General features: G+C 42.7%; 1 protein-coding gene and 1 long non-coding RNA gene across 3 annotated transcripts; one reads left to right on the top strand and one right to left on the bottom strand.

The window, feature by feature from the left end:
• The first annotated feature begins 17,903 nt into the window (after window positions 1-17,903).
• WNT5A (Wnt family member 5A) lies at window positions 17,904-35,683 on the top strand. Of its 2 annotated transcripts, none has more exons than XM_047777121.1 (5): window positions 17,904-18,853; window positions 24,865-24,998; window positions 26,188-26,438; window positions 31,134-31,426; window positions 35,036-35,683. In XM_047777121.1, exons 1-5 carry the CDS (start codon window positions 18,848-18,850, stop codon window positions 35,492-35,494), a joined length of 1,143 nt encoding a protein of 380 aa, XP_047633077.1. In that variant the 5' UTR covers window positions 17,904-18,847; the 3' UTR covers window positions 35,495-35,683. The 2 variants fall into 2 exon arrangements, with proteins under 2 accessions (XP_047633077.1, XP_047633087.1); XM_047777131.1 differs by lacking the exon at window positions 17,904-18,853 and adding an exon at window positions 24,377-24,455 and having other exon boundaries at window positions 35,036-35,618.
• LOC125125724 (uncharacterized) lies at window positions 27,246-31,006 on the bottom strand. The gene is made up of 3 exons (XR_007134466.1): window positions 29,334-31,006; window positions 28,917-29,015; window positions 27,246-28,586 (listed from the first exon to the last, which is right to left on the bottom strand). It is a non-coding gene; the product is annotated as an uncharacterized LOC125125724 (long non-coding RNA).
• Window positions 35,684-72,089: the final 36,406 nt, after the last annotated feature.

The raw sequence follows: 72,089 nt of genomic DNA, 5'->3' as shown, positions 1-72,089 counted from the left end.
TCCTTTGTCTGTTCCAGGAGCTCATCCAGAAACTACATTACATTTAGTAGCTGTGTCCCTTTAGTCTCCACTCTGCTGTGAGTTTCTCGCACTTTCCTTGGTTTTGTGATTTTAACAGTTTTGAGGAGTACGGGTTAGATATATTGTAGGCTTCCCCTCTATTAGAAAGCATCTGGTCTCTTTCTCATGATTTGACCAGGGGTATGAGTTATGGGCCGAGAATCACAGAGATCAAATGCCATTTTCATCATTTCATATCAAGGGTACATACTATCAACGTGGATTTGGGCTCTTGATCTTGACCTTGATCAGTAACCTAACTGAGCTACTGTTTGTCAGGTTGTTCCACTGTAGTTACTCCCTCTTCCTACTTTGTGATAGATTTTCCAAGTGTAGAGTTAAATGATCAGATCTGTGTCTCAGAACATTCTGCTGGAAATTAGAGGATGAACTGGATAGAGAAGGAGAAAATTTTCAAAATCTTCTAAACCAAAATTGTCTAAGTCAACAGTCTTGACTTGATCCATTGTTTAGATCGTTTTCCTCCTGCTTGAAAATATCATTACCACCTCTAGCCTTACCTTTCTCTGTTGGATTGCTTCAGTATCTATGGTAAAAAAAATTGTCAATGTGAATGGAATAGACCTTTTCCCAGGTGCAGGGCAAAGCCAGCATTTCCATGGGTTAAAAACAGCTATTGTCTGTGCTAATGTGGTGACTTCGCTTAGAGAGGAATCAGGAGAGAAACTTTGCATAAATTCAAGACAAAACTACCATATGTGTATAATGGCACCTCACTGGATAAGGACATTACAGCCGTTTGAATTTGAGAGGAGAAATATGACTATTTGCATAAGTATAACTGTTAGAATTTTTTCTTTTGCAAATATTCCCCACCCCCACTAAAGAAGAAGGAAAAAAAACACAAGACAACTTAAGCAAAAATAAATATATACATACAAATACACATATATACCTTCATGCAGTGAGCAGTTTAGAGGTAGTGGGTTTCAGGGGTGCTTGACCCAGGGGTTCAAGTGACTTCTCACCCTTGCTTTCTTGGTTTTGCTTCCTTCACGGTAATCCATTCTTTTTTTTTTTAATATTTTTTTATTTTTACTTTTATTTTTTATACATTTTCCCACTGTACAGCAAGGGGATCAAGTTATCCTTACATGTATACATTACAATTACATTTGGTAATCCATTCTTGAGCATTCTCAAGGTGTCAGGTGAGACCCTAAAACCTACATCCCTCTCTCTAAGGGAAAAGTCTTGTGCTCCTCCCTGCTAGGGATGGAGTCCACCTCAATCTTGTGGATCAAGAAAGGGAAAAGGGTAGACTCTCAAATAAGAAAGGAAAATGGATGCTGAGGAGGCAGACATCAAAGGCACACAGCAGGATGTCATACTCACAGCAATACATCATTAGAGACTGGTTTATTTTTCCTTTGTATAAAGACTTGACCCAGAAAGGAGGAACAGGATGTGTGTTCAGGTGGAGACAGCATTGTATTGGCAATCAAGACATCCCAGCTAAAATCTCAATTTCATAACTATTTTGCCCCACTTCTCTATGGTAGCATGCGATTGTATAACTGCATGCACCCTCTGTTTCTTTTTTTAATATATAATGATTTTTTTCTATTATAGTTGGTTTACAGTGCTCTGTCAATTTTCTACTGTACAGCAAAGTGACCCAGTAACACACATATATATACATTATGTATATATATACACCACACACACACACACACATTCTTTTTCTCACATTATTCTCCATCATGTCCATCACAAGTGACTAGATATAGTTCCCACTGCTATACAGCAGGGTCTCTAAATCTAACTAATGGGCATAATATGTCCCTTAACTGCCTGACATGGGATATGAGAAGATAGAATGAAACAATAAATGAGAAAAAGTTTAGAAAAATATTTTAATAACAGAACTCTCTCTATAACTCTAACAAAGTCCTACAGTGACTAGTTTCAGTTTTTAGAAGCTGTTTTTGGAGAAGGAAATCTTCTTCCTTAGTGGGTCGGATATAACGTTGTCAGGTGAATATATCAAGCAATGGAGTTTAGGATGAAAGCATTGGGAGGGAATTATTGCTACTTCCCACAGCACGGATGACTCACACATAGTAACGGGAAAGCCGATGAACACGAGAGAACACACTGTGTGATTCCGTTTACATGAAGCTCCTGAAGAGACATGGGCTTAGAATCCAGGATAATGTCTAACCTTCAGAGGGTCTGTAACTGGTCAGGGCTGGGATGTTGGTAATATTCCGATTCTTAACCTGGAAGTTAGCTACATGGTTGTGTTCAATTTATGAAAATTCGTCATGTGTCATATGATTTGTGTATTTCCCGTCTGTATTATATCTCACTGAAAGTATTTATCCTAAAAAAGTTTAATGTCATTTAGCCCGAATCCAGTTTGGAGACTGGAAAACTAGGGTCTGTGGAATGAATTTAGGCTTTGGATAGTTCTTATCTGGCCAACTATATCTTAGGGATTTTTCCCAGGGCAGTAGTGGCAGGCTTGGAGTCTGGGAGCTTGGGGAAGTGTTAAATATATTTGCCATTTCTCCACTGTCCTCATTTCTCTCTAAAAAGCTACATCTGGCCAACTTTACTCCAAGTGTTACCTGCCTATCCCCCAAACATATTTGAGTATACAGGCTCTGAAAAGTTAAAATTCTGACTCCATCACTTAGCCTCTCTGTGTCTGTCTTTTAATCCTAAAAGTATAATAAATTTCCAGAGGGTTTTTTTGTTTTTTTTTGTTTTGTTTTTTTTTAACAAGTATCAAATGTGCACTTAATACAATGGTAGCCATGCAAAGTTTCTGAATAAATGGAAACAATAACTGTTATTTGTCATAATATTATCATAAATAATAGAAATGTTTATTAAAATAAAACTGATAGCCACTTGCGGACCCCTAGCCATTATCTCACAAGAATTGCTGCTGAGCTGGTCCTTGTTCAGATCCCATTTGCCATGTCAATGTTTTCCTCAACCACGATTAATAACCAGTTACCAGATCTGGATATTGGGGGCTATAAATTTCCCTGGTTACTGCTGCCAATGGCAGGGAAGGAAAGACTTGTGTAATTACCACTTGTATTTCCACAAAACACATTAACTCAAGTCAAAACCAAGGGTTTTAGACAATAAAACACCAGGGTTTTAAAATGCCGGAACGAGCTGCCCAACTTGTCTGATAAGAAATGTGTCCCTGGTTAGAAATCAGAAAAAGGACTGATGCCAGTGTGGCAAAACACCCCTGGAAGCCTTTGCATTGGCAAGACCATTTCCTCTTTCCCTCCCCAAAGCTGCACACTTCTGGAAGAAGAATTAAGGCTTTAGAATTAGCCATGGTTTTGCTTGGAATCGGTACCTTTGTCTGGCCACAATCCATGGCCTTGGTTTTCAATGTTTCTTTGGTAATAGAGTCACCTTCCTTAGTTTAGCCTGGTTGTTTAGAAGTGAGGTCAGGCTGTTCAACATCCTTCACACAAGGTAGCTTAATGGGTTCCATGGAAATATCCCCAGCCAAGCAACATACTAGGATTTTGAGAAACATTAAGAGACAGTAACTCCAACTGGAAATGTTCAAACTCTAGTTGAAGATTCCTTGGTTTCTGAGCAACATGTTTTCAGTTTATGAGGAAGGAGGTTAAAATTGGTTCCAGGGAAAGAATGCCTTGCCTTTGGTTTCCCCTAAAGTGTTTAATTTTTTTTTTTTTAAGAAAGAATACAATGGGTAAGCTTTAGAAACTTTGTTTCCCCCCAACAGTGTCCGTGCATTAGCAAGCTAGCATTCCTACAGTAGGTTTACGACAAAGTTGTGTTTCTGAAAGGAGCTGTCCATATCAGCACAGCACCAAGGTAGGTGGGAAAAGGTTGAGCAATGATAGGGGACAGAATTGGAACTTCTTAGGATGACCAGTCCCAAATCTCCTGGGCTTTCAAAAATTATAAAGTCATGGGAGAAGAATGTCTCTAAGAGTCTTATTTGCCTGTCCAAAGAAACTAAAATCTAACAAATCCCAAAGTGAGCACAGCGAATTGTTAAAGAACAAGCTCAGAGCATGACATGTGGCCATTTCTAAAAGTGTAGATGCCCTTTACCAAGTTAATGAAATGGCCCTATTTTCCTCCTAACAACAATGGTTTCTTTGATACATCATGTTGCCCCGAACCAGTTGAAATTGATAACAGAATAGTTGATTTAAAATTACCTAACACTCAAGTAGGCAGAAAGAAATAAAATTTTTTTCCAGGTATTTGGATGGGCAGGACCTTTGCAAGACTGGACAAAAGTGATCATCAGCACTTTCTCCAGGAGACCAATTTTTCTGGGCATGTGTCCTGTTTGTAAGAGTGTGGATTCCTCTTGCTCACCTGGGACCCTTCTGTTTTCGTAACCTCTAACAGTATCATCTACTATCAAAAGCATCAGGCTAAAAAGAGGAAAGCCATGATAAGGACAAATTGGATTCCAGATTTTTCACAACTCAGAGAGTTCATGCTCATCTTTTCTCAGTCTCAACATAAGAGTAAACTGCAAGATGTTCCCTAAACCTCTCTATGTGCTCTAGCTTATCTCTGAAGAAAAGAACACACAGCAGGACTGCTTTGTAGAACAATTCTCCCTTTATCCTCCAAAAATGGCAATTGTAGGTATGATTAAAGGTAACAGAGCTAGGTAAAATGGATACTGCATTTAGAGCAAGCTGTATTTTCCTTCAGCCAATATTTTGGAAAAAAAAAAAATCTAATGTCAGTTTGGCCATTGGTGTTAATCCATACAAATTCAGGCCAATGCAGCTGCAGAAATCTCCTTTAAAAGCCAGTCATTTTGTGCTGAGGGCATTGAACTGGGTATTAGCACGTGGTGGTAACTAGCCAATCAGCTTGTGCATTTGATTGGCATTTCAGAAGATAATTGTTTCATTTCCCGGTCTGTCTCTAGCTCACCATTTGACCTTGGGGTAATTGCTTAATCTCTCTTGGCTTCAGGTTTTCTATCTTGAAAGTGAGAAGAATAATAACATCCAACTACCTATCTCATCTGGGTATTGGATGGATTAATGGGGTCATGTTTATAAAGTCCTGGAAAATTCTCAAGAGGGAAAGTTCTACCATTTTTCCAATTCTGCCTGGTAATATTTTAGAGCCATAGATGGAAAGGGCTTCATTGAAAGGGGTTGTTATTATAGACAAATATTCTTTGCTTCGTGGTAACTAAAGAACGGACAACTTTTGAAAGCAGAACTTTTCATTATTATGAAATCTCTGATTCTCTTTCATTGGTGCAACAATCTGAAAATCCTGTGGTTAAACCAAGCTTTCTCCTCCAGCAACTGGTCTGTGGAGCTCTGAGGAAAGCACCGTGATTTCATGGCCACAAGGAATTACCCAGAATATTTCTGCTTCAGTACTACACAGATTGGTTTTGGGGGTCGAACAGATGAGTTGAGTCCTATGTCTGACACTTCCTGGCTGGGTGACACTAAGCACATCTCAACCTCCCTGTTCTTCGAGGCTCTTGGGAGCACAACATTTACGTAAAATGCTTAGCACAATGTCCAGCACATGGTAAGCTTCTAGGAACTACTACCTATGTTACTAGTATGCATGACAGTAACTTCATGTATTCTCCAATGCCCTGAAGAATTATAATGAGTGCTAGTCCTTAATTAAACAAAACAAACACTCAGAGCCTGTGCTTTACCAGAACCTGGCTTGTCATGGCTGTCCATTAATAGTATCCTCAGGTTGTGAGTGAATATTTTAGATTTAGAAAGATGGCAGATTTAAAGGAAACAACTTTGTGTTGGGGATTTATGCAAATTCCTAAACAATGTGAATATATTTTCTCATTTAATAGCCAAAACAATCCCATGAGGTAGGTACTGTTAGTAAACCCCTTTGGCAGAGGGAGAGAAACCAAGGTTTATTAGTCTAAATTATCCATCCATACAGTTATTACATACAGAAGTCTTATTTCAATCCTTATTCTGACTCCAGGGTTCTGTTCTAACCCACTGCTATTCAATGGAAAGTAATGCAAGTCATATATATAATACTACATTTTCCAGCAGCTATATTTTTTAAAATTAAAAAGTGGGATAAATTAATTTCAATAACATGTTTTCTATAATCCAGTATATCCCAAATATTATTTCAACATAGTCAATATAGGAATTCTTGAGATATTTTATACTCTATTTTCTTTTTTCATACTGAGGCTTGAAATTCAGTTCATATTTTGCACTGATAGCCCATCTTCATTGGACCAGCCACATTTCAGGCACTCAGCAGCCACATGTAGTTCATGACTGTTGTACTGGGCAATGTAGTCTGAGTCTTTGAAGATTCTGTCATCCAGGTTTACCAGACTATATTGAGGAAGAAATGAATAGATTTTCCATTTTTAACAAAGGTAACAAAAAGAGGTGGTTTAGAAGTGTAGCAAGAGTTTAGCGTATAATTCTAACATTCTTAGTTTGCCAAACAATTTATTCTTAAAGAATAGCTCCTTCCTGGAACATCCTGCTAGCTGAGATTTTACTTTGTCATATACTGTATATATATATGTGTGTGTGTGTGTGTATACACACACACACACACATATATAAAACATGTATACAAGTTGGTATGAATTAAAAAACCATTAAATGACTGAATGAATGGATGGTTGGTTGAATATAATGACAATATTCACTATTATGGAAAAGGAAAACCTCTTTGGCAGGGAAGATGTATAAGCATCATAAAGGCAAGAACCTTATCTAATTTTTGCTCATCTCTGTAGCCCTGCATGTAGGAAAGTTCCAGGCATACAGCAGGCTTATAAGAAGTATTTTTGTGTGTGTGTGGAGCAATTCAAAGAAGCCACAAAACAAAACAGAAATTAGTTATTTCAAATTGTAGTCCTAATGGGCATAGGAGATCGTTGCTTCTTTTTCCTTCCCTGAGTATTTGGATTTTAAGGACTCAAATTATGAATTTAATTTGGTTAAACCCATTTCTGTTTCCAAATGAAATAGCATCAGAGAGACCACAGAAATCGAGTATATTTAATTTTATTTATTTTTTGGGGGGAGGGTCTTTTGTCCTTTTTTATGTCCGCACCGGCGGCATATGGAGGTTCCCAGGCTAGGGATCTAATTGGAGCTGTAGCCGCTGGCCTATGCCACAGCCACAGCTATACCAGGTCCAAGCTGCGCCTATGACCTACACCACAGCTCATGGCAACACTGCATCCTTAACCAACTGAGCAAGGCCAGGGATCGAACCCGCAACCTCATGGTTCCTTGTTGGATTTGCTTCCTCTGCACTACCACAGGAACTCCAAGAGTCTATTTTATTTTATTTTATTTTTAATTTTTTTTTTTTGGTCTTTTTGCCATTACTTGGGCCGCTCCCTCGGCATATGGAGGTTCCCAGGCTAGGGGTCTAATCGGAGCTGTAGCTGCCAGCCTACGCCAGAGCCGCAGCAACGCAGGATCCGAGCCGTGTCTGTGACCTATACCACAGCTCACGGCAACGCCGGATCGTTAACCCACTGAGCAAGGGCAGGGATCGAACCTGCAACCTCATGGTTCCTAGTCAGATTCGTTAACCACTGCGCCACGACGGGAACTCCAAGTCTATTTTAAAAAACGGTTGCTGACTTCCACACTGCTAGTTCCAAATATGGCAGAGGCAAATGTCCCAAAGATGCAGGCATGGGTCATAGGCTGCACCATCCATCACTTGGCCTCGGAGTGTTTCGTTGCTAAGAGAAACCCTTCACACACTCTTTTTCTGGCCTGGACCTCATTGGTTACCCTCAGAATGCTCCCAAGGTCCTCTCCTGACTCACATGTGCATTCTCCTCCCACTCCACACCATTGGTACTTCAGTGCTCATCCCCCATGGTTTCTTCCTGACCTGGCCAGATATTCTCTCTCAAAATAACCTGAGGATGGTCTCAAATCAAGACTCCTTTAGTTTCTAGAGGGTTGGTCCAACCCTAGCAGGGAACAAGAATATGCCATTTAACCCTAAACCTCACTTTGCCTTTTTAACTTAAATATTAATTTCCCTAAAACGGTTGTATGGTCAGACTCTGAATTGCAAGTGCTAAAACTGAACTCATACTGAGAATGATGAGGAGGTTAAGACGGGCCTCAGCCGTGACTGGATACAAAGGCTTCAACAAGTGTAGAAGGCCATTGTCTCATTTTTGTTCTCCATTTCTGGGCTCTTCCTACATCTTCTTTTTTTTTTTTTTTTTTTTTGGCAATGATTTTTATTTTTTTCCATTACAGCTGGTTTACAGTGTCCTGTCAATTTTCTAATGTACAGAAAGGTCGACCCAGTTACACATACATGTATACATTCTTTTTTCTCACATTATCATGCTCCATCGTAAGTGACTACTTCTACATCGCCTTCATTTTCAACACTGCTTATGTCATGGGTGCTTCCCAACCCCTTACCCAGAAGTCACATTTATAGCCAATCAGGGTTCTTGATCTGCAGGACTCATGTTTAAACCCTGGCTGTGCCCTGGGGCAAGTTGCTTCACTGCTCCAAGCTTAACTTCCCCTTTTGTAACATCAGGATAATAACAGCCTTTAGGTCAGGCTAGATATTATGTGTGTAAAATGCTTAGCACAGGTTAGAGTGTTTTAAGACAAAAGTGGGGGAAATGACTTTTTCTCTGGGGTAGTTAGTCAGGATTGCAGAAAAGAAACTGTTTACCTGTTCTCCCAACCTCAAACCAGTCTCATCCAACAGAGGCCAGTGTATCTGCCTTATGAGTGTCCTGTTAGAGCATAGCTGGGAGGCCTGGCAGGGACATGGCTGTAGAGGGTGTGTCTTCTGAGGCTGACCCATTGGGCCAGAGCAAACTCCTCTCTCTTGCTGGACCCCACTGGGACTTGAGGTGGGGGGCAGCCAGTACAAGGGGGGATCCCCAGGGTTGAACTTGGTTCTTAAGAGGCCACAGGCCAATACCCTCACCCAATCAGCTATCAAATCCAGGATATGTTTGCAAATACATCTGGGGGCTTCCTCTCACCTGTACATTTGAGATTTTATTTTAAAGTCTGTTCAGGTATAGTACATAGTACAAGTGCTCAGTAATTACCTGTTGACTAAAATGAACAAACTAACATGATAACATGATCTGGCATAAAAAAATATTAATGTGATAAATGAATGAATAAATAGGTGCATCGTAATGCTTGTTGAATAGCTGATGATCCACAGTAGATGAGCCATAAGTACTGGTTGAAAGAGCAAAGAATGAATGAATGGTCTATCAGTCAAGCCTATGGCTCTTACTTTCCATGTGTGTTAAGCTGATCTTTATTTTCTGTAGCTGTAATTCAGTCCCAACAAATTGACTCTGTAAATTAGTAACTTGTTTTTATTTTCTGTTGTTGAACTTTAAATGATGCCATCATATAGATTGAATTCTGTTTTCAAATAGAAAGAGATATTTTCAAATATTCTTGAATTGAGCATGAGGAGCGAGGGAGGCATGGGCTTAGGTACCCGCTAATCTCTGTTATGACATGTCCGCATGACTGAGAGGATCATGCTCCTGGGTTAAGAAAAGGAGGGTTGTCCACGAATGACACGTGAGTGGAGACATCGTGTTCCTGTATATACTCGGTAGATATATGTATGGGCTGGAATAGGTAAGTTTAATCCTTTGCCATTATTCATTTCACTTGCCTGAATTCTGTGGTATTTCCAAGGAGTGACTGCTTTTCTTCTGGGTTAAGTAGAAATCTTTGCTTAAGTCAAAACCACTTACTTTAAATACATTCAGAGACATCAGGACCTTTTGCCCTGGGAGTGTTTCTCATGTTTTTCAAAGTCAATGAATTGTCACTTGACCTTAATGGACACTTATAGATCACTGAAATAAGGATTAAAGTAAGTGGAGAAAAGAAGCTTTTTATCCAAAATTCACTGATTTATTGAGACAGGTTTGGGAAGTCATAACAGTGTCACTTTATCGAGCATTGATGGTTATGGTGGCAAAGTATTACAAAATTAAAAAGGACTTGGGCTATTTAGAATTATTTGTGGTCCCTTTTAAGGAAGTGGAGAATATTTGACTCTAACAAAAAATCTTGTTAGAGTCAACTCTGGTTAAAATTTGGTCAGATAAGTGAGACCATTCTTGAAAAGTTTAAAAGAATACCTCAACTTCCTAGATATTTTGTGCAGAGGTCAGAATCGGGAAGACCAAATAACTGACTAAGTGGTGAAATTCTGTCCTTTTCTTTTAGATACATTGCTATAACGTATCTCACTTGCTTAAAATTCTTCTCCATCATTGGTTTGAAGCTCAAAATTAAGTGTCACTAGCGGAAATTAACAAGAAGAGCTGTTTATATTCTTCTTCTTCTTCTTCTTCTTCTTTTTTTTTTTTTTTTCTTTTCTGGCTGCCCCAAGGCATATGGAGTTCCTGGATCCTTTAACCAACTGTGCTAGGCTGGGGATCGAACCTGTGTCCTGGTGCTGCAGACACTCTGCTGTCCTGTTATGCTGCAGCAGGAACACCATAGTCTTAATAGTCTTGAGAAGCCAGTAGGCACTTTTCTTCTTCAGGCAAAGCCCATTTCAAAACTCATCTAAGTGTGTCCTCCAGGTAGGCTTTTCTAAGTGGTCATGAAAGGAAGATTATTTGTTGCTTCTTATCTGGAAAGGATAGATTTGATCTCTATCAGAATCTGGTTAGAACCCAATCTGTGCATTATCCAGCCACCTTCCAATGAGATTGTATTTTTCTACCAACCAGTTTCACCACATATATACATTCAAAAATTTTGGAAAATATTACACTTTTCTAGATTTTCCTTCCAGAGAAAGGAATTGAGCTAGCTGGAGCGTTTGAAAACCTGCTTTTACATACCCAGGAGTCTGGCTGGGTAATGGGTTGCTTAGGAACAAACATAATTATTGAGAGTAGCCACATCAGGTTTCCAAACCCTCATACACAGATGAAGCATGTGGTATTGAACTTTGTGAATAATAAAGACAAAATTAAAATTCCAGCATTTTCTCCTCTCTTTCAGAAGAGAAAATCACCTTCTGGGCTAGTAAAGGGAATTGAGTTCCCCTGCAAATAGTTTATCTATGTTCTCCTAAATCCAGTATCTAGAGGCCCAGTGGCCACATATAGGACATGGAATGGGCAACAAGACTGACCATGCCAGCTGCCTTTTAAAAGAAAAGTTAAGGGAAAAAAAAAAAAAACAAAAAACAATCTTTCTGAAGAACCAACATGTCAAAAGGGGGAGTAATGGAATACTGTCTTTCTTCAGAGAAAAACTATTTCTCTTATCAGACTCTTTTACTTAAGGTAAGCCTTATGTGGGAGAGGCTGGGGGAAAAGTGGTGGTACATTTGGGGAACCAGGGAGACATTAAAAAGTAGTTTTGCCTTTATTTATAGGTAGATAAGGCATAGTGATTAAGTTCCTGATATTTAGAGTCAGATTACCACAGTTCAAACTCTTGCTTAGTAGTTCTGTGGCTATGGGCATGACCATTCATTCATTGATTCTGAGCACGCTCTCTGGCCTGCTCACTGGAGGTTACAGCTCTCAATAGGACAGAAGAGATTCCTGCCCTCCTGGAACTTACATTCTAGTGAGGGGAAACAGAAAATAAAGAAATATGCATGCCAGAGTTCCTGTCGTGGATCAGTGGTTAGTGAATCCGACTAAAAACCATGGGGTTGCAGGTTCGATCCTTGACCTTGCGCAGTGGATTAAGGATCCAGTGTCACCATGAACTGTGGTGTAGGTCACAGACGTGGCTCGGATCTCGAGTTGCTGTGGCTCTGGCATAGGCTGGCGGCTACAGCTCCCATTGGACCCCTAACCGGAGAATCTCCATATGCCATGGGTGTAGCCCTAGAAAAAGACAAAAAAAAAAAAAGAAATATGCATGCCAATGAAATAAGATCATTTTAGTCCAGGATGGAAGAGAAAAGCCATAGGAAGAAAAATTGGCAGGGGAGGCAAGGGCTTCCTTAGGCTAGTATGTACACCGAAGAGGTGACCTGAATTCATTGAGGGTGCCCAGGTCAGAGGAACCACTTTCCAGGCAGAGGGAACATCAGGCACAAAGGATGCATCGTGATGAGCCTGGCAGGCAGGCAGGCTTGTTTAGGCTCTATCTAGTAAACTGCGGAGTCAGTGCAGGACTAAGCAGGGACATGCTATGCTGTGATATAAACTGCATTGGGGGCAAGGGGGTTAGCAAGCTCACCTGTCCTCATCCTTTGCTTCAGGGATAACACAGAAGGAGCACCAGACCCCAAGGCCTTTTCAGAAAGCAGGGAATTCAAATGACACTGTCCAGACAAGGTCAGAATTCAAGGTGGGTTGCTGAGGGGAGCTGCTGGGGTTCCCGGTGGTGCTGGTGGAATGGGGCAGGGAAGTCACAGCTACATAGCAAGCCAGTGAATGACATAAGGACACATCTTTGACAGATCCATGGAGCTGAACTGGACTTGAACCAGGCTTTCCTGGTGTGGCTTATTCTGGTGGTTTTCATGTTTGGGGCTTGGTGGAGTGAATCAGAAGCTTTCAGGAAAGACTCTTTCCACTAAGGTAAGCCTTGTGTTGGAGAGGCCAAAGGGAAAAGTGCGGGCACATTTGGATAAACAGGGAGATACTTTAAAAAAACAAACAAACAGTTTTCTCTTTATTTATAGGCAAAGTATGGTCTGCCTCTGTTATTTAGAGTCAGATTACCAGGGTTCAAACTCTGGGATCTGAACACTAAGACGACTTGGGTTTATAGAAATTGTGACCTCTTTGAACCTTTCCTTTTCTCCATATCATACAGATAATAATAGGATCTACCCCCATGAAGTAGTAAGGGTAAAACAAAGCAGTGAATATAAAGAGTTCGGACAGGGGCTGGCATCTGGCACATCTTAGTGAGCTCAATAAATGTTACCAGCAATTACTACTATTATTCATTACTCATTATTATCTCAGCACTTATCAGCCTCATCCTTATTGAAATCTACCATACAGACCTGGCAGATCATCGTATAACTGCCTCCCGTATTTCTCTCTGCTTCTGAGACCTGCCCTCCTCAGGCAACTCATTTGTCTCAGGATTTTACCCAGAGACCCAGGGACAGATATTCCTAGAGCTGAAATCATCACAGCAGTCTTCTCCACAGGCTGAAGTTGGACTGAGGCCTTTTGTACATTAAATTAATCAATTGATAATTTATACAATTATCTCAATTGTTAGAACATCCCTAACGTGTTCCATTTTACAGGCGAGGAAAAAGTGGCTCAGAAGGGAAAGTGACTGCTGTAAGGTCACTGGATCAGCAAAATCAGAGCTCAGATTTAGACTCAGGTCTGTTTGACCATGATGTCCCTTAAAACTCAAAAAACCCCACAAAGCATCCATTCACCCCCTCCTCAAACCACCCCACAACATACACACACAAAAAAGCACCATTGACTATAAAAATAAAGAGGGCTAAGTTAGGAGAGCACTGTGATTAGGCCCAGTGCAAGGAGAGCCTGAGGTTTTCTCAAAGAGGCTCCTTGAGTCTGCCCAGTGTCCAAAAGTGTCCTCTAACCTCAAAGGAGTCTCTGTCCCCCCACCCCCACCCCCGCCCCAGGCTGGTGGCCAGTGGCAACACAATGTGATGGTATTACTTTGACTGTGGCCATGTGGTGGGGAGGAAGCCCTGACCCCCTTCCGGCCTCTTTGTCCTGTTTAGTGCTCCATCTGTGGGCCCCTTGCTGGCAGCCCGGCTGGTCTTGACTCTGAGGTGGAGGAGTAAACATCTTGGGAATCTTTATTAGTTTATTTCAGAAGATGGAGCCTGTTTGTCCCTGGGGCCTGTCCCTCTTTTATGGCCTCCAGCCCTTCTTGACAAATTCTAGGGACTGGAGAGAAAACCGCTTTCTACGGCGGATCATTAAAACACCACCATAAACCCAGGGCCATAAAATATTATTTGCTGGGCATAAAAGGGGGGTAGATTTTCCCAGAATGACAACCCAGGCCCTGCTCTCTCCCACTGGGAAAGGCGGCACAGGGATGCGATCATTCATAAATTCCTTATCTTGCACTCTGTTTTGTGAAATAACCCTGTTGGGAGAGCAGCCAAAAATATTGATTTATTTGTTCCACAGACTCAAAAGCATTTTTAATGAGTGGAGCATGGTGATGCCTTGCCAGTGTGTCTGCAGATGTCTCAATCTGTGTGCACACACCCAAATGCACGCACGGTTTGCAAGGAGAAACCATGGGGTTCTTGTTTGGAGGTCTGTCCAACAAGACACTTCAAAGATGATGGTAAAGAGGCATCAGTTTCCTTCCTTCCAACTGTCTGCTTATCTTCCAGCCAAATTAACCAACACCCATGTTGGGACTGGCTCTTACAAACCAAACCCGGCTTTCTAGAGCAGAACGTAATTGGAGGTTCACAGTCGATTTCCAGTTGGTTCCCCTTGACATCTGCCTCTGGAAATAATCCCTTCATCCATTCATGCATTCATTTGGTCATTCAACAAATACTATTGAGCACTTACTAAGTGCCAGACACTGTTCTGAGCACTGGAGTTACAACCATGAAAAACACTGTCGAAGAGCTTACTGAATGATAATGGGTGTTATCTTAGCACTCCCATTATTAATATCATCCAATAAAATTTGCAATCCTTTATCTGAACCCCTTGGGGGCAGATAGATTTGTTGGAAATTTTAGAATTTTTTTTGAAGGATAAAATGGGGCATATGATTAATGAATTTGCAAACAGCCCCAGTGATTTCTCAGGAAGTACCTAGTAACCCAACACTATTCATATTTCTTCTGTGAAAAGTATGAACATTCGCTCCAACTGGGATAAATTGACAGTGAATGATCTTGTCATAGGAGGTCCAGTTTTGCAACCAGAGGAACTTAGTTTTTGTTTTCAGAGCTGCTTTCTGTAGAGGAACAAGTATTGAGTGCTCAGTGCTTACCTGACCCCCTGCTAAGTTCTCTATGAACATGACTTCTTTCTCACTGCACCCATGATTTTCCTTTTTTTTTTTTTCTTTTTTTGGCCACACCACAATATGTGGAAGTTCCCAGGCCAGGGATCAAACCCCTGCAACCCAACTCCACCACCGTTGTGCCCCTGACTACACCTCCTCACCCCCCAAAGTGATAGTGCCAAATCCTTAACCCACTGCACCACAAGAGAACTCCCACCCCTGATTTTCAAGGTCATCTATTTCACATTCACTGCTCTCCTACCAGGTAGGTCATCATATTTCTGTTTTTCCTTGTTGTTTGGTGAGGTTATTATAGTTCTTTGGTTTTTGTTTGTTTCTATTGTAACAAAATCAATATTTTTGTTATTGTTGTTGTATGTGTGTGTTTAAGAGGATTCTGAGAGGCTAAATGACTTGTCTAAGGTTTCACAGCTAGAAAGTGGAAGATTTGGGTTTGGAACTCCAGACTTCAGAGTTCACACTCAACCATAATCTAGCACCACTTTCCATTAGAGGAAAGACAGCAAAGCAGGAAATAAAACTTTGGGGTTAGATCTATACACACAGACAATTGGAGAGAAGCAGGCAATTATCCAGATAATTCAAAATACAGGAATTAAAAAAAAAAAAGATTTTTGGTTGAGCAGGACTGAATGTACAGGTGAAACAAATTCTCAAGTTTATGGCCTTTCAAAGGAATAGGATCATATAAGCATCTGCCTCAGGGGACTCAGTCTCCCCCTCTCCCACCCACCCTTCACCATCCTTTGGGAACTCTATTCTGAACCAGCTTACTTGCTCCCACTTCTCAGTGCCTCTGCGCCTGAATGGATCCCTGGAACCCCAGCCATGGGGCATTGCTGGGGTGCCCTCCCAAGACGAGGGTGTCCTCCCCATGGTGGGGCGCAGGGGAGAATCCAGGCTTCGGGTTCAGGGCAGAACAGAGTGGAAGAGAGGGATCCTGCCTGCTGCCCAGGGCCCTTAGGCTGAGACTCCGTTTTGTTTAGACCCTCCCTTCCAGGGGCAGATCTAAGGCTAGATTAGAAACTGGAAAACATCCACCAAGTGGTCAAGGCCTTGAGAGAGTGAGGGGAAAGGGGATTCACGTGAATGTTAACGGGAAATGTCTTCCCAAAATCTATAGTAACTTTGGGTTTTCTGGTGAAGAAAAGTAAGCCAGAGGGAAGAAGAGCTTCTCTTGCAGTTCCTGGAAAGCCCACAGTGCCATTGTAATGCACCCAGCAAAGGAGGCCAGCGCTGCCAAGGAGCGGTACAGACAGCCAAGACAAGAAAGGGCCAGGAAGAGACTTGGGAAGGGTGGAACAGCGTTGCTGGTGTCTGGTCCTGGGCTCTCTAGCATCGTGGGCCAAACATGGAATTGGGGGATGGAAGGAACGAAACAGAACAGCCACGAACCCAAGTACCTAGGCTACAGATTTTGTGCCCTAAGGTCAAGTGCATGCCAGATGTATAGCAATTTCCGCTGTACATCCTGTGCGTGCGTGCGTGCGTGCGTGTGTGTGTGTGTGTGTGTGTGTGTGTGTCTTCCACCTCGGGTGGGGGATGGAGAGTTGAGAACTAGAATTGTGATCCAGTGTGAGCCACTCTTAGCGGGTGGCATTCGGGATGTGGGAGACATATATCCAGCAACGCTGCCCAACAAGGGTTCCAAAACCACAGGTGTCTGGAAGTGCCTGGAAATTGCATTGCCTGGCAGGACCCGTTTTTGCCAAATTTCGCAGGCTTCTCACCTGAGGGGACCAGCCAAGATCCAACCAACAAGACCACGGGTAGCATCTGGATACGTTGAGTCGCAGCCAGATGCTCAACTGAGCACCCCTGTACCTAAATCTTGGGGCAGGATGTGTGCGCCTACCTATTCTCCAGCCCCTCGGCTAAGGGACCCTCCCTCAGGGGTAAGAGTCGGAAGGTGGTCCTCCTACAGGTTCTTTGGCCTGGCAGCAGACCACAAGCAGCCCCAGTGCGGCGGCTTGGGACAGGGGAGCCGAGGGGGTCCAAGCTGAAGTTGGGGTTCAGGCTTCATCGGGTAGGGGGCTTTAGAAGGAGAGCAGAGTGCGGGAGGCGATCAGGCAGGGGCTGCAAAATGGACCTCTCTCTCTCTTTCAGCAGACGCCCGGGGGGATGGGGAGCCGAGAGATGGGGTCTCCAACTCGGAAGGTATCCCGCCCCCTCTGCACCCCAGCTCGTGGTACGGCTTTAAAATCCTGCGGAGTTTGTCATAGGTCGGCCTCACCACGCATGCGCATAGGCAAAGTTGAGGGTTTTTTTTTTCCCTCCCCTCCACCCCCATACCCGTGCTCTTTCCAGGCCCCTTTGGTTCTGCAACTTAAAAAAGTGTTTTTTTGGCTTTTTTCCCCCTCTCTGAGAACACCAGGGGAAAGAGGAGTCCTGAAAGAGGGAGGGAAAGAGGGAGGCAGTTGGCCAGGAGGGCCGGGGGGTGGGTGGGGGGGACGAGGTCCCTGCGGTCGGTCAGTCTGTCTGCGGGGCGCAGGAACGCGTGGAAGGCTGCTGCAAGCTCCGAGGCGCCGCCTCCGCCGCCCAGAGTCCGGTTCCCTGCGGCCGCCGCCGAGCGAGCTCCTCCTGCCGCCGCTGCTGCCGTGCCCCGACCGCCCGTCGCCCGCCTGCTTGCTCTCCCGCCCCTCCGGCCTCGGCGCCAAAGGAGGAGGTGGGCAACCGCGCCGGCCATGGACCGCCGGAGCTGAACTGCAGCCGCGGAGCCCTTCGCTCCTCCCCAGCCCCACGGCCGCGGTGCCCTCGCGCCTCTTCGCCCTTCGCCCAGGAAAGGCGGGGAAAAGAGGGGGATTAACCAGGAGAGCGAAGGAGGTGGGGAGGGGGGAGCCAGTGCCTCCCCTGGGGCAGTCGCCCATCGTCCCCGAACCCACCGGAGGCAGAACGTTCGGGGACGGCTTTTACTCAGTTTGCTTCCCCTTTTCTGCCAGACCCTAAAATGAAAGGACAAAAGTTGGCGCTGACTCTTGCAGCTCGGATGGCGACTTGTGCGTTTTCAGCGGCATCTCCCAGGGAAAAAAACATGCGCGCCTGATTGTTCTGTGGCCCCCAAGCTGCAGTGGGTGTGTGTGTTTGGGTGTGTGTCTGTGTGTGTACACAGACGTCCACACACTCACGGCCAAAGGATCAGCGCCTGGAAGCAGACGTATCGGCCACAGATTTGGAGAGGAGGAGCTGGAGATCAGGAGGCGTGAGCCGCCAGGAGTCTGCAGGATTCGTGGTGTGAATGGACTGGGGGCACCTGGGCGCACGGATCTCCTCCTCCGCCCCCCGCCCGGGGCCAGAGTTGAGTTGTGGGGCATTTTTTTCACCCTCTTGTGAAGAATTTTTTTTTTTATTATTTGTTGTAAAGTCTTTTGCACAATCACGCCCACATTTGGGGTTGGAAAGCCCTAATTACCGCCGTCGCTGATGGACGTTGGAGAGGGAGCGCCTCGCCGCGGAACAGTCGCCTGCGCGCCCTCGCCGGACCCGCGGCTCCCTTGCTGCGCGCCGGCTCGAGTCTGCTCCTGCTGCCGGCAGGCGGGCTTCGGCGCCCCCTCGGTTCCCGGGCGCATCCCAGCGCTGCTTCGGCTCGGGCACCCCGACTCGGGCGCCAGTGACCGCTTAGACGCCGATTCCCTGAGCCTAACCGACGCGCCTTGGAGGAGCCCGCAGCTCTGCGCCAGATCTTCCCCCCGGGCTTAACCCGGCCGCTCCGCTCGGATTCCTCAGCTGCCCTCGCTTTGGTGGAGACTTCCTCCCCGCGCCCCCTCCCCCTCGCCATGAAGGTAGGTGTTCCGTGCGCCGCCGACGCTCGCCACTTTTTTTCTTTACTTTTTTTCTTTTGGAAGTTAACTGAATCTCCCCCACCTCCTTCCTATCCCTCCCCCTATTTCTCCTACTGCCCGAAGAGGCTAGAACTCCCGCGTAGCTGGCAGGGACCCCTATCTCTTTGCCTCCCAACCCCCGCGCTTTAGCTCTGTCTTCCGGGAGACCGCTTCTTGTCCCACCAGACGTTCTACAAACTTTTTAGACTTAGGAGAAAAAGTGGGGAAGAGCCAGGGCAGAAAACCGAGAGAGGTTTACGGACGACTTTCCTTTTGCCCTGAGAAACATGAGCGTAATTTACTATGTATATTTCAGTAACAGGATAATGATTCAATTTAATAAATATTTACCGAGCGCCCACTGCGCGGGCACCGAGAGGGTATGTGGCCGGGACTCAGAAGAAGGGAACTCCTTGGTTGAGAGACCGTGAAGCTGGACTAGGGGCCGACTATACCAGAACAGCACACCCCCGCCCCTCCCGCCCCCGCCCTCTGCAGCTGGAGGCCAGGTTGTAGGCTCTTCAAGGCGGGGGAACCCTCGCGCTGCTGGCCCTGCGCCTTTAAGAGTGCCTGGCCGGGGGCCAGCGCGCACCCCGGCTCGGGGAGCCGGGTCGCGTTATTAGCATTATTAGCCTCCGCTGGGTGAGCTCCGCACTTTGCAGCGGTGAAGGGGGCAGGGAGCATTGGCAGTAGTGGCTTTAATCCTCTCCCCTGGGAGAGCGCGCCCTGGTCTCTGAGCGAAATCTGCCTTGTCCTTTAGAAACATTTGGGCCTCCGCATTGGGAGAGCGGGAGGGGAGCAGTTTGTGAACTCTTGTTTGTTTTAATTGTCAGTTGTATGTTAAAGCCGAGTCACACACTCCAAGGGTCACCGAAAGTTCACTTTTACGAAAAGTTAACAATTTCTTCCTGCAATATAACTTGCTGTTTTCCAAACTTTTCCTCTCCGTCTTCCAAGCTTCTATCCTTATTTTCATTTTTTTTTCTTGATCCGTTCCCTTTTCAGTATTCTAGAAAATAAGCTTGGAATTGGAATTAAGATTTTTCCTAAGGAAAATAGATTCCCCCTTTCTCCCTCCAAAAAAAAAAAAAAAAAGTTTTTAAATCCCAAACTTGGAGACCCCGCGGCCTTGTTTTACTTTCCAATCGCAGTCTGGCATCGGGGCCCCTTCTCTCTTGTCTTTCTTTTTAAAAGGACAGCTGACTGCACTGTTTGAAAGTCACTTGGAGCCAGCGGTAGCATCGCACCTCCTCAGCCCCTGCCCTCCCGCCAACGGGCTGCTCCAGCCAGATGCGGAGATTTTGTTTCTAGACCTCTTCTGCCAGGAGAGTTCCGAGGGGCCAATGCTGAGAGCGTGTAAACGCAGGGAGGCAGTGGAAATTGTGTGTGGAACTGTGCCCTTCGTTTCGGGAGGCGGATGGGAGTAAAGGGTCAGTTCTAGGATCTTGGATATACTAGCCCTAGCCAGGCACTGCGCGGTAAAGGAAGACCCTCCTCTGGAGGCCCAGCCGGAGTGTCCCTTAGCTTTTTCTCTGCCCTCAACCGAGCGCCCCGGTGCACAAGGGGTTAGCACTGTGCGCGCAGAGCTCTGCGCGTCCCTTAGCCTTTTCTTCTTCGCTGTGCGGTACCGGCTGCCCCCTGTTGGCTGCCTTGAGGTAGGACGTCTCGGAGTTTGTTCCGTGCAGGAGCCCTGCGGCTCGCCTCTTCCTCCCATCTCTGGCTCTGCACATCCCTTCAGATCACCAGGTCCCACTAACCCTGGAGGGCCCCTCGGAGGCCTCCAGAGGAGAAGCTGAATTACGCAGCCAGTGCAATATGGAAGGGGCCAAGGGTCCGACCCAGCAAATGGGGCTCCGGTGGGTGAAGGAAGGGTTGGTACTCCTTCTCCATGCAGTAGGAACAGGATAGTCGCCCTAGAAGGCCTCAGGTCTGACCTTGGCGCTCCCATCTGGTCTCTCTGTGGTGGAGGACAAGTGGTGCTTTCCTCTTTTGGCCTCAGTTTTTTCCTTGAAAAGTGGAGTTGAAACTGCCTATGAAGAGAGGGGGTTGAACTGTTCTTTAATTTTCTTTATCTTTCATTTAATATGTAGCTGTTTTTTTCTGGACAGAGTTGAAAACCTGTGCCTAGAGAGAACTAGACATCTTGTGTTGGAAGGTGGGGTGGTATTTCTGTGTGTGTGTGTGTGTGTGTGTGTGTGTGAGAGAGAGAGAGAGAGAGAGAGAGAGAGCGAGCGAGCGAGCAAGAGAGAGGTCTTGCAGTCTGGAGAGCCTTGGAGAGCCTTGCCGAGGTAGAAGAGGTGAAGCAAGGAATAGGACTAGACGTGGCCACCATTCTTCCTTTGCAGATGCCCTGTTACTGGTTGTGCTCTTAGTTTTGAATGGAAGCAGTCTGAAGTTGTACACCTTCCTTGAACTGATTTGGGTTCAGGGAACTCCCTTCTCTCACTTTCTCTCTTCCCACCGCCCCACCTCCTTCCAGCACTCAGCCAGCGGACACATCCTGCAGCTCGGGGCTAGCGCTGCTCCTTTGCACCCAAGCTAGAGGCTGGGAGAGCTCTGGCTCCTTGTCTGCTCCCCCAAAGTGGACTTCCTTTCAGCCTGGGCCAGCTCATTTGTCATCATTCCCTCCTGCTTCTCTGCACGTTCCTCGGGGCAGGACGCCCCAACTTTGTGGCTGCAACTGAATTTTTCTCCGGCAATTTTCTCCATTTTTTTCCTTGCTTTAGGGAGAGATCGCAGTGGGGAAAACAAAATTTATTTCCTACTAAGAGCTGGGATTCTTGGAGTTTTCTTTACTTTTCGCCACCCCTAGCCCAGGTCAATCTGATTTTTTCCTCCTAGTTTCTCCCTCATCATTTCTGCTCCCAGAAACTGGAGGTAGGGGGTGGGGGTGGGGCTGGGCGTGGAAGTGTGAAAGTGGAAGGGGATGCCCAGAGCCAGCCTGCCTCGGGTCGAGGATCTTCACCTTGCCCGGGGAGAACTCTTTAGGGACCTCAGCCTCTGAGTTGGGTGCCCCGGTGTGTGCGTGCTAGCCTTCCGAATCGTTCTGTGGCCCGGAACGTCCTCTAAACTAGCCGCTAGACCCTCATCACTCCCGGTCCACAGGCCAATTGATAAAGAAGGGTTACGAACGCTTTTAATCCAGTGTGAAAGCTGTGGAGGAGAGAAAGAATAAACAGCCTATACACTGGTCTGTTTGGGGATGGAAGCAAGGGTATGAGACCACTTTACCCTCACCTCCCTCTTCCCCTACGCTTGAACCTCTCAAACACCCGAAACCCCTCTCCCCGTCGCACACTAGCAAAGGATTCCAAGGATCCTTACAAAGTTGGCTTCCTGGGGCCCTGAAAGTGTTCAAAAACTTGTAGCCCGTTCTTTGGCAAACTCAGCTTTTGCCCAGAACTTTTGTTTTACCCTCGGTGTGATAGTCTCCGGAGAAGACTCCGTTCGTGTTCTTAGGATCAGTTCTCTCGGTAAACAGGCAGGGATGTTTACACTACAGAGTAGATGTATTTATTAGTGAGTCTGCTGTGGGTTCTTTCAGTCTTTCAAAGTTGTGGGGCCTTTTCTAGGTTGCGAGGGGATTGGAGCGGGAAGAGGGCCAAGGTGTTTCCGGGCAAGCGCGCCGGGTTAAGTGGAGACCGACTCGTGGGGCTCTCCTGCTGGATCCCCATTGGGACACCACTGGCCCAGAGCTGTGAGACCCAAGTCTCAGAAACCCAATGGCCCGCTCCCATTTGGCCCCAGCTTTGTAAACAAGTGGACTCTCTCCGAGGTCGTGGGGCCGAGAGTGGGTTCGGTTTGTGTGGCTTCGCCTCTAACAAAGAGATCCGCAGTAATCCACCGAATCTGTTATCAATTTCTCTGCTGCCTGCGCCCCGCCCCGCGCGCCCAGCAGGTCGGGAAGCTTGGAAAATGCGCGCTACAGGCAGCGGTTTTTGCCGCTGCCTCGGAAACACGTCGGAGTGTGTGTGTCTGTGCATGAGCGAGTGTGTGGATGTGCATGAGTGTGTGTGCGCAAGGCCTGGGCCACCGAATGGGAGAGTAGACTTTGCAGCTTGGGCCGCACTCTAAGGCGGCCCCCGCAGCCCACCCCCTCCCCTGGAGGAAACTTGACACTTAGGGCGGGGGTGGGGAGGAAGACCGAGCTACTCTCTCCTAGGCTGGGGAAACCCCAGGTTTCTATTCTCCCAGATGCGCCCCCAGCTTTGCGGCGTTTGGGGGACGAGTGGGCCACGGGCGCAGAGCTCTGGGTAGCGGGCACTGGGGACCACATAGGCATTTCCTCTTGAGAAGCCCCGAGGAGTCCGGAACAAGAGGGCGCTGGCATGGAAAAGCCGCTGCGCGCTCCTGAGCCCCATCGCGTTTCCACGGCTGCCTAGGTCCCTTCAGTCTTTTTCCGGTGCAGGTTCCAGGCCAGGCCCCTTCCACGCCTGGAGGAGGCTCACCTTTCCTTTCCCGAGGAAGGGGCTCCCTCGGAGGCTGAGGGAGGCGCAGCGCGGCTTACTCTTATCAGAGATGTAAAAGGGGATTTTGGAAACCCTCCCACCCGCACTGGCCACCACCTCCCTCCGCCCCGCCGCCTACAGGTGGAGAAGTCACCGGTGGGGAGGACGGCAGCGGAAGCTTCCAAGGCCGGCCCCTGCCCCGAAATTCTTCAGGACTAGGACCTTCACCGCCTGAGCCCTCTGCGCCCTGGAATCCAGGGGCGCGGGAGCCGGCGCTTCTCTGGCTCCTCCGGGGGCTCACTTGCACCGGCTCTGGCCTGGTCCTGCACCCTCACCATTCGGGATTGACCCAACCGAGTCTGATTGGGGTGGAGGGTTGGGTATCAGTGTTCCAAAACCAGGCTCATGGTGCCACGATGGCGAAGTGGTCGACAACTCCAGACCAGGACCAAAGGAAACTGGAGTCCCCCTTGGCTTCCTTTCCCCTCTCTCCGTGGCAGCCACCGGGAGTGGGGACCACCGGAGGAGGTGGTAGGGGGAGCGAGAAAATCAGAATTTGGGGGAGGCTTGGGGGAACAGGAAAGAGATCCCCTCTCTCAGGACAGAGGGACCCAGACCCTCTTCCTTCCTCTGGAATACATCCCTTCTTTGGGGTACACTGAGTCCGAGGAGGAGGCCGGCCGAAGGCAGGGGAGAGGGCACTGTTTTCTGGCTTCCTTGGTTGGGAGAGCAGCTTGCTCTCCCCTCTTCTCCGCTGTGCCCCCCCCGCCCCAAATCCAATCTGGCTGCTGAGCGTTCTAAGGAAACCCAGGCTGCCCTTCCCCCTCTGGAAGTGGCTCTCCCCAAAGCGGGCCGTAAACTGATTACGAAACAGACGATGTTAATTCGGAGCCGAGTTTCCCAGCTGGGCACTCTCTTGCGCGTTGCTCCCGGGGGCCTCGCCCCCCACCCCCTGCCCTTCCCTCCCGCGTCCTGCCCCCACCCCACCCCCCACCCCCGCGCGGGCCACCCCGCCTCCTCCGCAGCCGCCGGCAGCGCGCTCCACTCGCTCCACTCGCCTTCTCGCTCCTCTCGCCCATGGAATTAATTCTGGCTCCACTTGTTGCTCGTCCCAGGTCTGGGAGAGGACGAGGGTGGCGGCGGGTTCCCCGAGTGAATTCCCGAGGAGGGACAGAGCGCTGCGCGAACTAGAGGGGAGCGAGGGGGTGCGGGACTCAAGCAAGCAGGAAGGAGGCAGCGCCTGGCACCGGGGCTTTGACTCAACAGCATTGAGACATGTTTGTAATCGCTGGCGTGCCCCGCGCGCAGGATCCCAGCGAAATCAGATTTCCTGGTGAGGTTGCGTGGGTGGATTAATTTGGAAAAAGAAACTGCCTATATCTTGCCTTCAAAAAACTCACGGAGGAGAAGCGCAGTCAATCAACAGTAAACTTAAGAGACCCCGGATGCTTCCGTTGTTTAAACTTGTATGCCTGAAAATTATCTGAGAGGCAATAAACATCTGCTCCTTTCTTCCCTCTCCAGAAGTCGATTGGAATATTAAGCCCAGGAGTTGCTTTGGGGACGGCTGGAAGGGCAATGTCTTCCAAGTTCTTCCTAATGGCTTTGGCCATATTTATCTCCTTCGCCCAGGTTGTAATAGAAGCCAATTCTTGGTGGTAAGTTTATTCTATGTGCATATTCTTTTTTTAAAAAAAGATTCATTTGTATGATGCTGCATTATTTAAAGCTGAATCGTGAACTTGGGTGAATTTATCTAATACCTATATATCACATATGTATCTAAATCAGAATTTTCTTTTAATTTGCTTATACTGTGAAACTTATCTTTAGCGCCACAGGGAATAGGAGCCTATAAATTTAGACCTTTTTGTATGAGGCCCTTGGTTAGATGTATGCTTGTAAGTACATCATGTAATAAAAGGGAACTAAAATACACTTCTCTAATAATTGTAAGCCTATCTATAAAATTTACTTTTTGCCACCTCTAGGTAGTAAAAGTGAGTTCAACGTTTATTTTGTCACTTGAGGTTATTAACCTTCAGGGTCTGAAGTAGGCAGAGTTCTAGGAAGACAGCTAAACTCCAAGTGGAGACGTATTGGGGGCTTGAAATTTGATCAAAAAGAGCTTGACTCAAAGTAGTCAAATGACCCTAAATGAGGGTTTCTTTCTGGTAGGGGCCTTGAGGATAGACTGCAGTATATTCAGAGGATTATTTTTGACATGTTCTGGATATTTTTTCCCTATAAATGAACAGCATTTTTCTGACTGCCAAGCATGACTTCTGTTCACTGGATACCCTGTCTTGGGTCCTTCACAATCACATAAGGAGCCCTTTTGAAATGTCCAGATCCGGGTGAATTTTCTTCAGTCTGTATACGTGTCCCGCTGTTCTTCCATCAGTCAGAAGGAGCTGCTATCTCCTACCCGTGTCTAATTGTGTCTACTCTCGGCATTCATACATTTTCAAGGCAGATCAGTCCAATTTGTGGGGCAAAGTCAGTCATTTTCTCTAATGTCAGAGGCCTGCCCCCCAGACCGCCATTTCCCCCCTCTCTGTGTGGATTTCAGAAATTTTGGTTCAGGTATATGGGAAGGAAAGGCAAGGAAGGGAGTGAAAACTCTGAAAGCCAGATGGCGGGATGGGGACTACACAATACCTCCGTTTTCTGAGTGGAGTTTAAACAGAGGAGTTTTATGAAGCCCTTCTCATACTTTGTCATGAGGACAAGCAGGAGAGAAAAAGCATCTGTGTGCTTAAAACCATGTATTGCTGACATGTTTTCAGAGGGCCCACCTTGAGAGTTCACGTAAATCTTGAATGCACATCTCCCCCCCTTTTTCAGGTCCTTAGGTATGAATAACCCTGTTCAGATGTCAGAAGTATATATCATAGGAGCACAGCCTCTCTGCAGCCAACTGGCAGGACTTTCTCAAGGACAGAAGAAACTATGCCACTTGTATCAGGACCACATGCAGTACATCGGAGAGGGCGCGAAGACAGGCATCAAAGAATGCCAGTATCAGTTCCGCCACCGGAGGTGGAACTGCAGCACGGTGGATAACACCTCCGTCTTCGGCAGGGTCATGCAGATAGGTAGGAACTATTTAACGTATTTTTAAATATCCACCTTGCCCCAGAGAAGCTTTTCGTGCTTGTTTATGGAGGGACTCTTCCAGCAGGGTGGTGGCTTGGGGATTTTGTCATTATGGTTACCTGTGGTCCTTCCTGTCCTCACCCCTAACTCTAAGTTTTGGAGTCCTTGAGCCACAGCACGAGGGAGAGGGGAGCATCAAAGACACCTTCATTTTTCTGAACACTTGGTTTTTCTGAAAAGCATCTTGTTTAAAATACTAGCAGAACCCTTATTGTCTCAAAGGTAGATAAGGAAAGCTGCGTCATTTGCATCCTTTTAAACTTCAAAACTCTTAACTGCTAGAAGTTTCCTAACTTAAGCCACAATTCAGGTGGCCCAGCTGTCAAGCTAAACACATTGGCATCTTTCAGAATGCTGGATGTGTTGGAAGAAAATAAGGTTTTAATTTTCCCAAGATAGATACTTCCTAAGGCTATTGAGATATAGATGTTAAAAGCTTTCTTTTTAGTTCCCAAAAGAATTTGAATTAATAGTGATCCAATTTACATTTGTATGTGTGTTGGCCAGTGAGTGATATTAAAGCATGGGCTTCAGATCTTAATCTAGAAACTCTAAAAAAAATCTAGAAACATTAAAAAAAATTTAATGTATTGCTCACAGTCCAATTCTATCTTTTTATTTTTTATGATTTTTATTTTTTCCATTATAGTTGATTTACAGCTTTCTGTCAATTTCTACTGTATAGCAAAGTGACCCAGTCATACCTATGTATTCTTTTTCTCACATTATCCTCCATCATGTTCCATCACAACTGACTAGATAGTTCCCTGTGCTCTACAGCAGGATCTTATTGCAATTCTATCTTTTTAAATGCGTTGTTGAACTTGTTATTCCATTCAGAGAGGAGGTGGCAGCATTAAAACTGAGCTAAAGGCAAAGAATTTGAAGACTCAGTTTACTTCTGGTTTGGTTGATGAGCATAGGGTACAGTCTGACAGATGGGGTCCTGTGTGTGTTTTCTAGTGAATATTTTTGGTCTCTTTACTTTTAGGCAAACAAGCACTTATAATTAATATGACTGCAGTGACTCTTAAAATAAGAAGCAGTTTATCAAAGCAATTAACTATTTATACTGACTGAAGATAAAAAGTTGGCTTAATATCTGTCACGGGTGGATAAAATGCTTTTTTAAAAACCCTGAAAAGTGCTTTCATTGAGAACAAAAAAGACTTGTCAGTGAATGTTTGAGCCAAGCGGCTTCATAAACTAAAATAATACAGGACTGGAAGCCGTTCCTCTAATTGAATGGGAAAATGGTCTGCAGCCTTCGCCTGCAGAGTTTCATAGGGCTTTGTCCTTCCTGTTAATGATTAAAATGTGCTAATGTATATACTGGAATCTGCATCTAGGAGTTAAGCTTCAGGAACACAGGAGTTCTCCCCCTAAGTCTGGGCTGCCCTATGTAGTTAACTGGGAGTGTAGTGGAGACTTGATTTTCCTGCATTTTCATATTGTGAGTCAACAGAACCCCCTTTAAAAAACAAAACAAAACATCAGAAGGGTGACCTGTTAGCTTTCCCCTCTCACCTCTGCCTTATATGTTTCGCCTAAACTGCCTTCCTTTCCAACCCAGGAGCACTTTTTCCCATGTCTATGAGTTAGTGACAGTCATACACCTCTGATGGTAACGAGGAAGGAAAACAGCAGTTGGAATTGTTTTTCTGTGTAGTCACTGGAACACAGATTTAAGATCCTCTTCATACATAGCCTGTTTGGGGCCAAAATGTTCAGAATAAGCTATCATTTGCTAAGTGGATTTGAGTTCCGCTGAAGATTGATTTAAAATGTGGTCCAGGATTCAGAGAGCCTGCTTCCTCAGGGAACAAGCAGAACCCTTGGTGCAAAGGCCTGTATTTAATTGTTCCCTGTAAGTATGCTCTCTGGTCCTCAGCTGTGTGGCACTGTCTGGGTTGATGGAAAGTGGGCAGACTGGATCTTCCTGACAGCCTCAGAGGAGAGATCCCACCTAGATCCTATCATCAAGCCCACTGAGGGCCTGGGAGGGCCTTGCCCTGGGATCCTCAGGTGTCCTTGGGCAAGGCAGAAAGCTGCTGCTGGGTGGCTTGGCTCGCAGCAGCACACAGGGCCTTTAAGAGAGATGGCGAGAAAAAAAAACAGAATAGATTTTTATAGAAAAGGAACATGGACCCCACCCCAGGAGTGGAAAAGTTACTTAGCTTTCACTTTTCTATTTAAGGGTGTTTGAAGAGAATGAGCTAAGGGAAAATTGAAAACACCTTTGATGCTAGAAGGTGTGTAGGTAGGTGCCCACTCCAGAGTATTCTGCACACCAGGGACGTGGAGGACAGTTCTTGTGCCTGCAAATCTGACCCTGGGTGGGGCTGGTGTCTGAGACACTCAGGCTGCCACCCCCAACCCCTCAACCTTCTCTCTCACTGGAGACTATACACAGGTACCTCATGAAGGGCCCACTCTTCATTTTGGAAACGTTCTCATTTTTCATCGTGCTGCCCTTTCCTTCAAGCTTTTGTCTCTGGCTTGTGTTTGTTTCTGTGCTGTGAAAAGATGTATAGGAAAGACATCATTTTTTAAGAGGCTGAGGATGGGAGTAGGAGTACCCATCCCAGGGAGAGAGATGCAACTGGACCAGCAGTATCCCACCCAGGGTGACTCTATCCTCAGGTCGTTACCAAGAGCACTTGTCAAGACTTGTCAAGCTGTTGGTTTCCCTGCAGTGATCAGTTAACTTAGAGCTTTCTACCAGGTTTTGATTTTGGGGCAAAAAAGGGAAAAGCTCAAGCTGGACTTAGGAAATAGCAGCATTATTGTGTTTTGTATAAAAGCCCCCCCCCTTTTCCCTTCTGTATACTCACAGGACAGTGTTTTATTTTCCTCTGGCTTCAGAGGATGGTTTATCTCTCTTCCTCAAGCTGCCTTGTTATTCTCCAAGTCTCGTATCCAGAGACACAGCATTTTCTGTATTATCAGTGTTAATCCTCAAATCACTCCCTACAATCTGTCTGCTCTCCTCATCTCTCTCCACTCCCTTCATGCTTGCTGCCTTGTTAATTCAAGCTAGATAGATGTAACACCCCCACAGGAACTTTCTGGATCCTCCTGCCAACCACCAGCACACTCCTCAAGTTATTCATTTTTTAAAATGTGGGAGGGTAGGTCTGGTAAATCAGAACCATCGCCATTCCTGGGAGGGGAATCACAAATGGCTGTGGATTAAAGTGTGGAGCAGACATCCAAGAAAAGGGCAACCTGTGGGATCCTTGAACTAGTAGAGCCATCCTCCTACAGGACAGCCCTTCTGGTTGGGGCTCTGTTCTATTGTCAGCTGTTCTTGTGTCCCCACCCTCTTCAACAAAAGATGGTTAGCAGGCCCTCTTAGTATAGGAGAAACTGATCCTGGTACAAGTATTCTAGTGCCAGAAGGGGCCTTTTTCTTCCTAGGCATCTAGTTCAATACCCTTATTTTATAATTGAGGAAAATGAGCCCACCCCCCATCCCCCAGGCCCAGCTTCAGCTGGCTGGGTGTTAACCCTTTCTCTCATAGCATGCTTTCATTAAGTGACTTCTTGTTACATGTAGAAATGCCCCCATGTGCAAGTGGGGGTTAAGGTAAGCTATGGTCACCTCCATTTTTCTTCTTACAAAGAGGCCTCCTATAGAACCCTTTTATAGGGTGATATTTACAAGCTTTATGGAAGGAGAAAACTTTTTTCCCCTAGGCTTGTAGCATCTTTACAACTTTTTTTTCTTCTCCCCTTAGATTGTGGGTTTTTTTTTCCCCCTCTTGTTTTTATCCTAACGCTGTGAGTCAAAGGCTGTTGGGAATTGGCAAAGTGAAATTAAAGAACTGCAGGCTGTTTTAGAAGTGTAGAGGCTTACCTTCTTGAGTGGGAATTATCAACCTGAGATTTAAGAAGAGGCAAGTTTCATTTCAAACTCTGTAGGAACCAAAAAAACAAAAACAAAAACAAAAACCTCTGTAGGAACCAGTTTAGAAATGTCCTCTGGGGAAGTCAGGAGCCTTGTTCAGAGACAGACTTCAAGCTGCAGATGGAGGAAGGGGAAGCCAGGTTACAACTAGTGTGGCCACAGGTGTGGAGAGGGGCTGCTGCAGTGTGTGGCTTCCACTGGGGCCTGAGGCTTTCAGAGACTCTAAGCCTAACAATGTCTATGGTCCTGCCCTGTGGGTAACTCAGAATGAAAATAATAAACATTCAAATACTTGTAAGGAAGTCTACCCCAGTTCTGCATTTTCCCTCACTGACTTCTTTCATGGGCATTTTGGGAAATAAAAAGTTGGGAATATTTTACCAAGACGTGTAGAGAAAAATCAATCCAGCGCTGCTTAGATCCCTGCCTTGGGCTCTGAAATGTCAGAGCAGAGCTACTAGGGCTCCTCTACTCCAGTGTGTCCCCTTTCTGCGCATCTGGGGGGATGTCTCCGTGCTTCCCCTACAGGGGGCCCCCCTGGGATGTGACTGGGCGTGCCTCCCTGAGTCTCCATCCAGGAGGATGTGCAGAGGTGGGGGGAGATCGGCTGTGTGCCAGCCGGTCTCCCCCCACCTCCACCCCCACCCGCCCTCTGCCTCGCCACCGCAGCCCACTCGGAGGGCCTGCGGCGTAGGGGCGCTTGCTGACCGGTCCTCGCCCGCAGGCAGCCGCGAGACGGCTTTCACGTACGCTGTGAGCGCCGCGGGGGTGGTCAACGCCATGAGCCGCGCGTGCCGAGAGGGCGAGCTGTCCACCTGCGGCTGCAGCCGTGCCGCGCGCCCCAAGGACCTGCCCCGGGACTGGCTGTGGGGCGGCTGCGGAGACAACATCGACTACGGCTACCGCTTCGCCAAGGAGTTCGTGGACGCCCGCGAGCGGGAGCGCATCCATGCCAAGGGCTCCTACGAGAGCGCGCGCATCCTCATGAACCTACACAACAACGAGGCCGGCCGCCGGGTGAGTGGCCCGGGCTGCTGGTCCAGCCCAGGGCTGGGGTTGGGGGTCGCTCCCGTGTCTGTCCCTCTCTGCTTCTCTGTCTCCCGCTCTTCCTGTCTCTGTCTCCGCCTCCCTTCCTAGCCTTTCCGGTCTCTCCCCCTCACTGCTTTGGTCTCGTTCTCTCCACTTCCCATCCTCCCTACCAGCTACGCTCAGCCTCCCTGGAGAGGGATGCACACCCCAGAAAGGCCTCCTGGAGGGGAAGCATCCCGTCTGGGCCCCCTCCAGCCAAGGTGCTCCTGCAGTGGCCTGAGAAAGAGCTTTCTCTGACTTTTTAATTAGTCCCCAGTGCAAGTGGCCAGCCCAGCTCAGAAATAAAAATGTTCCTAATGTTCGCCGCCCTCCTCCCTGGAACAAGTTTGTGGTTGGGCTTAAATTTGGGGAGAGGGAGTTATTTATCCCAGTAGGTGCCCAGCTGAGAAAGTGCTCAGCCCAGCTTCCAGGGTGACCTCCCTCCCTTCTTTCTGTGTGCCCCTCCTTGTGTCATTAGATCGCTGGCCTGATGGATTGAGGGTTTTTAAAAAGAGCTTTTCTAGGAAAACTGGGAGCATTTTTAGCAGTGTGGAATTTTATAGGTCTGACCATCAAGCCCATCAAGGGTGGCTCTGAAAAGAAGAGAAAGCCACTCAGAAGTGTCCAGAGAGAAAGTCCTTCCAGGGCAGCCCCAGACTCCCTGTGTCCTGCTTTCCTTCCCCTGGTGGGGATGTGAAAAGCTCCCCCACAATAGTTAAAAAGACCCTTTTTTCCTGCGGTTGAACACATGGCACTTTATGGCTGCTTTAAAATGAAGGGGTGAAAACTTTTCCTAACTTTGGCAGCATTGAAAGCCAGGGCCATTATTTTTTTCGCAGAACCCAATGTAGGTGCCAGGAACTTTCTGGTCAGAGATTTCACTCTTCTGTATTTTGGGGTGAGAAAAAAGGATGATAATCACAGAGTAAAATCTAGAGAACTGGAGGGAACCTTCGAGGCCTCTGGCTGCACGCCCTCATTTTTAAAGATTGGGAAACTGAGGCTCGAGAACCACTTCAGGGCTGCAGAGAAGAATGAATGGATTGAGATGGAAGCCTAGCGCTTTCTTATTAAACTCATGTATCACATCTCAGGGGTTAAGGGCTCTAGGTTTGAGGACTAAAGAAGTCTGGGTTAAAATCCTATTCTGTCCCTTTCTGTTTCTGAGCCTCAGTTTGCACACTTGCACATCTGTTAAATGAGCATTAACTTTCCCTCGAGGTTGGTGTGAGGACTCACTGTAGATGGAACCTTATGAAATTACCAATAGTTGACCATTTCTGACCTACAAAGTAACAGTTTCATAAGATTTACTCAAAGGGCTGAGTTTAGTGTCAGCCAGTGGTAAGTGCTTGATAAATGATAACTTAATTACTAGACAGTATGAAGTAAAGGACATAGGAAAGTCAAAGATTATCTAGATCGTTCAAGCTAACCTAATTCTTCTCAAATTTGATCTTAAATATTTGGGGGTTCGGGGAAAGAACTCTGCAGAATCTTACCTGTGGTGCCCTGAGGGGTCTGATAGTTGCTCCAAGGGAGCGTGGCCTTGCTGAGAGCCCCCCTTGCTATACTGCCTGCTGAATGGGTGGATGCTCTTGTGCCGCTGCAGCCAACCTCCACCACAGCCTGTAGTGGCCATGCCAGCCCTGCTTGCCATGGGACCTAGGCCCATGGTCCTCTCCTCATCCGGGACATGTCACCTTACTCTGCATGCAGGGTGTTCAGCACCTCAGACCAGAAATGCCTCCAGGACAGAGGTGTGGCTGACTCTTCTGGGCCCCACTGGGACTCACTTTTGTGCTTTCATTCATCTTTGGGGATCTTAGATTCTTCTCTCAGGGAGAAAATTATCAGGGGCTTAGCAACAAAGAAGAGAGGGTCAAGAGATTTCCTAGTGGAAAGAGGAGATTTTGGAAAAGTGGGAAAAGGACCCTTAATATAATTTCACTAGAGTTTTTTTGGGGTTTGGGAGAAGTATTATAATGGGAGCAATGAACTCAGCTTGGATCCTGCTGGATGAGATTGCATGGAAGCCAGTTTTTCTCCAGGATAGTGAGGGCAGAGGTGCGGGGGAAGGCAAGTTGGACATTGTGCCAGGAAGTCATAGTAGAATCTCCTTGGGACATTAGCTCTTGATTTTCCTCAAAGCGGGGCAGAGGTTAAATGTTTGCAAAACCCTTCCCCAGACTAGCTGAGGGCCTGAAACACTTCGTGTCAAGGGAGGACACGTTAGCCCCCCTTTGAAGAAAGCTCCTTGTGAATCTCTGGAGAAAGAAGGTAGCTGTTCTGGAAGAAGCCTCTAATTCACTCTGGCCTCCAGGTTCCTGACAAGCCCTCTGCAGCATGCCAGCACCACACTGGAGGGTCCCTGACATAGGAGCTGTGGGCAGTCAGCACTATAAATAGGCAGCCACTACCTCCCAGACTGCTGGGCACAGTGCTATGGGGCCAGATCCATGGGCACTGCTACTGTGAGGCCCAGAACCAGCGTCCAGATGCTGTGCCCTCCTCAGCCTGAAGACTAGAGTTACTGAGTGCATCCTGCCTGATAAGTACTTTTGTGCATCTCCTACTTTTGTCCTGGTAACAAGTACTGTGAGGTTGGTACCATCGCAGTCCCCTTCCCAGATGGAAAACAGGCTCGGAAAGGTGAAGCCACTTGCCTGAAGTCAGGGGCAGAGTCAGGACAGAAGCTGTGTCTGCCTGGGTTGGGGGTGGACACTTTCGGCCTAGGCTTTGTGAGGTGAGAGCAGGGACTCTGCATGAAGCAGGAATGAGGATACCTGAGACCCAGGCCCAGTTCTTCCACATTGGAGCTGTGTGACCTGCAGGCTACTTGCCCTCTCTGTGTCACCACGCCATTATCTAATCAAGCCCAGGTTACAGTCTTGCTGGGATGAATAAATGAGATGATGAATGTAAGGCTCTTATGACAGTGCCTGGCACACAGCAGTAATTAATGAGGGTGCAAGCGAGTAGAGATTTGAAACCTGATCCTACCTGGACTGGACACCCTCCCAGCCCTACTACCCTCCATCTGGTGCCCGTGGTAAGACCCTGAGCATGACCTTGGAGCTCACCTGCCTGGTTTGGTTCACATGCCGGTGTCCCTGCTTCCTGGTGGTTGGATGAATGACTCACCTGGCTATGCCCATGGCGCTCTTCCCTCATAAGCTCATGGTGGGGATGAATCCAGGTGATGGAGGTGAGGAATTGAAAACAGTTTCCAGTAAGAGTGTTCAAGACATAGGAGTTGCTGCTGCTGTTGTTTCTCTGCAGAAAAAAAAAAAAGGAGAAGCAAGTGGAACAACGTTTTTTTTCCTGCTCCCATTCAGAACCTGTGGCTGTTGTTGATGATGTATGACAAGGAGGGGCTAGGAACCTATTTATTTTGCAGACGTTTTGAAGAAACACCAGACTAATGGTGGTGGAGGATGAGGAGGAAATAGCTGGTGGCAAGGGCTCCCCAACAAGGGGAACCCTGGTCCCTGTGCCCCCCGCTGGCTCCTGCCTCCCAGGGGAACCTGCCCGCTGACTGTCCTCTTCTCCTCGCAGACGGTGTACAACCTGGCCGACGTGGCCTGCAAGTGCCACGGCGTGTCTGGCTCATGCAGCCTCAAGACATGCTGGCTGCAGCTGGCCGACTTCCGCAAGGTGGGCGACGCCCTGAAGGAGAAGTATGACAGCGCGGCGGCTATGCGGCTCAACAGCCGGGGCAAGCTGGTTCAGGTCAACAGCCGCTTCAACTCGCCCACCACGCAGGACCTGGTCTACATCGACCCCAGCCCCGACTACTGTGTGCGCAATGAGAGCACCGGCTCGCTGGGCACGCAGGGCCGCCTGTGCAACAAGACGTCCGAGGGCATGGACGGCTGTGAGCTCATGTGCTGTGGCCGCGGCTACGATCAGTTCAAGACCGTGCAGACCGAGCGCTGCCACTGCAAGTTCCACTGGTGCTGCTACGTCAAGTGCAAGAAGTGCACGGAGATCGTGGACCAGTTCGTGTGCAAGTAGTAGGCGCCCCAGCGCCTGCCTGTCACCCAGCCCCACTCCCAGGACCCACTTATTTATAGAAAGTACAGTGATTCTGTTGTTATTTTTAATATTGTTTTATCCCCCCCCCCCAAGAATTGCAACCGGAACCATTTTTTTTTTGTTCCCATCTGAGAACTCTGTGGTTTATTATTAATATTATAAATATTATTTGGCAATAATGGGGGGTGGGAACCAAGAAAATATTTATTTTGTGGCTCTTTGAAAAGGTAAGACAAGACTTATTTTGATGGTATAGGATGAAGGGGGAAGATATAATACACACCCCGACTTAATTGTGTGCACATCTGGAAGCTAAAGGAAATGTTTTTTTTTTTTTTTTTGTCCCAACTATGGGGTTATATGTGATAGGTAGCATCCAGCTGGAAGAGGGTGGTACAAAATCTATGCATAATTTAGCTTCTGTGACCAAAAGGAATTCAATACTCTGGCAAAAGTTGAAAGGCCTTGAGAAACAGAATAGTCAGGACCACCCCGTCCCCCACCACCAACCACCACCTTTTTCCCAGGGGCTGCCAGCCTGAAACATTTTCAAAATGGTAATTTAAAATGTAAGAGGAAGAACCTCATATCCCTTCAAGAGAAAAGGTTTAGCATGTGTCTCACGGTTCTCAAACATTCCATCTGCAGATTGTCCTAGTCTCATAGCTACTGAAACTTGGGGAGCAGGGAAGGAAGATCCCCAGTTTTTTTAAAAAAGAAGTCCTTAGGTCAATGATTTAAGGCTGTTACAGGAATCAGGTTATCGAATTGGAAAAGAGTCCCCGGTGATTCCGGGTACTAGACTGTTTGTTTGGAGAAGGGCAGGGGAGGTTGGCTTGCCTGTAAAGGAAAATATACTGTAATTTTCTTAGGGATACTTGGTTAATAAATGATAACAGTGAAAATAGTAAATGAATTCCATTCACAGATCCTCAGGCAGAACTACAAGGTAATTGCGTGCAGTTCAGCCCTGCCCCAGAGCAGAAAACCTATTTGAGGGGATAAAGAGAAATCCACCCTCCCTGCTTGACCCCACGCCCTCTCTGACTCCTCTGTGCCTTGCTGTCCTGTGATGCTGGCCACATTTCCAAATGGCAGCTCCACTGGGTCCCTTTGATTGTAGGAGAGGAAATGAAATGTTAGGAGCGCCACTTGGAAAACCGTTCACTACTTAGGGATCCCCCCCAAAAAAACCCCTTTATTTTGAGGAGCAGTAGGTTTATAGGTTTTAATGACATTACTTGGCGAATGGACTTGACAGAGGTGTGGCAGTGTTTCCCTGTTATGATCCTGTGTTTAGACTCTCCGCTCACGCTTTCCTGTTATCCTGCAGGTGTACCCTAAAACTGTTCCTACTGTACTTGAACAGTTGCATTTATAAGGGGGAGAAATGTGGTTTAAGGTGCCTGATATCTCAGTTTTTTGTACATAACATATATATACATATATATATAAATATAAATATAATTATATATCAGTACAGCCAGTGATTTAGATTTACAGTTTACTCGGGGGTTATTTTTTGGTCTAGAGCCTTGTGGTCCTTCATTGCCCTTCAATTGGGACTTTTCCAAGGGGTTTCTGAGTTGAGCTTGGGCTCTGGCTCTGATGCCATCACATCCTGAGTGTCACAAAGTAGCCTTGTTTCTGAGGAATCTGGAAGGTCTTACTGATATGCACACGTGGGTTTGAAGAGTTCTTTTATCGTCCCTGCCCCATCCACTGTTCTCCAGCCTCCTTCCCTGTACCCTTCTGGACAGGGCATTACTTGTTCATCAGAGACATGGGAATGAAGAGACAGTCAACACTTGAAAGCATTGTCAGCATTTCTCTTCCCTTCATTTTGCAGTGTGGAAACTGGTGCCCATTAGATCTGATAGTACTTATTTGAGTCCCCAGGGAAAATCCTGCTCACGACATATCTAGCTAGTTTTGTAATTTTTTTTTTTTTTTAAACAAGGACACCTCTTTCCACAGAGTGCCATCAAGTGTGTTCTTTTCTCAGGCTTTATTGTTTAGAAAGTCTGGGAAGATACACATCTCCTGCAACCCTCATAGGCGTGGTGGCCTTCTTATCACCTCAGCCACCTGTGGCTCTTAACTTATTGCACAAGGATAGTCACTCCCCCCCCCCCAGCGTCAGTGAATTGCAAGCAAAAGATCTTGAAATTAAGAAGCACTAATTAGTTTAAAATGTCACTTTTTTGGTTTTTATTATACAAAAACCATGAAGTAATTTTTTTATTTGCTAAACCAGATTTTGTTCCTTTTTAGTGATTCATGTTTATGAAGAGAGTTGAGTTTAACAATCCTAGTTTTTAAAAGAAACTATTTAATGTAAAATATTCTACTTGTCATTCAGATATTATGTATATCTTCTATGGCCTTTATTCTGTACTTTTAATGTACATATTTCTGTCTTGCGTGATTTGTATATTTCACTGGTTCAGAAAACAAACATTGAAAGGCTTATGCCAAATGGAAGATAGAATATAAAATAAAATGTTACTTGTATATTGGTAAGTGGTTTCAATTGTCCTTCAGAGACTTCATGTGGAGATTTTTTTGGAGAAAACAGGAGGGATAGTTTAGGGGTGACTACATGTCAGAATAATAGTAGAGTGGAGAATTTTAGCAAAACCAAACTATTTGGAAGCTTCAAAAGATTTCTATATGTAACGGAACAAAAGGGGAATTCTCTTTTCCTATATATGTTCCTCAAAAAAAGAAATCAAGCAGATGGCTTAAAGCTGGTTATAGGATTGCTCACATTCTTTGAGCATTATGCATGTAACTTAATTGTTTTAGAGTGTGTTGGTGTTGTAACATCTCCGAGAAGAACCGAAAAGGCACATGCTTTTTTATCCATGACTAGAATTGTAGTCCAAAAAAGTGTATTTGTGTTCACCACTGCAGCTAGCATCCCCCTCTATCTGAAGTTACTCGGGACGGCATGTCTTTTTGCCCCTTGGAAAGTAGTTTTATGAAAAGCAAGCCTCGATCTGCAGAGAATGAAGGAAACTGAAGGTTCGTTGTGTTAAGTGCAATTAAGACGAGCTCTTGTGCTTCTTGATAACACATGGCAAAGTCTGGCCCAAGACCCACAGATTGATATGTTAGCCCTTTGCTTTTTTTCTTTCTGGATAACCTTGTAACACATTGAAACCTATTTAAGGATGCCAAGAATTCATTATTCCCCCCCCCCCAAAAAAAAAAAACAGTAGACCAACATATAGAGTGTTTAAAATAGCATTTCTGGGCAAATTCAAACGCTTGCGGTTGTAGGACCCACATCTGTTTCAGTTTTTCTTCAGTTGTATATTGACCAGTGTTCTTTATTGCAAAAACATATACTCGATTTAGGAGTGTCAGCATTTTTTTTTCCTTCTCATCCTGGAGTGCATTCAAGATCTTCCCAATACAGGAAAATTAACAAAAAATTTATATATAGGCAGCAGTGAACAGAGCCATGTTCAAAATAGTAATTATGGGCTCAAGCAAAAGGAAGACTGTTTTAAGCTTTAGTCCAGTGTATCTGTTCAGTTCTTCCTGCTGCTGACACCCCCACCCCCACCCCAAGACCAGCACTGGCTGTGTTTCCATAGTCCACGCAAACCCTTTCCTCGAATGATTTGCCAATATGATTTTCAATTTGTTTTTGCAAAACATCATTCACGCTACCAGAATTATCAAATAGGACACTGTAGCAGAAAAAGAACAAGTGAGAGACTAGTACTGGCTGACTCCTAGAGATTAGTAAAAACCAGTTCCCAAAGACCGAGTGATCCCTAACTGGAAAAGAGACAGCTAGAAAAGGGCCTTAGCCCTTGAAGCACATATATGATGCAAATACGCACCAAGGCACAGGTCTAAGATACTGCATTTTCACTGTAAAGTATACTTTTAAACTATTTATTTCTTTTCAAAAAATATTTCTTAGTCTCCCCCTCTCCGTGGAATGGTGAAAAACAGGTGCCATGCTTTGAAAAGACGATGAAACACGCTTTTAACACAGGAAACATTCAGCAATGTGGGAATTAAAACTTAGTAAAGGAATCTTCTAATTTACCTGTTCGCACAGACCTTACATTTAACTCTGATGATTGGATAGTATTTTAATGAAACATCATTGCATTAGCCAACTTTTTAAAAAACGGATGTGGAAATGATTAAAGGTCGGCATGATTTTTCTTAAAGAACGAAAATGTATCAATTCTAATCTAGGAGATTCAATTAACCTGCCGTTTCAGTATTTCAAAGTGAAAAAGGAGTGAGGAAAATTGCAACTTAGACCAGTTTTACGTGTAGTATACAATTTGCTGGGCTAGAAATGAGATAAAGATTATTTATTTTTGTTCATATCGTGTACTACTTTTCTATTAAAATCATTTTATGAAACCAGCGCAGTCACGTGTGTGTTTAGCAGAGATGGTGTTCATGGCAACTGAGGTTTGATGTGGGCCTAGAGTGTGATTGTGGCTTATGGAACCCAGAAAAAAAAAATCACAGCTCAGGCATGTAGATGATGTTATGGTCAAAACTCAAGGATCTTTTGTGTATTTTAGTACCCAGCTTTCCTTTTTTCCTATAGCTATCCCCCCACCACCCCTCCCGATTTTTTATTTGTTCTGCTGCTACTAACATATAGGAGAGTTGTACTGGGAGATGCTTATTCAGTGTAGCTGTTTAGCACAGTGACACAGGATTACAAAGAAATTCCAGAACAAGAGAAGAAACAATAATTTGAGGAGAGTGAGAGAGAAAAAAAGTTCTAGGTACAGACTAAATCACCTGGAATATTTCTTCTGCTGGTTGCCTACTGCATGTTGCCATGGTTGCCAGCCAGGTGTTTGGATCAGGTTTCTCCACCTCAGCGCTATTGGCCTTTGGGGCTGGATATGGCTTTGTGGTGGGGTTTGTCCTGTGTGCTGCTCAGCCTCTACCCACTAGGTGCCAGCAGCACCCCCTATTTGTGACAAGCCAAAGTGTTTCTAGGCACTGCACAATGCACCCCTGGGAACAGACTCAACCCCAGTCAAGCACAGCTTTAGACGGAAGGACTGAGGTTCTGGGCACCTGGGGAGGCCAGGTGACCCCAGCCCTGGACTGTGACTGGCCTCAGGTGACTCTTGAGCCCGAGAAGTCCCTTGCAAGCCTCCCCAAGTAGAGCACAGAGATGGAACACCCTTAACAGGGCAGCTTTATGTGAGCTTAGCAAGTTTAGTGTTTTAAGAATATAGGCTCTGGAGCCAGACTGCCAGGGTTCAAATCCTGGTACTGCCATTAGTACTTGTCACCTTGGGCAAGTTGTATGACCTCTCTAAGCATTTGTTTTTAAAATGAGAAAAAGCACTATATTGTAGGGTTCTCATAAACAAAAAATGAGTTACCATGTTGGGTGTGCCTAAAGCAGGTACCAGGACCTGCTAAGAGCCCACCAAATGTTAGCTAGCAAGGACGGAGTACGTGTGAAGACTAAATACCAGAAGGTAGGCCAGTGCTGTTTAAAAGACCCCCCAGCAGCTAGGAAGAACCCCTTAGTGTTGGGGGAAGGTTGCAAACAGTGGCCTTCTTCTATAATCACATTTCCAGATGCATTTTGTTTGACTGGCAAAGCATTAAAAAAAAAATGCTTAAATTAGTTGCCAGCATTTAAAAGACGAGTATTTTCCTGTTCAAATTTGAATTTCTAGCTTGAAATATGGGAAGAGCCAGCCACCTGAACTCACAGTATCATGGCTCCCCAGTAGCAACACTCAGCTGGATGCAGGCAGTCCCACCCCTTCAGGACCCTGAGATGGAGCTGGGCATGTACAGCTAGCCAGATATTGATAACCACCCCGCCCCACATCCCCCCAACCCCTGCAGTTTCTCGTACTTGCTGTGGTTTTGAAAAGTGTTTTCTCCCCAAGTCAGAGTTTCTCAACCTCACCCTTATTGACATCTGTGGCCAAATAATTCTTTGTTATGAGGAGCTCCTGTGTGCAGTGCTCACTGCATGTCTCCTGCCTCAGGGGCCCTGACCAGAGCTACTCACAGCCATGGTGACCCCTTGATGCCAATGCTGCCAACTCCATGCTAGACTCAGCACCCCAAGATTCACAGGCTTTGTCCCATACACTCTTCCTGATGAGCTTATTAGGTGTGCGTCTGAGGTCATCATCCCTATTTTATAGATGAGGACACTGAGACTGGCAGAAATGAAGTCACTCAACTCACTGTATCGGTTATCCACTGCTCAACAGTACACCACACCCACAACAAAGATTAGCAGCTTGAAACAATAATCACCGTGTTTTCTTAGGATCAATGATATGAGCTGGGGGGTCCTTCTGCTCTTACTTGGGGCCCAGTATATGGGTTAGGGGCTGGCTGATCCTGGCCTTTGCCTGGGCCTTTTTCTCCATGTCGTCTCTTATCTTTAGGGATATGGATATCCTGGATGCTTTCACACTGTAGTACCACACTCCATGAAGCTGAGACTAGAAGTTTCAAGGCCGTTTGAGGCCTGAAATCCCAAGTTACACTGCAGCTGGCCCTCCACATCTGTAGGTATGGAATGCCAATCGTGGGACTCACGCATTCTTGGTTACTGGTATCTAAGGCAAGTCCTGGAACCAATTCCCATGGATGTGCAGGGATGACTGCATATCACTTCCGCTGCAGTTACTGGCAAAAGCCAGCCCCAGCACAGGCCAGATTCAAGAGATGGAGAAAGGGACTCCAGCTCTCGATGGGCAGAGTGGCACAATCACACTGCAGAGGGGATCTGTACCCCCTGGAAGAAGTGGCCACAGCACCCTTCCAACAGTCTCTCCCAGGGGCCAAGATCCTAGAGTATCTAAGGGGTGCTCTACCTCCCCCCTTCTTTCCTGTGACAGCACCTGCAGTGGGATTCCCCTCTCTCACCCCCAGAAACCCACTGTAAGCATGGTGCAGAGGGTACGACAAATGATTTGGAATCAAGAAAACCTGGTTCCAAGATGTGCTCTTATTAGCTATGTGTTCTTTGGCCAGTTACTTAACCTCTCTGAGCTTTGTTCTGTATTCTCTTGGGCAATATGAGGATATGCTCATATTACAGAGCATTGGTGAGGGTTGCTCATCTTGAAAGTAAATGTCCTGGCCCTGAGTAGGACCTTAAGCAATGGTTGGGATGGTGGCGGCAGTGGTGGCGATCACTGGCATGGGGAGAAACCAGCCACATTCCCATCACTGGCTTTTCATGACTCATGAACCTCCCTGATTCAGCAAATTGCAGGGCGCTCCCTTCGAGGCAATGGGAGGGGGCTCCTGACGGTTCTTGATCAGGCTCGGGCTGGGGAGGCAAAGGGTGGGGAGTCAGAGGATGGGCTCAGGCTCAGCTCAGACATGCCAAGTCCTCCCCCATCCCTGGGAAACTCTGAGGAATGTTTTCCCATGTCTTAGGAGAGACCTATGACACGAGCAGGGTGGAGACCTACCTCCTCTTTGCGGAGCAAGATTCTAAGGCTGAGAAGAGCAGCCTGGGATTCTGGATTCTAGGCACACCTGCCCTGTACCCCCCCTTTGCCTCCTGTGGGTTGCAAGCTGTGCCCCCATGGGCAAGCCAGTGAGCTTCCTTTGGGCCTCAGTTTCCTCATCTATCAAGTGGAAATAAGACCCGGGCAACTCAGAGCATAGATTTATTAGCAACTGCTCCCTCTACGAAAGTCACGTCCTGGGTGAGGGTTTTGGTTTTAGGTAGTTTTCATTGCATTGTTTGATCTTACGGTGTCCAACAAAAAGAAGGCTTGCTCTCCTCTCTTACAGAAGAAAGAGAAGCCCCAAAAGATTAAGTGTCTTTCCTGAAACAACAGAGCTGGTGAGAATCAGGTCTCTCTGATTACAGAGCCCTTGTTTTTCCTCACAAGATGATAGGGACTCAGGGTTACTGGGAAGAGAAAAATGGGAGGCTAGAAACACTAGAAACCTAACATTTCCTTCCTGACCCAGAGTCACTTGTCCTAGATTTGGAGCTGAGACCATCTCCAAAAAGTTCTCACACTTGTGCGTGGGAGGCCCCAGTGGGCCTTGGGCAAGCTTTCCCTCCGCATGGGAAACAGGCCTGAGAGACCTGACCCTGCTTTGCAACATGCCCAATTGGACACTCACTGTCTGGAGAGTGGTCCCACTCTGGCCACCACTGTGGTCTCTGGGCTTTATTCCCTGTCAAGTGCCAGTGATCTGGACAGGGTCACGAGCGTTAGTCTGATTTCCAGTTTTGCAATCGGACATCCCTGGAAATGGATGGCATGTGGAAGTGGAAAGGAAGACCTCAAATCCTGCTATTTGAGAGTAAACAGGATGCAGACAAAATCTGACCTCCACTGCTGCTCCTACCCTGGCCCAACAGTACTGCGCTGCAGGGAAAGCCTCTCCTCCTGCCACACCCTCACATGCACCACATTCCGCCCAGGTGCCCCATCTGGCAGGAAAGAGCTTTGGAATCAAACCCCTGCACAATCTTGGGCAAGTTTCATGGCCATTGCTAGCTTTCATTTCCTGGTCTGTGAAAAGGGCAAACCCTATTGGCGGTACAGGGGTTTGATGAGGATTACACGGGAAGGGGTGGGTCCCTGCAGTGATTGGCATGTGGTCACCACTCAATAAATAGAAGTTTTTACATCATTTGTTTCATCTGCCAGCGCTCACGTCTGCTGGGACCCTTTTGCCCCGAGAGAGAGAAGCCTGATCAATTACTAAGTGGCAGATAATTCATTAGTTGCTCCAAAGCACCCCTTGGTACACTGTCTTCTGAGTGAGTTCTCTGGGACCAGAGACTGAGAGGGGGCCATTCCTTCCAGCCCGGTTCCCAGCAGTCTTTCCGGAGGGATTTCTGGCATCATCACAGTGGATTTCCCTTCCCAGGGCCTCTTCAGACTTCCAGGATTCAGGCTGCTTCTGTCTGCTTTTGCCCGGCCTGAGCTCCGGGCCTTCCACAAGGTGTGGATGAAGAGTAAGACCCCCCGCGCCTCGAGCAGATCCAAGCGGACCAGCACGTCTACTGAGAGGTGCAAGCCCAGGCGGACCAGGGAGGAGACTCTGTGGTGCGTTCCCAGCGCTGCGCGCTGGCAGGAAAACCACACTCCGAGCACGTTCCCAGCGAGCAGTTTAAACCACTTGAATTCGGGTCTCGCAAACCAAGAAACCAGTTCTAAGTGTTTTCACCTCTCCCACTGCTTCCTCCTAAATTTCATTAGGGCTGACAATTTGTATATCCACTTACAGCGTAATGTGATTTAAATGGCTGGCCGTAACTGTCAGAAACAGAGTTTTCTCCGGGCGCAGGGAGCCCAGGAGGCAGCGGGGGACTCTGGCCAGCACGCGGGGACCCGCTCCATGTCTGAGTCTTCGCGGTAGTTTTCAAGGCCTGGATGCTGCTTGTCAGACGCAATGTCTGTCCTAGGAGGTGGGATGGACCGCCTCTTGGCCCCCTTTCCTCTTCACCCCATGGTCACTTTTGTTCTTGAAGGCTGAGCTATCTTGGAGTTTTCGGCATGCAATAAAACACCCGACCACAGGGCCGGTGGTGAGCCAGGACGGCTGTAGAAGCCAAGCCTGCTGGCTGGACAGTCTACATGTTAGGCAGTCTTGATAGTGTGTGTCCTGCCTTGTTGCTTTTCTTTTTCTTTTGGCTTTGTAACTGAAACAGAGACTATGTCTCTGATATGGGGTGTTCAGTTTTATTTTCTCCCCATCAATATTTCACATGCATTTTATGTGCATGTGTGTGGGTGTGAAGTAGTTATACGGTATCATGGATTGAGTTTGGGTTTGAATCCTCACCCTGTCTTGCTTGGTGACCTTAGGCATGTCATTTTGACTCCCCGAGTATCAATTTTCTCATTGATAACATGAAGCTGGTGTTCCTGCCTTGCATAATTAATTAGGTAAAGTATATAGAACTGCACCATCCAATACAGGAATCATTAGCCTCATATGGCTATTTCGATTTAAGTTAATTAAAATAAAATATATAGTTCCTCAGTTGCACTTGCCACATGAACTGTGAACACGCTCAACAGCCATTCAATAGCCTAAGTGTCAGGGTAGTTATAGGACTTTCCCGCATGGAACAAAGTTCTGCTGGAAGCACTGACCTAGGACCATGCCTGTCCCCATTAGATGCCCAACACATACCTGTAGGAGGAATTGTGGCCTCCACAACCTTTAACTGACACCAACACCTCCCGTCAACAGGAGGCTGAACTAAATCAGTAAAATGTCTTACAGGGACCAGTTTCCCCCAGAATTTAGAATCTGACACTCACAGATCAGCTGTCTTGTTCTGGGGACCATATTTCTTGCATGTATGACGCCCAAATGTGGGAAAATACTCCACAGAGAGGGACATGCAACACAACAACAGCAAGGATAGCAACCAGCAAAATGGAGGCTGTCAGACGCAGGTGCTCAGAGGGCCAGTGGTACTGGACCGTGTTAATTAAGGTTGTTTTGACTCCAGTCACAGAGTCCAACTCCAGTGGAAGCAAACCACTCCTTGGAAGATGTTGCCATGTCTCCTGGAAGCCAAGCAAGTCTTGAGCCATCGGGGTGGCTCTCGGGACCCCGATCAGCAAGGCAGGAATTTGCCCTGTGCTGTGTACTCCAAATTTGACAGAGCTCCCAAATCAACTAGGATATCTATAAAATGCAGATTATAGGGCCCTCCCTTGGATGTGCAGACTCTTTATGCTTGGAAGGAGTCCTAGGAATCTGGTTTTTTTTTTTTTTTTTTTTTTCTCTAGGCTCTTCAGGTGACACTGACACAGCCATCTGGAAACCTGTGCTCCAGATCTGCACCCCCAGCTCTCCTGATCAGTTTCTAGGAATCTTACTGCCAGGTTTAATGCCATGATCCAGAGTGAGGATCTGGTTAGCCCACTCGTCTGCCATTGTTCAGTCAGCATAGTTGGGGAAGGTGGAGGAAAGGGAGTCTCCTGCCTCAAGCCTGACTTCTCGGGTCTAAAGTCCTACAACTACCATATACCCCAGCAATCCCACTTCTGGATCTTTATCCAAAAGAACTGGAAATCAGGATCGGAAGCAGACATCTGCATTGCCATATTCACTGCAGCATCATTCATGATAGCCAAGGTCTGCAAATAGCCTAAATGTCCATCGACAGATGAATGAATACAGAAAATGTGGTATCTACATACAAAGATATTATTTACCTTTTTTTTTTTTAAAAAAAAAAAAAGGAAATCCTGCTGTGTGCAGCAGCATAGATGAAACTGGAGAATGGACGTTATGCTAAGTGAAATAAGCCAGTCACAGGACAGATAGCACAGGGTTCCACCAGCATGAGGCATCCAAGATGGTCAAACTCTTAGACACCGAGACTAGAATGGTGGCTGCCAGGGCATGTTGGGGGAGGGGGAAACAGAGAGTTGCTGTTCAAAGGGTATAAAGTTTCAGTCATGCAAGAAGAATAACTTCTAGAAATCTGCTGTCTGACATTGCACCTGGAGTTAACAACACTGTATTGTACACTTATAAATTTGCTAAGAGCTAGAGCTCATGTTAAGTGTTGTTAACACAATTTAATTAAAAAAAGAGAATTTTGATGAGATGTTCAGAGAGCACAGACTACATCTCCTATGGAGGCAATGCCACTTCAGGGCTTTATTTTGTGATGTCACAGCTGAGGAAATGTGTCACGCAGTCAGTGTTAACCAATACAAAGAGCTCTATTTCCTTTCTCTTGTGGGTGTGGGGGAGCCTCCTGAAAGCCTTTCTCTTACTATTTAATCTGCTGTTGATTTTACAACTTTTCACTGAAAAACTAAAGTCCTGAGAACATGTAAGGATCCCCTTTTTGCCCTTATGCTAAATTTCATAATAGAAATGAAAGGGTAAGATTATTCGTGTGTGTATATGTGTATGTAAAGAGCAGCCACACCAAAGTGTTCACAGCAGCAGTTTTAATTTCATTAATCTTTATGGTCTAAGTTTTCTATGATGAAAATGAATTTTATGCAATTATTAAAGGTCATTTTAAATATAAAAATGGATCCATGAAATAATGGTCGACATGTGTGTAATTATCTCTCATGCAAAGTCTGGAAAAGGACCTCTGAGGGCTGCCTTCATGCTTGAAGCAAAAGTTTCAGTTTCCAAGGGTGAAGAATTGCTCAGGAGTTTGGCAACTGGTAGGATACTTCTTCCTCCTCAGGAGGTGACAGGAGCAGGGTCTGCTAGGCTAGGCTCCAGAGAGTCAGACTAAGGACTCTCAAAAGTTTTTTATTTGTACCTAGGAGAGTGTTAAGTGCTGAAAATTATGAGAAGTGCTGAAGGTAAGAATGCGAAAGAATGTAAGACACACTCACATGGTGACAAGGGAGAATCAGAGAATGTTTACTTGACACAGAGCACTTGGGTTCCTTTAGGTTCTGGTCTGGGGCTAGAAGAACAAGGGACCACTGACATGAGGGTGACACATGTGGCATTCAATAGGGGTGCTTGAGGTATGGTGTCAAACAGCAGCCAAGTCAGCCCCCTCTGCCAGCAGTCAAGGGACATGAAGCCATGGCAAACTTGGGGAGTCCTTCTGTTTGAGGCAAAAGGTGAAGTGGGGTGAGAATGGCAGGCTCATTTCAAGGTGAGGCAGCCTAGCCAAGGGGTGAGCTCTCCCTTGATTTCAACAGAGCTGCCCTCTTTCCATGGATGTCTTTTCTCAATGACTTGAAGAGAAAAATCAATTGATGGCTTCTTACCCATTTCTTCACTTGCTCTCTTGCTGGCAAATGGAAACTTTATTATTATACAGTGTTTCTACTAACACCAAATAACATTTTGCACAAAAAGTCTATTGGGCTTGCCATCAACATGGCTACCGTTGTCTTCTTTTGGTTGGTACTTATTTCTTACAGTCCTTTTATTAAACTACTCTTTTAGGTTTTGAGTGTTTCTTTTAAATATCCAAAGTTATATTTTTTTAATTTGGACAATCTTTAATCCTTTTCTTTTAACTGAAAATTTGGTTTATTTTATTGATTGTCATCATTGATATATTTTGAGATTTCTATTTGTCCTATTTTTCTTTCTTTTGTTTGTCTCCCTTCCTTGTTCTTTTGGGTGATTTGTGTTTCTTTTTTTCTAATTCCATTTTTTCTCCTTTTTCTTTTGGAAACTACATTTTATATATTTTTAAAAGGTAGATACACTGTATGCTCAAACATTTACATTGAATAAAGTACATCAGTCCTCAATGTTAGGTTCTCAGATTTTTTTTCAATTCCAGTTGTTCTTCTAATGTATATACTCTTATTCGACCAACTTATTAGTCACTTACTACTGCTAGGTAGCCATTGCAATTATTGCTGTATATAGTCAGTGTTCATTTATATTTTCCAACATATTTGTCAAGATATTTGTCACAGACTTTCTGTGATCTGTAGTCACTTTCCTTGGAGCCTGAAGTGCAGCCTTTACAAGTTCTTTTAATGAGTAGTGGGAATTGTCTTAGTTTTTGGTCTACTGAACATGTTTTCACTTAACCATCAATCTTAAGTGGACATTTTCCTGGGCATGAAGTGACAATTATTCATCCATTCCTTTGACTCACAAAATATTATGATAACCAAGCTGTGTGCTAGACATTGAGGAACCAGGTATGAGAGAGTGCAGATTCTGTTCTTGTGGGATTAACCAGAAAGTTAGAAAAACAGACAATAAAACCATTACACAAATAAATGTGAGAGTGCGATTCATAGCTGACATCAAGAGCCCATGGTGCTCTAAGAGTTTGAAATAAAGAGCCTGACTCAATTGGGGGAAACAGGGAAGATTTCCCTTCAAGAAGCAGATATTGAGCTGGATATTTAACAGAAGGTTGGGGAGTAAGTAGGATATACCTTGGGCAAAGACAGAGCTGAAAAGAACAGAGTCAGGGGAGAGTATCCCAGGCATATGAAACAGCACATGCAAAGGCCCTGTGGTAGAATGGCATCTTTGAGAAGCTACAAGAGGGCCAATGTGACTTGATGACCAAAAGTAGGGGAACAGTGGCCAACTAGGCTGGGAAATTCAGCTGAGGGTCATAAAGAGCTTACAAATTGTTTTGTAGATTTTGGGCTTTCACTAAAAAGATGTCTTTCAATATGTCTTTCTCTATAAAGAATAGTAGAGAAGTTGAAGGAAGGAGAAAAGGAAAGGAGAAAGGCAGCTAGCCAGACAGGCTTGATTCCCAAAGAAAATACAAGACTCATGTTACAGTATAAGATGCTTGCTATCAAAGTCCTCTTACTTACAGTTTGTAGCCAGACATATACCTAAGCTCCCTATTTGGGGTATTCTTTTGCTTGCTAAGGCTCATGTTAATCAAAAGGAGGAAGATGGATAATCAACAACTTTTTGAACAGTTTTTCAAAATAGTTAAGTACAAAGTTATAAAGAGTGTCAGCAACCTCCTGTTCCTTTCACCACTCAGGTCTCTACCCTGTCCCTTCCCAAATATGTAATGGAGAAAAGACAGTCTCTTCAGCAAGTGGTGTTGGAAAAATTGGTAGCCACATGTAAATCAATAAAGCTAGAATATTCTCTCACACCATACATAAAAATAAACTAAAAATGGCTTAAATACCTAAATTTAAAATTGGATACTATAAATTTAAGATCAGATACCTACTAGAGGAAAATATAGGCAGAACACTAGAGCATAAATCATAGCAAGGTTTTCTTAGGTCAGTTTCCCAAGACAATAGAAATAAAAATGAAAAGAAACAAATAGGACCTAATCAAATTCATAAGCTTTTACACAGCAAATGAAATCATAAACAAAACGAAAAGACAACCTAGAGAATGGGAGAAAATATTTGTGAGTGAGGCAGCCAAGAAGGGCTTAATGTCCAAAGTATACAAACAGCTCATACAACTCAATAACAAAAAAGCAAACAACCTAAGCAAAAAAAGGGGACAAAATCTAAGTAGACATTTCTCAAAATTTTCTCATACAGATGGCAAATAGGCACATGAAAAACTGTTCAATATCACAGATTATTAGAGAAATGTAAATCAAAATTACAGTGAAATATCACTGCACAATGGTCAGAATAGCTGTCATCAAAAAATCTACTAATGATAAATGATGGAGAGGGTGTGGAGAAAAAGGAACCATCTTACACTATTGGTGGAGGTGTAAATTGGATCAGTAACTATGAAAAACAATATGGAGTTTCCTTAAAACACTAAAAATAGAGTTGCCATATGATCCAGCAAGCCTACTCCTGGGAATATATCCAGAAAACATTGTAGTTTGAAAAGATACATGCAACCCAAGGTTCATAGCAACATTGTTTATAATAGGTAAGACATGGAAGCAACTTAAATGTCTATCAACAGATGAATGGTTAAATAAGATGTGCTATATCCCTCCCCGACAACACACACTCACACACACACTGAGTTTTACTCAGCCATAAAAAGAATGAAGTAATGCCATTTGCAGCAACATAGATAGAGTTAAAGATTATCATACTAAGTGAAGTGAGCCAAGGCAAATGTCATATATCATTTATATGTGGAATCTAAACTATAATACAAATGAACTTCTTTACAAAGCAAAAATAGACTCACAGACATAGAAAACTAGTATATATTTATCAGAGGAGAAAGGCGATGGGGGAAGAATAAATAAAGAGTTTGAGATTAGCAAATACATACTACTATATATATAAAATAAATAACCAACAAGGACCTACTGTATCACACAGGGAATTATATGTGTTATTTTGTAATACTCTGTAAGGGAAAGGAATCTGAAAAGAATAATACACATAAGTACATTCATGTTGTTTATACCTGAAACTAACAGAACACTGGAAATCAAATACACTTCAATAAAAAAAATTAAAAATTCCTTGAACTCATGGAAAAAAAAGACATTATGGCAGAAAATGTCACAAACCCAAGGAATGAAACAGATATCCAGGTACAGAAAGCACAGAGTCTCAAATAAGATGTATCCAAACAGACCCACACCAAGACTTGTTATAATTAAAATGGCAAAAGTTAAAAGAGAATTCTAAAGGAAGCAAAAGAAAAACAAAGAGTTAGTTACAAGGGAACACCCCCCTGCCCAATTAGGGTATCATCTGATTTCTCTACAGAAATGTTGCATGCAAGAAGGCAGTGGCAAAATATATTTCTAGTCTTGAAAGGGAAAAACCTGCAACTTAGGATGCTCTATCCAGAAAGATTATCATTTATGATAGAAGGAGAGATAAAGAATTTCTTAGAAAAGCCCAATCTACAGGAATAAAGTAATACTAAATATTAAAAGAAACACTGAAATGTCTTCTCTAAATAGAAAAGAAGGAGTTCCCATCATGGCAGCAGAAGCAAATCCGACTAGGAACCATGGGGTTGTGGGTTCAATCCCTGACCTCACTCAGTGGGTTAAGGATCTGGCATTGCCATGAGCTGTGGTGTAGGTTGCAGATGCAGCTCGGATCTGGCATTGCTGTGGCTGTGGTGTAGGCCAGCAGTTGTAGCTTTGATTAGAACCCTAGCCTGAGAACTTCCATATGCTGTTGGTATAGCTCTAAAAAGCTAAATAAATAAATAAAGCAAGAATCTATAGAAAAGAGAAAATCACAGTTGGAAAATAAATCATTTAAATAAGCCACTACACAGTTATTTTTAAAAATCAAAATAAAAAGTGCATGAAAGCAATGATAACCATAATGGACACCAAAGGGATATACATTAAGATAATAAAGAGGATATCAAAATGATAAAATGTAGGGGAGAGGAATAAGAAAATTTGGATTATTTTATTAATGTATTTGAGACTATTCAACTATCAGTCTAAAGGAGGAAGATAAAGTAATGGGTTAAATTACATGAATAACAGGGTAACCACAAGTCGAAACATACAATAAATAGGTTCACATAAACCCAAAAGAAGAGAGCACAAGAATAATACAGAAGAAAATCAAACTACAAAAAAGAAAAAGAAAGGAACAAAGAAGAAATATAATCAATAGGAAAACAATTTTAAAATACATAGAGTGGAAGACTGAATAATAAATAAAAGCCTACAATATGCTACCTTTAAGAAATCCACTTTAGGGCAAAAGACGCAGATGAGGGGATGTAAAAACATATGTCATGAATATGGAATTGACAAAAACGTGGGGGTAGCAATAATCATATAAGACAGAACAGATTTTCAAAAAAGACCAAAAAGAAAGAAAGACATTACATAAAATTAAAAGGATCAATAGAAGAAGAGGATATTACACACATTACCATATATGCACAAAGTATAGAAGCACTTAAATATATAAAAAAACACTAGCAGACATAAAGGGATAAATGGATGGGAATACAATAATAGGACAAGACTTTAACACCCTACTCACATTGATTGACTGATCTTCCATACAGAAAATCAGTCAGGCAACAGAGATCCTAAATGACAAAATAGAACAGTTAGACTTAAGTGAAATTTTCAGGACATTAAATTAAAAAACAATGAGAATACGCATTCTTTTCAAGTGAACATGGAACATTCTCTAGGGTGGACCACATTCTAGGATCAAATACAAGCCTCAACAACTTTCAAGATAGAAACATATCAAACATATTTTCTGATCAGAATGACATGAAATTAGAACTCAATCACAGACAGAGAAATGAGATAAAAACAATTACCTGGTGACTAAATAACATGCTACTAAAAAAACAATGGGTCAACAATTAAATCAAGGAGGATATTAAAAAAATCTTGAAACAAATGAAAATGAAAACAAAACCATACAAAATCTATGGGATGCAGCAAAATCAGTCCCAAGAGGGAAGATCACAGAAATCAATAAAGGCCTTCCTTTAAAAGCAAGAAAAAAATCTCAACCAAATGAACCTATCACCTGAAAGAATCAGAAAAAGAATAACAAAATCTAAAGTCAAAAGAAGGAAAGGAAGAATAAAGAACAAAGAGGAAACAACTATAATAGAGATTTTTAAAAACAACAGAAAAAAATAACAAAATCAAGTTGGGTTTTTTTAAAAAAGGGTAAACAAAATCTAGAAAACTATGGTCAGGTTCTCTAAGAAGTAAGGATAGAGGACTCAAATAAACAAAATAAAAATGAAAAAAGAGAAAAAATAAGAACACAGAAATAGGAGTTCCCATTGTGGCTCAGAAGTAACAAACCTGACTGGTATCCATGAGGATGCAGGTTTGAGCCCTGGCCTCACTCAGTGGGTTAAGGATCCGGCATTGCCATGAACTATGGCGGAGGTTGCAGACACGACTCAGATATGGCATTGCTGTTGCTGTGGTGTAGGCCAGTGGCTGCAGCTCTGATTTGCCCCCAGACTGGGAACTTCCTTATGCCATGGGTATATCCCTAAAGAGACCCCCCCCCCAAAAAAAAAGAGTATAGAGATACAAAAAAACAAAATACACAAAAAAACCCATAAAGGAATACTGTATGCCAACAAATTGGACAACCTAGAAGAAATGGACAAGCTTCAATAAACATATAGCCTGACAAAACTGAATAAAGAAGAAATAGGTAAATTTGAACAGATCTATCAATAGAATTGAAATAAAACATATAATTAAAAAAAAAAAACTCCCTGCAAACCAAAGGCCATCACCCAATGGTTTCACTGGGCAAATCTACCAAATATACAAAGAACTTATACTGATTCATCACGAACTCTTCCAAAAGACTGAAGAGAACACTCCCAAAGATATTCTATGAAGCCATTATCACCCTATTTCAAAACTAGATGAAAATACTACCAAAAGAGATACCAAAAGGCCAGTATCTTCAATGAATATACAAGAAAAAAATCATCAAAAAGGTACTAGCAAGCCATATCCAACAACACATAAGAAAGACCATATACCACGACAAGGTTGGATTTATCCTAGGGTCACAAGGATGGTTCAACAAACACAAATCAGTGTGATACACTACATAAACAAAAGAAATAACAAAAGCCACACAATCATCTCAAAAATGTAGGCAAGCCATTTGAAGAAATTCAATATCATTTATGATAAAAACATTTGCCAAAGTGGGTATAGGGGCAACATATCTCAAGATAATAAAAGCTAATTATCAAAGTTCCTGTGTGATCAGACAAGAAATAAAATGTATCCATATTGGAATGTACATGGTAAATCTGTCATTGTATGCAAATAACATGATAATATTTATCATGTTAAAACCCTCAAGACTCTACACAAAGACTACTAGAACTGATAACGAATTCAGAAAGGTAGCAGGATACAAGACTAACATGCAGAAATTGATTGCATTTATTTACACTAACAATGAAATATCAGAAAAGCAATGTGAAAAAAAATCCTTTTAAAATTGTGTCAAAAATAATACAATATATGGGAATAAACCTGACCAAGGAATTGAAGTACTTACTCTGAGAATTTTAAAATATTAACAAAAGAAACTGAAGATGATTCAAATAAATGGAAAGACAGCCCATGCTCTTAGATGGGAAGAATTAATATTGTTAAAATGGCCACACTCCCCAAAGCAATCTATAATGTGATCCATATCAAATTGTCCATGAGATTTTCACAGAACTAGAACAAATAATCCTAACATTAAAAGGAATCATAAAAGATCCAGAATTGCCAAAGCAATCCTGAGTAAAAAGAGCATAGTGGAAGGCATAATCTTCCCAGAATTCAGATAATATAACAAAATTACAGTAATTAAAACAGTGTTGTGTTGGCACAAAAACAGACACATGGGTCAATGGAAAAGAATAGAGAGCCCAGAAATAAACCAATACACCTATAGTTAACTAACATTAATAAAGGAGACAAGAATATACAATGGGAAAAAGACAGTTTCTTCAGCAAGTGGTATTAGGAAAGTTGGACAGCTGTGCATAAATCAATCAACTTAAAGATACTCTCACACCACACAGAAAACTCAAAATGGCCTAAAGACTTAAAAATAAGACATGACACCATAACACTTCTAGAAGAAAATGTAGTCAAAAATATTCTCTGATATAAATTGTACCAAAGTTTTTTTAGGTCAGTTTCCCAAGTTAACAGAAATAAAAATAGGGAGTTCCCAAGGTGGCACAGTGGTAACAAACCCAACTAGTATCCCTGAGGATGCAGGTTCAATCCCTGGCCTTGCTCAAAGGTTAAGGATCTAGCATTGTCATGAGCTGTGGTGTAGGTTGCAGACACGCCTTGGATCTGGCATTGCTTGGGCTGTGGCTTAGGCCGGTAGCTATAGCTCCAATTCGACCCCTAGCCTAGGAACTTCCATACGCTGTGGGTGTGGCCCTAAAAAGGCAAAAACAAAACAAAACAAAAAACAAACCAAAACCCCAAAACCAAAGAAAAAAACCAAACATAACAATAAAAAATGAAAAAATAAACCAATGGGACCTAATCAAACTTAAAATGTTTTGCATAACAATGGAAACCATTAAAAATAAAAAAAGGAAAAGACAAGCTACTGAATGGGAGAAAATATTTTCGAATGATGCAACTGACAAAGGCTTGATTTCCAAAATACACAAACTGCTTATGTAACTCAACAATAAACCCAAACAACCTAGTCAAAAAATGGGCACATGACCTAAATAAACATTTCTCCAAAGAAGACATAATGATGACCATGAAAATATGCTTAACATTGCTAATTATCAGAGAAATTTAAACCAAAACTACAATGAGGTACCACTTCACACTCGTCATAATGACCACCATTAAAAGTCTACAGATAGGATTTCCCTTGTGATGCAATGGTTTGAGGATCTGAGATTGTCACTGCAGCAGCTTGGGTCACTGCTGTGATGTGGGTTCCATTCCTTGCCCAGGAACTTCCACATGCCATGAGCACAGCAAAATAAAATAAAATAAAATAAAAAAGTAAAATAAAATAAAATAAAATGTCTACAGATAAAGAATGCTGGAGAGGATACAGAGAAAAGGGAACCCTCGTACACCATTGGTTGGAATATACATTGGCACAACCACTATGGAAAACAGTGTGAGGTTCCTCTGAAAAATAAAAATAGATTGACCATATGATCTAGCAACCTCAATCATGGGCATATATCCAGAGAAAAATATAGTTCAAGAATATACTTGCACCCTGGAGTTCCCATTGTGGCACAGAAGTTTAAGGACCAGAAGTCGCTTCAGTGAGGATGCAGATTAAATAACTGGCCTCACTCTGTAGGTTAAGGATCTGGCATTGTCATGGCTGTGACATAGGCCACAGGTGCAGCTCAGATTTGACCCCTGACCTAGGTACTTCCATATGCCACAGGTGCCACTGAAGAAAGAAAGAAAAATAGAAAGATAAACAATATACATGCACCCCTGTCTTCATAGCAGCACCATTCACAATAGCCAAGACATGGAAACAACCTAAATGTTCATCAACAGATGAATGGATTAAGAAGATGTGGTACATATATACAATGGAATACTACTCAACTATAAAAAATAACAAAATAATGCAATCTGCAACAACATGGATGAAACTAGAGATTCTCATACTAAGTGAAGAATGTCAGAAAGAGAAAGACAAATACCCTATGATACCAGTTACATGTGGAATCTAAAGTATGGCAAAAAATGAACTGAAGAGACTCACAGACATAGAGAACTGATTTGTGGTTGCCAAGTGGGGTGGTGGCATGGAATGGGCTGGGACTTTGGGGCTAGTAGACACAAACTATTGCATTTAGAATTGATAAAAACAAGGTTTTACTGTATAGCACAGGAAACTATATCCAATCTCCTGTAATATATCATAATGGAAATATTATACCTATATTATATATAAATATTTATATATTAACACACACATATACATATATTTGAGTCAATTTGCTACACAACAGAATTTGGCATCTTGGCACAGCACTGTAAATCAATGCTATTTTAATTTAAACAAAGATTACAGAATGGGGGAAAGACAGTCTTTTTGGCAAGACTTGTTGAGAAAACTGGACAGCCAAGTGTAAAACCATGAAGTTAGAACACTCCCTAACACCATTCACAAAAATAAACTAGAAATGGATTAAATAACTAAATTAAAGACTGGATAATAGAGGAGAACATAAGCAGAACAGTCCATGACTTAAATCATAGTAATGTTTTCTTAGGTCAGTTGCCCAAGACAATCGAAATAAAAACAAGAAACAAAAATGACCTAAACAAACTTATAAACTTTTACACAGCAAAGGAAATCATAACCAAAACAAAAAGACAACCTACACAATGGGAGAAAGTATTTGCAAATGATGCAATTAAAAAGGCTTAATTTCCAAAATATAAAAACAGCTTGCATGACTCCATAACAACAAAAAAGAAACAACCCAATCAAAAAATGGGCAAAAGATCTAAAGAGACATTTCTTAAAGGACAACATACAAAGCAGAAATTGGCACAACACCATAAGTCAGCTATACTTTATTTAAAAAAGAAAGGAGTTCCCACCAAGTGCTAACAAACCTAACTACCATCAACAAGGATGTAGGTTTGATCCCTGGCTTCACTCAGTGCGTTAAGGATCTGGCATTGCTCTGAATTCTGTTGTAGGTCACAGACGTGACTCAGATCCCATGTTGCTATTGCTGTGGCACAGGCAGGCAGCTGTAGCTCCCATTTGAACCCTAGCCTGGGAAACTCCATATACTGTGGGTGCAATCCTAAAAAAATACACACAGATGGCCAAAAGGCTCATAGAGAGATACTTAACATCACTAATTATTAGAAGTATGTAAATCAAAATTACAGTGAGGTATTATCTCACACCAGTCAGAATGGCCTTCATCAAAAAGTTTACCAAAAAAAAAAAAAAAAAAAAGCTGGAGAGGGTGTGGAGAAAAGGGAACCATTCTACATTTTTGGTGGGAATGCAAATTGGTGCAGCCCCTATGGATAACAGTATGGAGGTTCCTTAGGAAACTAAAAATAGAGTTGTCATATGGTCTAGCAATCTCATTGGTGGGTACGTATCCAGAGAAAATGTAGTTCAACAAGGTACATGCACCACAATGTTCATAGCAGACTATTAAAATAGGCAAGACATGGAAGCAAAGTAAATGTCTATTGACAGATGAATGTCAATGAAGAAGATGAAGTTAAAAATTGTGAGGGATTGCAGACATGATGATGGAGCCAAAGGACCTTGAGCTCACCTCTTCTCACCAGCACACCAAAATCACAACTAACTGCTGAACAACCATTGATAAAAAAGACTAGAACCTACCAAATATATGTTATCAAAACTAGTCATCATAAAGGAGGAGAGTACAAATTCTGGATATTTAAAATGCATTTGAAATTAACAAATCACCAACTTAAAACTATCATGAATGTATATAGACTGCAAACCAAAAATCTGTAAATAGATATACTCACAAAAAAGGAAAAACAATCCAAAACAATACTAAAGATAGAGAAGAGAACAAAAGAGGAAAGCAACAAAAAGAACTACAAAACAAATATAAAACAATTAACAAAATGGCAATAAGAACATACATATTGACAATTGCCTTAAATATAAACAAATTAAATGGTCCAACCAAAAGACATAGACTGACAGAATGGGTACAAAAACAAGACCAGTGTGTATGTGGTCTATAAGAGATCTACTTCAGATTCAGAGATGCATGTAGACAAAGTTAGGGGATATAAATTTTTTTCCATGCAAATAGAAATAAAAAAAAGGCTGGAGTAGCAATATTCCTAGCAGACAAAAGAGACTTTGAAACAAGACTGTTAGACAAAGAAGGACACTACATAATGATCAAACGATCAGTCTAAGAAAAAGCTATAGCAGTTTTAAATATATATGCGCCCAACATAAGAGCACCTAAATATTTAAGGCAAATATTAACAGACATGAAAAGAGAAATCAACAGTAGCACAGTATTAGTGGGGGACTTTAATATCCCATCTACATCAATGGACAAGTCACCTAGATAATAAAACCAATGAATAAAACACAGGCCTTAAATGATACATTAGACCAGATAGACTTAACTGATACTAATATAACATTTCAGCTGAAAGCAGCAGAATACATATTTGTTTCAAGTGCACATGGAATATTTTCTGAGATATATCACATGGTAGGCCACAAATCAAGTCCGTGTAAATTTAAGAAAATTGCAATCATATCAGCATCTTTTTTGACCACAATGCTATGAGATTAGAAATCAACTACAAGGAAAAAAAAAACCTTCAAAAACACCAACATGTGAAGGCTTAAAAACATGTTACTAAACCAATGAAATACTGAGGAAATGAAAGAAGAAAGTAAAAATACTTAGAGACAAATTACAATGAAAATATGATGATCCAATACCCAAGGGAAGCAGCAAAAGCTGTTCTAAGAGGAAAGGTTATAGCAATACAATCTTGTATCAGAAAATAAGAAGTCTCAAATAAAACACCTAACCTTATGCTTAAATCAATGAGAGAAAGAATAACAAAACCCAAAGTTAGTATAAGGAAGGAAATCAAACATCAGAGCAGAAGTAACTGAAATAGAAACTAAGAAAACAATAGAGAAGATCAATGACACTAAAATCTAGTTCTTGGAAAAAAATATTGATAAATCTATAGCCAGACTCACCAAGACAAAAAGGAAGAGATTAAATCAATAAAATCAGAGATGAAAACTAAGTTACATCTCTCACCACAGAAATATAAAGGACCATAAAAGACTACTGCAAGAAACTACATGCCAATAAAATGGACACCCTAAAAGAAATGGACTAATTCTTAGAAAGAAATGGACTAATTCTTAGAAAGAAATGGACTAATTCTTAGAAAGAAATGGACTAATTTTTAGAAAGGCACAATCTCCCAAGACTGAACCAGGAAGAAATAGAAAAATGAACAATACAATTACAAATACTGAAATTCAATATGTGATTTAAAAACTCCCAATAAACAAAAATCCATGACCAGATGGCTTCAGAGATGAATTCTATCATTTAGAAAAGAGTCAACACCTATCCTTTTGAAGCTTTTCTAAAATGTGGCAGCAGGAACAACACTTCTGAACTTCTTCTATGAGGCCACCATTACCCTAATACCAAAACCTGACAAAGATGTCAGAAGAAAAGAAAATTACAGGCCAATATCACTGATGACCATAGATGCAAATGCCTAAACAAAATACTACCGTACTGAATCCAACAATACATTAAGAGGATCATACATGATGATCAAGTGAGATTTATTGTTGGGATGCAAGGATTCTTCAATAACCTCAAATCAATCAATGTGGTATACCACATTAACAAACTGAATACTAGGGGAGTGATCAAGATGGAAGGAGTGAGATGTAGAGCTCATCTCCCCCAACAAATATGTCAAAAATACATCTACATGTGGAACAATTCTTACAGAACTTCTACTGAACTCTGCCAAAAAAACTTCAGACTTCCAAAGAGCAAAAAAATCTCCATGTTATCAGGTAGAACAAAAGAAAAAAGAATAAGAGAGAGGGGGAGGGAGAGAGAGGGAGAGAGCATGAATGGAGGATGTGAAGAAGGGAGGATGATGATGATGGGTTCTGCACCCTGGCAGGGAGCTTAGAAAAAAAGAAAGGAGTCCCCTTCACTGGCATGGAGATCAGCCAGGACTCCATGAGTGGGACCCTTGGGGGAGAGTGCAGCAATAGGTTGGTAGAAGGAAAAAGGGAGAGAGACCTCCAGAGGGTCGGTGCAACTACCTCGTGCTCCCCAGCCTGTGACACTTGTCCAGTGGGGCTGAAGGGGGCTGAAGGAAGCTGGGTGCTCAAGCTCAGTCTTTGGAGGTCGGACCCTTGGAGAAGACTAGGGTTAGATGCGTAGAGATAACCTGAAAAGGCCAGAGTGTGGAAAACTGCAAGTGAGGGTGTATGTGGAAGAAATCTTGGCCTGCCAGATAGGAAAAGCACCACAGTGTGGGAGTGTGAGAGGCAAAAGGGCATGACTCCAGAGGAGCTTCTTTCCTCATGTGTATGCTCTCAGGCAATAGGACACCACCTATATGAGGTCTGGGGCAGGAGCAAGCCACTGCCATTGTAGGCTCCATGGGTAAGGACAGGCTCCTGCTACTGCAGAGAGATCTACAAGTATGTGCCAATTGCCGACCCTACTGTCCCAGGAGAGAACAGGTAGGCCCTGCCACTAAGAGACATGCAAGCAGGTGCCAACAATCACTGCCCCCACTAGCACAGGCCCTGAGAGTGTTCATGGGCTGACACACCTGTACTTCCCCATCAAGGGAATAGTGGCCAGCATATGCTGAGGAGAAAGGCAGGAAGCATCCAAACTAAAAGCAGTGCTTGTGCCAAAAATACTAAATCCACATAAGCTAAGCAGGAATGCTCTCACATAAAAAGAGCCTTCCAAGACTGAGGCAGATAATTATTTCTCCTAAACTTACAGAATAAGAGAAATTAAAGTAAAATTAAGAAGCAGAAAAACCAGGAGTTCCCATCATGGCTCAGTGGTTAATGAATCTGACTGGGAACCATGAGGTTGTGGGTTCAATCCCTGGCCTTGCTCAGTGGGTTAAGGATCTGGCATTGCTATGAGCTATGGTGCAGGTTGCAGATGCAGCTCAGATCCCATGTTGCTGTGGCTCTGGCGTAGGCTGGCAGCTACAGCTCCAATTGGACCCCTAGCCTGGGAACCTCCATATGCCACAGGCAAGGCCCAAGAAATGGCAAAAAGACAATAAATAAATAAATAAATAAATAAATTAATTAATTAATTAAAAAAAGCAGAAAAACCACACTCAATTAAAAGACCAAGAGAATTCCCCTGAAGGAATAAACAATGAAACAGATTTCTTCAGCCTAACAAACACCAAGTTCAAAAGGCAGGTAATGAAAATAAAGAAGGAATTAAAAAAAGCTATTGACAGAAATGTACATTACTGTAAAAAGAAATTAGACACTAAAGAGGAGCCAAGAAAAATTAGAAAATGCATTTGCAAAGACAAAAGCTGAGTTAAAGAAATGAAGAACAGAATGAATAATGCAGAATGAGTATGTTATCTGCAAGATAGAATAATGGCAATCTCCTAATCAGAACAGCAGACAGAATGCCAAATGAAAAATAAAAAGCAATATAGGAGACCTATAGGCTAATATAAAGCAGGCCAATCTACACATAATACAGGTTTCAGAAGAAGAAAGAGAAAAGGGAATTGAAAATATATTTCAAGAAATAATGGCTTTAATTTCCAAATCTAAAGAAGGAAACAGATATCCAGGTATAGAAAGCTCAGAGGATCTAAAACAAGATGAACCCAAACAGACCTACACAAAGACATATTGTAATTAAAATGAAGAAAGTTAAAAGATAAAGAAAGGATATTAAAGGTGGCAAAAGAAAAACAAAGAGTTAATTACAAGGGAACCCCCATAAGGCTATCAGCTTATTTCTCTACAAAATTCTGCAGGCTAAAAGGGAGTGGCAAAATATATTCAAAGTCTTCAAAATGAAAAATATGCAACCTATAATACTCTATCCAGTAAGATTATCATTTAGAATAGAAGGAGAGATTAAAAAAAAAAATCTCAGACAAGCAAAAACTAAAAGAATACAGCAATACTAAACCTATTCTAAAAGAAATATTGACAGGTCTTCTGTAAATAGAAAGAAGCAAGAAGTCAGTAAAGAGGAAATCACAATTGCAAAATAAATTGCTGAAGCAGGACAATGTACAGATCAAAAAGAAAAAAAACCTATTGTGAAAGTGATGATAAACACAAGGAACAGCAAAGGAATAAACCTGAATATGTAAAAAGAGGACATCAAAATCATAAAATGTGGGGGATGAGAGTAAGAAAATGTAGATTTTGTTTTCCTAGAATATGTTTGAGCCTGACTACCTGTCTAAGGCAAGTAGATATAGGAAGGGGTTAACCTACTTGAAAAATACAATAACCACAAATCAAAAACACACAATAAATTCATAAAAGCCAAAAAGAAGCGAACACAGGCATAAAAGTAAATTATCAAGCCAGAAAAAAACCCTGAAAGAATAAATAATCAACTGGAAAACAAGATTGAAAATGGCAATAAATACATATTTATTAATAATGACCTAAAATGTCAATGGGCTAAATGCTCCCATCAAAAGACAGAGCGGCAGACTGAATAAAAAAAACAAGACCCTACAATATGCTGCCTAGAATATGAGACCCACTTTAAGCCAAATTACACAAATAGATTGACAGTGAAGGGATGGAAAAAGAAATGTATGCCAATGGAAATCAACAGAAATGACAAGAAATCAGGGGTCTTAATACTCAGACACAGGAGACTTCAAAACAAAGAGCACAAAGAAAGGTAAACAAGGACACTATATAATGACAAAAGGATCAAACAATAAGTGGATTTTACACTCCTCAATACATATGTACTTAATATAGGAACCCCAAAATACATAAATCAAATACTAACAGACATAAAGGGAGAAATCAACAGGAATACAATAATAGGAGAATTAATACCCCACTCACACTAAAGGACTGGTCCTCTAGATAGAAAATAGACAAGGCAACAGAGATCATAAATGATACAATAGAACCATTAGACTTAATTGATATTTTCAGGACATTTCATCCAAAAAAAAAAAAAAAAGCCCCCAAACCCAGAATTATTTTCAAGGGCACATGGAACATTCTCTACAATGGACGACACACTAGGACACAAAACAAGCCTCAACAAATTTAAAAGGATAGAAATTATGTCAAGCATTTTTTTTTCTGACCACCACAGCATGAAACTGGAAATCAACTACAGAAAGAGAGATGAGAAAAAAATGATTATATGGTGACTGAATGATATACTACTAAAAACCCAATGAGTCAATGATGAAATCAAAGAGAAAATTAAAAAATATCTTGAGACAAATGACAATGAAATCACAGCCATGCAAAATCTATGGGATACAGCAATATCATTTCTTGGAGGGAAGTTCATAATGATACAATCTTCCCTCAAAAAAAAAAAAGAAAGAAAAAAAGAAAACTCTCAAACAACCACTTAAAGAATGAGAAAAAGAGCAAACAAAACCTAAGGTCATCAGAAGGAAGGAAATAATAAAATCAGAGAGGAAATAAATAAAATAGAGATAAAAATAGAAAAAAAAATAAAACTAAGAGCTGGTTCTTTGAAGGGGTAAACAAAATTGACAAAACTCTGGCCACACTCACCAAGAGAAAGAGAGAGAAATGAAAAAGGAGACATAACAATCAATACCACAGAGATACAAAAAAGAATAGGTGAATATCATGAACAATTATATGCCAACAAATTTGACAATGTAGAAGGAATGGACAAGTTTCTAGAAACATACCAAAACCTAATAAAAAAGAAAATAGATAATTTCAACAAACTTAGCTCTAGATGTGAAACATCATATCTAATTTAAAAACCTCCCTACAAACAAAAGTCCAGGACTAGATGGATTCATATGTGAATTCTACCAAACATACAAAGAATACATTATATTGATCCTTTTCAAACTCTTCCAAAAGAAGGGAAGAAAAGGGGACACTCCCAAAGACAAAGACATTCTATGACTCCACCTTGTTACCAAATCCAGACAAAGACAACATCAAAAAAAAAAAAAAAACCCAAAACAAAAAACAAACAAACAAAAAACCCCACAGATCAATACCTTTAATGAATATAGATGAAAAAATTCTCAACAAAATCCTAGCAAATTAGATCTACCATCGCATAAAAAAGATGACATACCACAACCAAGTGGGACTCATCCTAAGTTGGGATTGATATATGCACACCGAGGTATATGGAATAACTGGCCAATAAGGACCTGCTCCATAGCACAGAAAACTGTACCCAGTATCCTTTGATAATCTATGTGTGAAAAGAATCTGAGAGAGAATGAATATGTGTATATGTATGATTGGGTCACTGTGCTATACAGCAGAAACTATCACAGCCTTGTAAATTAACTGTATTTCAATAAAACTTAAAAAAACCACAAAAGGTTGGTTCAGTACATGTAACTCAATCAATGATATACACCACATGAAAGAAGATACCAACAACATGATCATCTCAATAAAAACAGAAAAAGCATTTGAAGAAATTCGGCATCCATTCACAATAAAAATTCTAACATAGTGGGTATAGAGGCAACATATCTCAACATAATAAATGCTATTTATGACAAATCCAAAGACATAATACTCCATGGTGAAAAGCTAAAAGCCTTCACATGAAAATCTGGAACACAACAAGGATGCCCACTTTCACCACTTCTATTCAACAGAGTATTGGAAGTTCTAGCCACAGCAATCGCATAACAAGAAATAGAAGGAATCCTAACTGGAATGGGAAAATTATCATTACATGCAAATAACATGATACTATATACACAGAAAACCCTAAGGACTTCACACAAAAACTACTAGAAGTGATCAATAAGTACAGCAAGGTAGCAGGATACAAGATTAATATACCAAAATCAGTTGCATTTCTTCACACTAACAATATCAGAAAGGCAATGTAAAAAAACAATCCATTTTAAAATCATGTCATAAAGAAAAAAATACATGGGAATAAACTTGATGAAGGAGTTGAACTATTTATGCTTGAGAATTTTAAAATATTAACAAAGGAAAAGATGATTCAAATAAATGGAAAGACATCCCATGCTTTTAGATGGGAAGAATTAATATTGTTAAAATGGCCATACTACCCAAAGCAATCTACAAATTTAATGTGAACCCTATCAAATTATCTGTGACATTTCCACAGAACTGGAATAATTGTAATATTTGTATGGAACCATAAAAGACACAGATTTGCTAAAGCAATCCTGAGAAAAAGAACAAAGCAGGAGGCATAATCTTCCCAGACTTCAGACAATACAACAAAGCTGCAGTAATCAAAACAGTGTTGTACTGGCACAAGAATAGACAAATGGATCAACAGGAAACACAGAAAGTCCAGAAGTAAACCCATACACAGACGGTCAATTAATCTTTGACGAAGGAGGCAAGAATATACAATGGGAAAAAAAGACAGTTTCTTCAACAATTGGTATTGGAAAAGTTGGATAGCTGCATGTAAATCAGTGAACTTAGAGATACTCTCATACTGTACAGAAAAAACTCAAAATGGCTTAAAGACTTAAGAAAGACATAGCACCATAACCCTCCTTGAAGAGAGTCTAGCCAAAACATTATCTTACATGAATTGTACCAATGTTTTCTTAGGTCAATTTCCCAAGGCAATAGAAATAAAAACGAAAATAAAGAAAGGGCACCTACTCACTCAATTTTTTTTTTAATAGCAAAGGAAAAGACAACCTATAGAATGGGAAAAAATATTTGTAAATGATGTGACTGGCAAGGGCTTATATTTCCAAATATGTACAAACAACTCATGCAACTCAACAACAAAAACACCCAGGGAGTCTCCACTGTGGCTCAGTGGTAACAAACCCAATTACTGTCCATGAGTATGCAGCTTCCATCCCAGGCCTCACTCATTGGGTTAAGGATCTGGCATTGCTATGAGATATGGTGTAGGTCACAGACTTGGCTTGGATCTGGCATTGCTGTGGCTGTGGTGTAGTCTGGCAGCTGTAGCTCTGATTCGACCCCTAGCCTGGGAATTTCCATATGGCATGGGTGTGGCCCTAAAAAGAAAACAAAACAAAACCCCAAACAACCCAGGGTTCCCTTGGTGGTTCAGTGGGTGAAGGATCCATTGTTGTTACTACTGTGACTTGGGGTGCAGCTGTGGCACTTGTTCAATCCCTGCCCTAGAACTCTGCATGCCATGGGCATGGCCAAAAAACAAACAAACGCAACAACAAAAACAACAACAAAAAGACACAATCAAAGATCTAAATAAAAGATGGACAGATGATCTAAACAGACATTTCACCAAGAAGACATAGAAATGGCAAATAAGTGTGTTAAAAGATGCTCAACATTGCTAATTATTAGAGAAAAGAAAATAGAAACCACCTTACATGGGTTAGAATGTCCATCTTTAAAATGTCTACTAATTACAAGTGATGGAGAATATGTGGAGAAAAGAGATCTCCTACAATGTTGGTGAGAGTCTAAATTGATGCAGTCCCTATGGAGAACATTATGGATGTTATTCAGAAAAGTTAAAATAGAATTATCATATGATCCAGCAATTCTACTCCTGGGCACATATCCATAACTAGGTATAATGTGAAAAGGTAAATGCACCCCTATGTTCATAGCAGTGCTATTCACAATAGCCAAGACATGGAAGCAAACTAAATGTCCACAGACAGATGAATGGACAAGGAAGATGTGGTACATATTTATATATAATTGAATACTACTCAGCCATGAAAAAGAGCCAAATAGTACTGTTTGAAGCAACATGGAAGCAACTAGAGATTTTCATACTAAGTGAACTAAGTCAGAAAGAGAAGGACAAATACCATATGATATCACTTAAATGTGGAATCTAAAATAGGGCACAAATGAACCCATTTATGAAACAGAAACAGACTCACAGATATGGAGAACAGACTTGTGGCTTCCAAAGGGGAGAGGGGAGGGAGGGGGAAGGACTGAGAATTTGGGATTAATAGATGCAAACAAATACATTTAGAATAGACAGACAATAAAGCCCTACTACATGTATATATAGCACAGGGAATTATATTGAATATTCTGGGATAAACCATGAGGGGAAAAATGTATGTATATGTATATATGGATGTATATTCATATATATATATTATATATATATACACACACATATGTATGAATGTGTATACTTATGTATAGCTGAATCATCTTACCGTACACCAGAAATTAACATGATGTTGTATAAAAAATATTTCAATTAAAAAATTGAAAAATAAAAACCATATGATCATCTCAATAGATGCAAAAGAATCTTTTGATATAATTCAACATTCATTTATGATACAAAATTCCCATAAAGTAGGCATAGAGGGAACATACCCCAACATGATAAAGGTCATATATGACAAACCCACTGCTAATCTCATTTCCAATGTTGAAAAGCTAAACATTTGCTTTAAGATCAGGAACAAGACAAGGATTTCCATGATTGTCACTTTTATTCATAGTTTTAGAAGTCCTAGCCATAGCAATAAAAAAGGGAAAGAATTTAAAAAAAGAAATAAAACAAATCCAAATTGGAAAAAAAGTAAAACTGTCACTTTTTGCAGATGACATGATACTATACATAGAAAAGCATAAAGATGCTATCAGAAAACTACTGGAGCTCATCAATGAATTCAGTAAAGTTGTAGGATACAAAATTAAGACACATAAATCTGCTGCATTTCTATACATGAACAATGAAAGATCAAAAATAGAAATTAAGGAAACAATTCAAACAAGAATAAAATACCTAGAAACAAACCTTGCTAAGGAGGCAAACAATGTGTACTCCCCAAACTATAAGACGCTGATTGAAAAAAAAAAAACAAAAACTGAAGACAACACAAACAGGTGGAAAGGTATACTGTGTTCTTGGATTGGAAAAAATTAGTATTGCCAAAATGATTATATTACCTAAGTGCAATCCCTATTAAATTACCAATAACATTTTTCACAGAAATGGAACAAAAAATTAAAAAATTTTTTTTGGATATGCAAAAGACCCCAAATAGCCATAGCAATAGTGAGAAAGAAAAATGAAATTGGAGGATTCAGGCTCCCTGACTTCAGACTATACTGCAAAGCAAAAGTTCTGGCAAAAAACTATGGTTCTGGCACAAAAACAGACATATAGATCAATGGAACACGGTAGAAAGCCCAGAAATAAACCCAAGCACCTATGGTCAATTAATCTGTGACAAGGAAGGCAAGAATATACAATAAGTCCCTTCAATGAGTGGGGCTGGGAAAACTGGACAGCTATTTATAAAAGAATGAAAGTAGAACATTCCCTAACATTATACACAAAAATAAACTCAAAATATATTAAAGACCCAAGTGTAGGACCAGATACTATAAAACTCTGAAAGGAAAACATAGGCAAAAAATTCTTTGACATAAATCACAGCAATATCTTTTTTTATTACTCAATGAATTTATTACATTTATAGGTGTACAATGATCATTACAATCCAATTTTACAGGATTTCCATCCCACAATGCCAGCGCACCCTTCCACCCCCCAAACAGTCTATTTTGGAGAACATAATTTTTTCAAAGTCTGTGAGTCAAAGTCAAAGTCTTTCCTGTTCTGCAAAGAAGTTCAGTCTGTCCTTTTTTCAGATACCACATGTCAGTGAAAGGATTTGATGTTGGTGTCTCATTGTATGGATGACTTCACTTAGTATGATAATTTCTAGGTCCATCCATGATGCTAAAAATGCTGGTATTTCATTCTATTTAATGGCTGAGTAATATTCCATTGTGTATATATACCACATCTTCTTGATCCACTACTCTGTCAATGGACATTTGGGTTGTTTCAATGTCTTAGCTATTGCAAATAGCACTGCAATGAACATCAAGTACATGTATCTTTGCGAGTCATGGTTTTCTCTGGATAGATGCCCAGGAGTGGGATTGCTGGATCAAATGGTAGTTCTATGTTTAGTTTTCTGAGGAATCTCCATACTGCTTTCCACAGTGGTTGCACCAATTTACAATCCAACCAACAGCATACTAGGGTTTCTTTTTCTCCACACCCTCTCCAGCACTTATTGTTTGTAGACTTTTTGATGATGACCATTCTGGCTGGTGTAAGGTGGTACCTCATAGTGGTTTTGATTTGCATTTCTCTGATAGTGAGTGATGTTGAACATCTTTTCATGCATTTTTTTGGCCATCTGAATGTCTTTGGAGAACTGTCTGTTTAGATCTTCTGCCCATTTTTTGATGGGGTTGTTTGGTTTTTTGGTATTGAGCTGTAGGAGGTGTTTATAAATTTTGGAGATTAATCCCTTGTCAGTTGATTCACTTGCAAAGATTTTCTCCCATTCTGTGGGTTGTCTTTTCATTTTGTTCAGGGTTTCCTTTGCTGTGCAGAAACTTTGAAGTTTGATTAGGTCCCATTTGTTTATTTTTGTTTTTACTCTCATTACTCTAAGGAGGTGGATCTGAGAAGATGTTGCTGTGGTTTATGTCAGAGAGTGTTTGGCCTATGTTTTCCTCTAAGAGTTTGATAGTGTCTGGTCTTATATCTAGGTCTTTAATCCATGTGGAGTTTATTTTTGTGTATGGTGTTAGGGAGTGTTCTAATTTCATTATTTTACATGTGGCTGTCCAGTTTTCCCAGCACCACTGACTGAACAGGCTGTCTTTTCTTCATTGTATATTCTTGCCTCCTTTGTCATAGATTAGTTGGCTGTAGGTGCATGGTTTTAATTCTGGGCTTTCTATCCTGTTCCACTGATCTATATTTCTGTTTTTGTGCCAGTACCATATGGTTTTGATGATTGTTGCTTTGTAGTATAGTCTGAAGCGAGGGATCCTGATTCCTCCAGCTCCATTTTTCCTTTTCAGGATGTCTTTGGCTATTCTGGGTCTTTTGTGCTTCCAAACAAACTTTAAAATATTTTGTTCGAGTTCTGTGAAAAATGTCCTTGGTAATTTGATAGGGATTGCATTGAATCTGTAGATTGCCTTAGGTAGTATGGTCATTTTGATAATATTAACTCTTCCAATCCAAGAGTATGGTATGTCTTTCCATCTATTTGTGGCATCTTTGGTTTCTTTCATCAGTGTCTTAAAGTTTTCAGAGTACAGGTCTTTCGTCTCTTCAGGTAGGTTTAGTCCTGGGTATTTTATTCTTTTGGATATGATGGTAAACAGGATTGCTTCCCTAATTTCTCTTTCTGCTCTTTCATTGTTAGTAAATAGAAATGTCATAGATTTATGTGTATTAATTTTGTATCCTGTGACTTTGCCAAATTCATTAATGAGCTCTAACAGTTTTCTGGTAGTCTTTAGGATTCTCTGGGTATAGTATCATGTCATCTGCAAATAGGGATAGTTTTACTTCTTCCTTTCCTTTTATTTCTTTTACTTCTCTGATTGCTGTGGCTAGGACTTCCAAAACTATGTTGAAGAGTAGTGGTGAGAGTGGACATCCTTGTCTTGTTCCTGATCTCAGCAGGAATTCTTTCAGCTTTTCATCATTGAGAATGATGTTAGCTGTGGCTTTGTCATATATGGCCTTTATTATGTTGAGGTAGGTTCCCGCTATGCCCACTTTCTGAAGGGTTTTTATCAGAAATGGGTGTTGGATTTTGTCAAAAGCTTTTTCCGCATCTATGGAGAGGATCATATGGTTTTTATTCTTCAGTTTGTTAATGTGTTGTATCACACTGATGGATTTGTGGATATTGAACAATCCTTGCATCCCTGGGATAAATTCCACTTGATCATGATGTACAATCCTTTGAATGTATTGTTGGATGTAGTTTGCTAGTATTTTGTTGAGGATTTTTGCATTTATATTCTTCAGTGAAATTGGCCTGTAGTTTTCTTTTTTTGCGGTGTCTTTGTCTGGTTTTGGTATCAGGGTGATGGTGGCCTCATAGAATGAGTTT

This window comes from Phacochoerus africanus, chromosome 1 (assembly GCF_016906955.1).
Source record: "Phacochoerus africanus isolate WHEZ1 chromosome 1, ROS_Pafr_v1, whole genome shotgun sequence".
NCBI classification, from domain to species: domain Eukaryota; kingdom Metazoa; phylum Chordata; class Mammalia; order Artiodactyla; family Suidae; genus Phacochoerus; species Phacochoerus africanus.
Note: the sequence above shows the minus strand (reverse complement) of the source record. Positions and strands in the feature narration are given on the sequence as shown.

Bases quoted from the DNA above. Each gene is read 5' to 3' on its own strand.
- WNT5A (XM_047777121.1), top strand. The intron at 24,999-26,187 runs GTAAGTTTATTC...CCCCTTTTTCAG, and splicing joins ATAGAAGCCAATTCTTGGTG to GTCCTTAGGTATGAATAACC. The intron at 31,427-35,035 runs GTGAGTGGCCCG...TTCTCCTCGCAG, and splicing joins ACAACGAGGCCGGCCGCCGG to ACGGTGTACAACCTGGCCGA.